The 72089-nt window shown below is 40.5% G+C and overlaps 2 protein-coding genes across 4 annotated transcripts; one reads left to right on the top strand and one right to left on the bottom strand.

Moving 5' to 3' along the window:
- The first annotated feature begins 16253 nt into the window (after positions 1-16253).
- On the top strand, positions 16254-40884 carry Nox1 (NADPH oxidase 1). Its single transcript, XM_005072497.4, has 13 exons — positions 16254-16423; positions 19937-20032; positions 27461-27571; positions 27786-27870; positions 28177-28328; positions 28417-28598; positions 28685-28817; positions 32177-32269; positions 33681-33916; positions 34257-34419; positions 35831-35977; positions 36171-36295; positions 39935-40884. The coding sequence occupies exons 1-13, from the start codon at positions 16379-16381 to the stop codon at positions 40059-40061; spliced, it is 1695 nt and encodes a 564-aa protein (XP_005072554.1). The 5' UTR covers positions 16254-16378; the 3' UTR covers positions 40062-40884.
- Positions 40455-71544, bottom strand: Cstf2 (cleavage stimulation factor subunit 2). Of its 3 annotated transcripts, none has more exons than XM_005072499.4 (15): positions 71319-71544; positions 69981-70059; positions 68964-69133; positions 68297-68433; positions 67670-67789; positions 67443-67580; positions 63558-63678; positions 60564-60626; positions 57190-57249; positions 56387-56528; positions 53803-53987; positions 53309-53601; positions 46616-46726; positions 45731-45856; positions 40455-43011 (listed from the first exon to the last, which is right to left on the bottom strand). In XM_005072499.4, the coding sequence occupies exons 1-14, from the start codon at positions 71374-71376 to the stop codon at positions 45734-45736; spliced, it is 1800 nt and encodes a 599-aa protein (XP_005072556.1). In that variant the 5' UTR covers positions 71377-71544; the 3' UTR covers positions 40455-43011; positions 45731-45733. The 3 variants fall into 3 exon arrangements, with proteins under 3 accessions (XP_005072556.1, XP_040600304.1, XP_005072557.1); XM_040744370.1 differs by lacking the exon at positions 71319-71544 and adding an exon at positions 70868-71037; XM_005072500.4 differs by lacking the exon at positions 57190-57249 and having other exon boundaries at positions 71319-71543.
- Between the last annotated feature and the right edge of the window lie 545 nt (positions 71545-72089).

The following is a 72089-nucleotide window of genomic DNA, read 5'->3' as shown; positions in this document are numbered from 1 at the left end:
TAGATTTTAAAATGACTATACCAGCTTGCTTCTTAGGTCATTTGCTTGGGATATCTTTTTCCAAACCTGTACTCTGAGGTCTGTATTTGATTTTGAGGTGTATTTCTTGAATGCAGCAGAAAGATGGATCCTGTTTTCACACCCATTCTGCTAGTCTGTGTCTTTTTATTGGGGTATTTGACTGTTGATATTGAGTGTTTTCTATGATCACTGAGTATTGATTCCTCTTGTTTTGTTGTTGGTGGTGGTGGTAGTGTGTGTATATGTGTGTTTCCCATCTTTTGATTTGATGGTCTGGTGTTATTTGTTCTTTGTATTTTCTTGAGTGTGGTTAACCTCTGTAGGTTGGAGTTTTCCTTCTATTATCTTCTGTAGAGCTGGATTTGTAGATAGATATTGCTTAAATCTGGTTTTGTCATGGCATGTCTTATTTTATCCATATATTGTGATTGAAGGTTTTGCTGGTTATAGTAGTCTGGCCTGGTGAATGTGGTATCTTAGAATCTGTAGTACATTTGTCCAGGATCTTCTGGTTTTAAAGCCTCCATTGAAAAGTCAGGTATAATTCTAATGGGTCTGCCTTTGTATGTTACTTTGTCTTTTCCACTTGCAGCTTTTAATATTCTTTCTTCGTTCTTGCATTTTTAACGTTTTGATTATTATTTCTTTTCTGGTCCAGTCTATTTGGTATTCTGCATACTTCTTGTACCTTGATAGACATCTCCTCTTTAGGCTAGGAAATTTTCTTCTATGATTTTGTTGAAAATATTTTCTGTGACTTTGACATGGGTTTCTTTTTCATCTTTCTATGTTCCTATTATTCTTAGTATTTGGTCTTTTCATAGTGTCCCAGATTTGCTGGATATTTTGTCCTGTATTTTTTTTCAGATTTAACATTTTCTTTGACCAAGGTATCCATTTATTCTATTGTATCGTCAATGCCAGAGAATGTCTTCCATTTCTTATATTCTGTTGATAAAACTTGTCTCTGCAGTTTCTCTTTGAATTTTTAAAATTTTCATTTCTAGAATTTCCTCATTTTGTGTTTTCTTTATTGATTCTATTTCTATGTTCAGGTCTTGAACAGTTTTATTTGCTTCCTTCAACTGTTTGTTTGTGTTTCCTTGGCTTTATTCTAATTATTTGTGTTTTTCTGGGTTTGTTTAAGGGATTTATTCCTCCAAGTGTTTTTGGTGTTATCCCATATTGCTTTAAGGGTTTTAATTTATTCATTTCCTCTTTAAGAACAGCTATAATCTTCATGTAGTTGGTTTTAAGGTCTTTTCCTTATACTTCAGCTCTATTTGAATATTCAGAGCCTGCTGTGGTAGGATAGCTGGGCTTTGGGGGAGACACGTTGCCTTGGCTGTTGTTGATTGTGTCTCAGCATCTGGGTTTGGGATGATTAAAAGTCTAGGTGCTGATTTCTGGATTTGTCTTTGTTGTGTGGGTGTTTTGTTCCTTGGTTTCTGTTTCCTCTCTGGATTTTAGGAAAGTGTGATGGCTGTTGCCTGTTTTCCTGGCCTGATGAGCTGGTGTATTCATGTGGAATGCCTGTTTGTGTTGGATCCTGGGTAATTGGGATGAGTTTGAGGAAAGAAGGTTGGAGGAGAAGGTCTTTGTAATCCCTTGAGGATGGGGTCAGAGAAGAAAGGGAGACCACAGCAGGTTTCTAGCTACAGAGCTGGGAATAAAACAGGGGGGTTGGATCTCAGGAGCAGTAGGAGAGGTGTGAGTCTGCCTTGAGCCTACTCGTTGCCATAGGAAGAACTGCTCTTGGTAAGCAGGGAGTGCTTACTGGAGTTGGGGCATGGGACAAAGCAACAAGTTGGGGGAAAGAGGTTTGGAGGGGTTGCTTTGTGGGATCCATAGGACATGTGGACAGGGGTAAGGGAAGGCTGCCAGGGGTGTTCTGTTGCAGAGCTGGGGATGAGACTGGGGGATTGGGTCTGGGGGAACACAGAGAGAGGAGAAGGTCTGCAGACAGCCTACCTCATTTTCTGGCAGGTGTGGCCTGTAGTTTAGCAGGAGGTGCCTGCTGGAGTTGGGGGCTGGGATACAACAATAAATAGGGGAAGCAGAGGGATGGTCTGTGGAATCCATGGGAGATGTGGGGGAAGTGAGGGAAGGCCTCAGCTGCTGTCCTGTTGTGCTAAGGAAGAGACTGGGGGGGAATTGGGTCTGGGGGAACAGAGAGAATGCCATCATGTTCTTTTAAAGGATTTTAAAAGAGTTGCTTAGAGTGTCCTGTGTGCGTGTCAACACCATCTGTTACATAGTAATTCCTGGAGGAGATATGCAAGAATTGTAAGTGTACAACTAAGTGTAGGATAAGTAATGAATAGGACAAGTGATCAGAAAGAAGAGTCAAGTTAGGGAAGAGCTGTGTGTTTATAATGTATAAGAATTCACCCACTATCCCTTAGGAGACCTGGGCAGTCTATGGGGCCCCTGGTAATGGAACAGCATTTATGCCTAGTGTACAAATGGGCATTGGCAGCCCATTCCCCATAGATGGATACTCTCTCAGACTAGACACACAGGGGAGGGTCTAAGCCCTGCTCCAAATGATATGACAGACTCTGAAGATCCAACATGGAAGTCCTCACCCTCCCTGGGGAACAAAAAAGGGAAAAAAGATTACCTTCTAGGGCTCGATTTAGGATCTCTTTAGCTCACTTCCTAGTAGTAGGCAAAGGAATCATCATTAATAGCTTCGTTGGGTGATGAGGAAGACAAAAGAGAGGAAGAAAGAAGGCATATTGTTAATGTGCAAAAAAAAAAAAAGAATTCACTCACTAACCACTGATACCACTTAAGTATTCTCTTGAAGTTTCCAGGAAGCAGTCCAGACTAAATTTACTCAAATGTCAATAATCTATAAACCTGGGAAATGCAAACATTAAGATGGTAAGTGAAAGGATATTGGGTGGAGGGAGATTGCTACAATGTTTGGAGCTAAAGAAGGAAAGCAATTTCTAGAGAATGTATAGAAATGAGGGACTTGGTTAAAAAAATAATGTCTTTTATTGTCTAAGGAAGACAGGTTTCAGATTTGAGGCATGGCTATTGTAGTTAAATTAACTGCTATATTCTTGTTAAAAGATCTTTCTTCTGTAGGGTAGTAGTAAATTTCCATTCAAATCATTCAACTATCTTAGTTCAGTGTCAATGCTAACCAGCTTATCAAGTGACTTCCAAGTACGTCAGTGGGAGTTGGGAACCCATGCTTTTAACACACAGGATCATTTAGCACAGCATTCATAATTCCTTAAGGAATAAATATGAATTGATATATTAATATATTAATGATCATGATTAATCACACACTCAAAGGTTGAAGGATATTTGAAACATATTTAGTTCACAGTCCATCTAGTGCTGATATTTTTGGACAAGAGACCTGGCAAGGAATTGTCCATCTTTCGCTGGCGTCTCAAGTAAGGATGAAGCCGTTACCTCTTTATTTCTTTGAATCCCAGAGTTAGAGATGTGGTTTTGCTTTTTTAATTTAAATTAGAAACAAGCTCACTTCACATGTCAATCCCAGCTCCCTCTCCCTCCTCTCCTCCCTTGCCCCCCACCAACACCCCAAGCCCCATCCAATCCCCACTCCACTCTACGGGGAAGGTGAAGCCCTTCATGGGGGATCTCCAAAGTCTGTCATATCATCCAGGGCAGGGCCTAAGCCCTTCCCGTGTGTCCAGGCTGAGAGAGCATCCCTCCATGTGGAATTGGATCCCAACGTCCATTCAGATGCCAGTGATAAGTACTGATCTAGTACCCAAGGCCCCCAAGGCCTACTCACTGATACCCATGTTCAGAGGGTTTGAATCAGTAAAATGCTGACCTCTCAGCCATCAGTCTGGGATCAATGAGCTCCACCTTGTTCAGGTCAGTTGTTTCTGTGTGTTTCACTGACCTAGTCTCAACCCCTTTGCTCATTACTCCTCCCTTTCTGCAACTGGATTCCAGGAGTTCATTTCAGTGTTCAGCTGTGGGGGGTCTGCTTCTGCTTCCATCAGCTACGGAATGAAGGTTATAGGATGGTATATAAGGTAGCCCTCAATCTCATTATCAGGGAAGGGCATTTAAGGTAGCCTTTCCACTATTGCTTAGATTGCCAGTTGGTGTCATCCTGGTAGATCTCTGGAAATCTCACTAGTGCCAGATCTCTCCTCAAACCTATAGTGACTCCCTCTATTATGGTATCTCTCACCCTGCTCTCCTGTACCAACTCGTTGAAGAGTATCTCCCACTTTCTCTTCTAAGAGTTTCAGTGTAGTTGAATTTATGTTGAGATCTTTGATCCATTTGGACTTAAGTTTTGTACAAGGCCATAAACATGGATCTGTCTGCAGTCTTCTGCATACCAATACCCAGTTATGCCAGCACCATTTATTGAAGATGCTTTCTTTTTTCCATTGTATACGTTTAGCTTCTTTGTCAAAAATCAAGTGTTCATAGGTGTGTGGGTTAAAATCAGGGTTGTCATTTCTATTCCGTTGGTCTACCTGTCTATTTTTGTGCCAATACCAAGCTGTTTTCAGGACTATAGCTCTATAATAGAGCTTGAAGTCAGAAATGGTGATGCCTCCGGAAGTTCCTTTATTGCACTGGGTTGTTTTGGCTATCCTGGGTCTTTTGTTTTTCCATATAAAGTTGATTATTGTTCTTTCAAGGTCTGTGAAGAATTGTGCTGGTATTTTTATGGGGATTGCATTGAATCTGTAGATTGCTTTTGGCAAGATTGCCATTTTTACTATGTTAATCCTACCTATTCAAGAGCATGGGAGATCTTTCCATTTTCTGTTATCTTCTTTAATTTATTTCTTTAAAGGCTCAAAGTTCTTACTATACAGGACTTTCACTTGTTTGACTAGCATTATCCCAAGATATATTATGTTGTTTGTGGCTATTGTAAAGTGTGATGTTTCTCTGATTTCTTTCTCAGCCCATTTATTGTCTGTATATAATAGGGCTACTGATTTTTTTAGTTAATCTTGTATCCTGCCACTTTGCTGAAGGTGTTTATCAGCTGTAGGAGTTCCCTTGTAGAGTTTTTTGGGTCACTTCTGTAAACTATCATATCATCTACAAATAGTGAAAGTTTGACTTCTTTCTTTCCATTTTGTATCACCTTGATCTCCTTTTGTTGTCTTATTGCTCTAGTTAGGACTTAAAGTACAATATTGAAGAGTTTTGGAGAGAGTGGATAGCCTGTCTTGTTCCTGATTTTAGAGGAATTGTGTTGAGTTTCTCTCCATTTAGTTTGATGTTGGCTGTTGGCTTACTGTATATTGCTTTTATTCTGTTCAGGTATGTTCCTGTTATCCCCGATCTCTCCAGGATCTTTATCATGAAGGGGTGTTGGGTTTTGTCAAAGGCTTTTTAGTATCAAGTGAGATGATCATGTGGTTTGTCCTTTGCAGTTTGTTTATATGGTGGATTACATTGATAGATTTTCCTATGTTGAACCATCCCTGCATCCCTGGGATGAAGCCTACTTGATCATGGTGGATGATTTTTCTGATGTGTTTTTGGATTCCATTTGCTAGTATTTTATTGAGGATTTTTGCATCAATGTTCATGAAGGATATTGGTCTGTAGTTCTCTTTCCTAGTTGTGTCTTTGTGTGACTTGAGTAACCGAGGTAATTGTAGCCTCATAAAAAGGGTTTGGCAACGAACCTTCTGCTTCTATTGTGTGGAACACTTTGAGCAATATTGGAATTAGCTCTTCTTTGAATTTCTGGTAGAATTCTGTGCTGAAACCATCTGGGCCTGGGTTTTTTTTGGTTGGGAGACTTTTGATGACTGCTTCTATTTCCATAGGGGTTATAGGTCTACTTAAATGTCTTCTCTGTACTTGATTAAATTTTGGTAAGTGATATCTATCCAGAAAATTGTCCATTTCCTTTAAATTTTTGAATTTTGTGGAGTACAGATTTTCAAAGTATGACCTGAATATTCTCTGGATTTCCTCAGTGTCCATTGTTATGTCCCCCTTTTCATTCCTGAGTTTGTTAATTTGCATATTCTCTCTCTGCCTTTTAGCTAGTTTGAATAAAGGTTTGTCTATCTTGTTGATTTTCTCAAAGAACCAACTCTTTGTTACATTGATTCTTTGTATTGCTTTCTTTGTTTCGACTTTATTGATTTCAGCCCTCAATTTGTTTATTCTCTGGCATCTACTCCTCCGGAGTGAGTTTGCTTCTTTTTGTTCTAGAGCTTTCAGTTGTGTTGTTAATTGTCTAGTGTGACTATTTTCCAGTTTCTTCATGTGGTCACTCAGTGCTATGAACTTTCCTCTTAGCACTGCTTTCAAAGTGTCCCATAGGTTTGGGTATGATATGTCTTCATTTTTATTGAATTTTAGGGGGTCTTCAATTTCTTTCTTTATTTCTTCTTTGACCCAGGAATGGTGCGATTGCACATTGTTCAATTTCCATGAGTTGTTAGGGTTTCTGCAATTTGTGTTGTTGTTGAATTCTAACTTTAAAGCATGGTGATCTGATAGGATACAGGGGGCTATTCCATTTTTTTTGTACCTGTTGAGTTTTGCTATGTTGCCAAGTATGTGGCCAGTATTAGAGAAGGTCCCATGTGGTGCTGAGAAGAAGGTATATTCTTTTGTGTTTGGATGGAATGTTCTATAGATGTCTGTTAAACCCAATTGGGTCATAACTTTTCTTAGTTCCTTTGTTTCTTTGTTAAGTTTCTGTCTGGTGGTCCTGTCTAGTGATGAGTGTGGGGTGCTGAAGTCTCCCACTATAACTGTGTGAGGTCTTATGTGTGATTTGAGTTTTAGTAATGTTTCTTTTACGAATGTGGGTGCCTTTGTATTTGGGGCATAGACGTTCACAATTGAGACTTCTTCCTGATGGATGTTTCCTGTGATGGATATGAAATGACCTTCTTCAACTATTTTAATTGATTTTAGTTTGAAGTCTAATGTGTTTGATACTAGGGTAGCTACACCAGCTTTTTTCTTGGGTCCATTTGATTGGAAAGTCTTATCCCAACCCTTTACTCTGAGGTAATGCCTGTCTTTGTAGTTGAGATGTGTTTCTTGTATGCAGCAGAAGGATGGATTCTGTCTTTGTATGCATTCTGTTAGCCTGTGTCTTTTTATAGGCATATTAAGACCATTAATATTGGGGACATTAAGGACCATTGATTATTAATTCTTGTTTGTTTTTTATTTGTTTTTGGTGGTGTTATTGTTTGTGGATTTTCCCCACTTTTTCTTTTGGCTTTTGATAAAATAGATTATCTATTGCCTATGTTTTTGTGAGCATAGTTACCTCCTTAGGTTGAAGTTTTCCTGCCAGTACTTTCTGTAGGGCTGGATTAGTGGATATGTATTGTTTAAATCTGGTTTTGTAGTGGAATATCTTGTTTTCTCCATCTATAGTGATTGAAAGTTTTGCTGGGTATAGTAGTCTGGGCTGGTATCCATGGTCTCTTAGTGTTTGTAGAATATCTATCCAGGACCTTCTGGCTTTCAGAGTTTCCATGGAGAAGTCAGGTGTGATTCTGATAGATTTGCATTTATATGTTACTTGGCATTTTTTCTTTGCTATGCTTAATGTTCTTTCTTTATTCTGTATGTTTGGGGTTTTAATTATTATTTTGTGAGGGGACTTTTTTATGGTCCACTCTATTTGGTGTTTTGTAGGCTTCTTGTACTTTCATTGGCATATCTTTCTTTAGGTTGGGAAAGTTTTCTTCTATGATTTTGTTGAATATGTTTTCTGCACCTTTGAGTTGGGGTTCTTCCCCCTTCTTCTATTCCTATTATTCTTAGATTTGGCCTTTTCACGGTGTCCCATATTTCCTGGATATTTTGTATTAGGGATTTGTTGGACTTAAGATTTTCTTTGGTTGATAAATCTATTTCTCCTAGTGAATCTTCAACACCTGAGATTCTCTCTTCCAACTCTTGTATTCTGTTGGTTATGCTTGCATCTGTAGTTCCTGATCATTTACTCACCTTTTCTAATTACAGCATTCCTCCAGACTGTGTTTTCTTATTGTCTCTATTTTAGTTTTCAAACTTTTCACTGTTTGAACTGTTTCTTGTAATTTTTGGTTTGTCTTTTCTTCCATTTCTTTAAAGGATTTTCTCATTTCCTCTTTTACGATCTCTATCACCTTCATGAAGTTGTTTTTAAGATCGTTCTCTTCTGCTTCATCTGTGTTGGGATGTTCAGGTCTTTCTGGTGAAGAGTCCCTAGACTCTGGTGGCATCATATTGGTTTTTCTGTTGTTGAAAGTGTTCTTATATTGTCATCTTCCCATTCCTTCTCCAAGTGGGTGCAGGTGGGGTCTCTTCCTTTCCTGGTGGGTACGGGTTCAAGGTTCTCTTGTGGTGGATGCAAGCAGTTCAAATACTCTGATGGGGCTCATGGTGGGTGCAGATGCATCTGAGGCACTCCCTCTCCCAGTGCGTGGGAGCTGGATTAGCACAGTGCTATCAGCAGACTTGAGGTTGCTTGGTGAGCTGGGGGCGAGTCAACCTGTCTGCAGTCCCCAGGACAAGAGATTTCAGAGAGCGGAAATGTGTTTTATATTGAAACAAAATGTGCTTATTTTGGAGTTTTCATTCCAAGGTCATCTCCTTATGTACACACACACACACACACACACACACACACACACACACACACCATCCCCAGGAGTGAATTATATGTACATGCCCATCCATGATAAATCTCTTTCCAAAGACATATTTCCAAAAGTCCTTAACTCCTTCTAACATAGGATGTCTCAAATTCTGGTTACCCTCCCACACACAGGCGTGGGCTTCCTCTTTTAAGATGTGGTCTTTAGCTTCTCCAATGTTCTGTACAACTTTCAAAAGTAAGTCATTTCATGGTGAGTCACTAAAACAATGCTCCACTCCAACTTCCTTCTATGCGTGCTTTCTTTCACAATTTAATGAACCTGAAGTGCCATGAGCGTGTCTGGGATACAGCTACAGGGATGTTGTTTCTGTGATATATTTAGCTTTGGTTTCAGGCAATATGAATTGTGTGAGTTCTTGGACACTTCTGTATATAGTTAAGTGATTTCTAGATGCCTTAGTGCAAGAATTATTTCCATAAATACTCTTAACACCTGCTGTCCCAATTTCACTCTGTATTGCATAACAGTAAGGTGCAGGTGTGTTACCCAGATAATAAAATGTGACTTTTATGGATTTTGTGGTGCTGAAGATATTTTCAGCTTTTAAAAATTAATAGAAAATGTGCTTTGTGTTGGGCTATACTCTTATAATGAGTAAAACTTTTATGATATATAAAATCATACCTTTACAAAGCCATTAAATATGCTATGGTTTCTTTTCTTCTTTTAAATTGATAGTGTCTGTTGTTTCTCAGACAGGGTTGCTCTGTGTAACAGTCTTGGCTATCCTAGAACTTGCTAAGTAGACTAGGTTGACCTCAAACCCGCAAAGATATACTTGCCTCTGTCTCCCAAGAGTTGGGATTAAAGCAGTACGCCATCACTGCCAGGCTATAGTATCTTTTGTACATAATATAAAATAAGACATGAATATGTATTTGGGTATCTACAAAACTCACACCAACGATACTACTTAAAAATCACCAAAATGAATCCTCTTTGTGATTTTTAAGTTAGAAAAAAAGCCATGAATACTCCCTTTGTTCAACAATTTACTTGAAGTTATAGTGAATGAAGTAGGCCAAGCAAAAGAAGGGATCAGAAAGGAAGGAAACTATAATTAGAAGGGGAAATGTAATTGGACTTCTTAGAAAACCTACAACAGCAAGCCTAAATACAGAAATCCCATTAGAATTTGTAAGTGACAGTTGGAGAGGTGGCTCAGTGGTTAACAGTACTTGTTGCGGTCACATAGGACCAGAGGTCAGTTTCCAGCATCCATATGGTGGCTCACAACTATCCACAATTCCAGTTCCAGGAAACCTGAAATCCTTTTCTTACATCCATGGGTATCAGGCACAGGAACACATACAGGCAAAACACTCATACCCATAAAATAAAAATAAAATACTTTATAAGTGAATTTAGCAGTGCTGATTACAACATTCAGTATGTAAAAACCAATTATGTCTTTATGTAATGGCCATAATTTAAACATGTATCATTTATAATTCCATGAAAACATTAAGTACTTAGAAGTAAAATTTGTATAAAGGTTCAAAAGGTCAAGGATAGCCACACTTTTTTTCTTGTTTTGTTTAAATTAGAAACACTCTTGTTTTACATGTCAGTCCCAGTCCTCCTCCTTCCTGACCCCCACAGACTTCCTATCCCATCCCCTTTCTGCTCCCCAGGGAGGGTGAGGCCTTCCATGGGGGATCTTCAAAGTCTGTCATATCATTTGGAGCAGGGCCTAGTCCCGCCCCCATGTGTCTAGGCTGAGAGAGTATCCCTCTATGTGGAATGGGTTCCCAAAGTCCGTCCGTGTACTAGGGATGAATATTTATCCTCCACCAGAGGCTCCATAGATTTCCCAGACCTCCAAAATGACATCCACGTTCAGGGGCTCTGGGGCAGTTCTTTGCTGGTTTCCCAGCTATCAATCTGGGGTCCATGAGTTCCCACTTGATCAGGTCAGCTGTTTCTGTGGGTCTCTCCATCCTGGTCTTGACCCCTTTGATCATCACTCCTCCCTCTCTGAAACTGGATTTCAGGAGTTCAGCTCAGTGTTCAGCTGTGGGTCTCTGCTTCTGCTTCCATCAGTTACTGGATGAAGGCTCTAGGATGGTATGCAAGGTAGTCATCAATCTCATTATCGGAGAAGGGCATTTAAGGTAGTGTCTCCACTATTGCTTAGATTGTTAGTTGGGGTCACACTTGTAGATCTCTGGACATTTTCCTAGTGCCAGATTTCTCTTTAAACCTAAAATGGCTCCCTCTATTATGGTATTTTCTTGCTCTCCTCTATTCTTCCCTTGACTCAATCTTCCTGCTCCTCATGTCCCCCGATCCCCTCCTCTTCTCCCCTTCTCTTTCTTCTAACCCCTCTCCCCTCCACCTATGCTCCAAATTAGCTCAGGAGATCTTGTCCCTTTCCTCTTCTCTGGGGGACCATGTATGTCTCTCTTAGGGTCCTCCTTGTTTCCTAGCTTCTGTGTCAGTGTGGATTGTAGACTGGTAATCCTTTGCTCTATGCCTAAAATCCATATATGAGTGATACCATGTTTGTCTTTTTGTGATTGGGTTACCTCACTCAGGATGGTTTATTCTAGTGCCTCCATTTACCTGCAAATTTCAAGATTCCATTGTTTTTTTCCGCTGAGTAGTACTCCATTGTGTAAATGTACCACATTTTCTCTATCCATTCTTCAGTTGAAGGGCATCTTGGTTGCTTCCAGGTTCTGGGAATAGCCATACTTTTGAACACCAAGGTGTGATAATTGTCCTGTCAGATAAAACTTATGAAACCATACCAATAAAGGCAATTGCAAGGAAGAACTGAATAGAGATATCAAGAACAAAGTCACATGTAGTGGACATTTGATGTCTATTAATAAACTTGACAGAATTGATACTTCATAGCAGGAAAGAAAGAAAACATTTCAAAAATTATCTTGGAATTTTTAGTTTTCCATGTAGAAAACTAGTACATTACAATCCTGCTTTTCACAATTCATAAAAATTCAACTCCAGCAATTAATACACTCTAATTTAAAAATACACTTTAGAATTATGCTAGTCCTAGGAGCTACAGGTCACCAACTCTAAAATGAAATGTCAGATGTAGGAAAGCTTCCCTCAAGTTGTTCACAGATGTCCCAAAGACCCCCAAAGCAATACAGACTATAGCCATTGATATTTTTCTTTTTCTTTTATTTTTTTCCAGACAGGGTCCCACTGTGTAGCTCTGGCTGTCCTGGAACTTGCTCTGTAGACCAGATTGGCTTTGATCTCACAAAGTAACCATTGATCTTGATTATGCTCTATAACTTGATGGTGAGACTTTGTTGCTGAAGATACAACACACTTTTGCCACAGGATATGGAAACACCCTGGTTGTATTGACTGAAAATCTTCTTCCCTACTGGCTAGATTTCACAGTACTAGAAGGTGTGGTGTGGGCTGCTGGGGGGAAATTCATCACCTATGAAGCCAGCAGAGCTACAATAACAACCAGCATGGCAAGACCTGCCCAGGGTTACAATACTGACAAAATGTTACATAACTGCTTTCTGGTTGGATTTAAGACATGCTTCCCCTCCCTCTTCCCTTCATGAGGAAACACAAGTGCCTACTATTGTAAATCTGCCCCAAGAACCCATGGCTGGGGAATTCATGGGCTCAAGAGGTGAACCTACTACTACTACTTTCCTAAATGGACACAGTATCAAGCTGATTTCTAAATTTGTATCTCTATGGTCATAGAATAGCTCAGACCTTATCAGAAGAGGCTTCTTTGTGTAGTGGATGGCAGTTAACACAGAAATTCAGAACTGATCAAAGAGCAGAGAATAAGTGGCCTGTGGAGTGCTCAGCCACCAAATGAGACACCTGCATTACAACCCTTTTCCTGGAGGCCAAGGAACCATTATATAAGAGTGGGGAAGGTTGTAAAAGCAAGAAGTCCCTTTCCCCTTCTCTGGAGGACCATGTATATCTCTCTTAAGGTCTCCCTTGGGGTTGTAGATTGTAGGCTGGTAATCCTTTGCTCTATGTCTAATATCCATTTATGAGTGAGTACATACCATGTTTGTCTTTCTGTGCCTGGGTTAACTCACTCAGGATAGTTTCTTCTAGTTCCATCGATTCCTGTGAATTTCAAGAAAGACCTCCTGAGCAAATTGGGAGCACAGGAGAGGAGTGAGAAAGGTAGGAGAAAAAGGAGGAGAGAAGGGGAGAGGGAAGAGAATATGAGGGATAAGGAAGACTGAGTCGGGGAGGGGGAATAGTGAAGGAGAGCAAGAAGACATACCATAATAGAGGGTCCCGTTATAGGTTTAAAGAGAAATCTGGCACTAGGGAAATGTCCAGGGATCCACAAGGATGACACCAACTAAGAATCTAAGCAGTAGTGGAGAGGCTTCCTTCCCCTATAATGAGATTAATGTCTACCTTAAATGCCATCATAGAGCTTTTACCCAGTAGCTAATGGAAGCAGAAGCTAAGCACATCTAAACACTGAGACGAACTCCTGCAATTCAGTTGTAGAGAGTGGGGAGTGATGATCAAAGGGGTTAAGACCATGCTCGGGAAACCCACAGAAAGAAACAGTTGACCTGAACAAGTGGGAGCTCATGGACCCCAGTCTGACAGCTGGGGAACCAGCACAGGACCAAACCAGGCCTCCTGAACGTGGGTGTCAGTTGGGGGGCCTGGGCAGGCTATGGGGCCTCTAGCAGTGGAACCAGTATTTATCCCTAGTGTACGAATGGACTTTGGGAGCCCATTCCCTATGGAGGGATAATTTCTCAGCCTAGATACACCAGGGAGGGCCTAGGCCTTGCCCCAAATGATGTGACAGACTTTGATGATCCCCCATGGAATGCCTCACCCTCCCTGGGGAGTGGATGGGAGGTGGAGTAGGGGGTTAGTGGGGGGGCATGGGAGGAGGTAAGGGAGAGGGAGCTGGGATTGGTATGTAAAATAGGATGTTTCTAATTTAAATAAAAATTTATAAAGAGCAAGAAGTCAGAGAAGATGAGGTAACCATGAGTCTATGGGGCACTCAAATTGGACTCAGTGGGTTATAAAAGAAAATAAAGAGTATACGAAGTTTGGAGGGAATTTAGGTGGTGTGCAGTATATCTGGGAAGATTTGGAGAAGAATAAGAGGTGAATGTGACAAAAAATACCTTGAATGAATGTATGAAGCTCTAATGCATAATATGAAATCGACAAAGAATCAACAAAAGTAAAAAAATTAATAAAAACATTGTATTAGAAAACTCTTTGAGAGTGTTCAGCTGCTAAGGGTAACCACTGCTGTGCCTGATGACTAGAGTTCAATCCCTAAATCTCACATAGTGGAATGATAGAACTCACACTTTCAAACTGTCCACTGACCTCTACATAAACACAGTGGCATATGTAATTATAAAAAGAGAGAGAGAGAGAGAGAGAGAGATGAATCCAAAACATAATCGGGAAAGGCAAAAGCCATGAAGTTTTAGAAGAAAATATATGAGACTATCCTGACATCTGTGTAATAATGGGTTGCTAAAACAAGTCACAAAATATAGAAATCTTAAAGAAAAAGACTTGAGAGTCAGAGCACACAAAACTTAAGAATTTCCGTTTATCGGAAAACACTAGCAAGACTACAAAGACAGGGTTGAGAAGATGGCCAAGTGAGTAAAGTGCTTGTTGTACAGGCATGAGAAACCTGACCAGATCTCCATCACCCGTGTAAAAACCTCTGTGGTGGGGCTGTCTGTAATCTTCAAGCCTGGTGTGCTCAGACAGTGGAACCTCTGGGGCTTGCTAGCCATTCACTCCAGCTCAAACTGTAAGTTTCAGGTTAACGAGAGACCTGTTTCAAAAAAAAAAAACCATAACACTTGACATTGACCTATGGTCTCTACCACATACATGGGCATTCATACTTGTACACTCGCATATATCACTCACATTTTAAAAAGAAAATAAAATGTAAAGCTGCAGCTATAACCAATAAAAGAACTCTAAAATGTATAAGCAGGGGAAAATAATCCAATGGGTAGGCAACTTATCAAAAGTGAACAGGCAAGTGCTAACAGTTGAATTGAAAGATGCTTAGCTTAATAATCTTAAAAGCTCACGTGGAGGAAGTAGAAGTCTGCAGAGCTCATTGACACAGACAGTTATGTGAGTGCTTTAGAACAGCTCAGCTTGAAAGGCATTTGCAAATCTCAGGATCCAGGAATTCCACTGGCAGGTACAAACCTTAGACAAAATGTGGCATATATGTGGCACTCCATTAATACTGTCCCATCATCCCTCCATGAACAGTGGAGTGAATAAATGGATGCATACAACGTAACTGAATTGCAACTACATATGCCAACATGTGTGACTCTCTGAGGAAAAGGTGGCAAAGAGAGCAAAACACAGAGGCGTACAATGCATACATCCAGCTATATTTCTTTCCCTAAAATTCAAAATAAGAAAAATCGGAATGGAAGTAGCCGAAGAGTTTGTCATGAAATAATGTAAAGAAAAAGGGGAATTAGTGCTTCAAGTCTCAGATTGCATATGGTGGAGGAAAGAAAAGAGACATGATTAAAGAGGAACACCCTTGGAACTTTAAGACACTGGGTAAAATTGTTCTGTGTTTTTTTCTTAACCAGGAGGTCAGAAGTTAAGTATTCATTCCTTACAATTATTCTGTAATTCACACACACACACACACACACACACACACACACACACACACACACACACACCTAGTCTATGTACTCTTGTGTGTGTATCCCAGCATTTTAGAAAGGAACAGTTTTAGTACCCAGAGCTCAACACTGAACTCTAGCTTACCCAGAAAAACCAGAGGGCAGTCACCTCCCTACTTTTGAAAGCTCAACGTGTTTTGAATAAAGCACACGTTTTATCTTCTATTTGTCCTCCCAGCCAGTCAAGTTCTCCTTGGCACAGTTATTACGCCCATCCGTCTGGAATCTTCCTGCAGGAAAACTGGTCTACTGGAATTTCTGAGTTAGCCTAACTATGGTCTAGATGGCCACTGCTGCCTTGGTATGGCTTCTGGCCAGTCAGTACCAAAGAGCTTCGTTGGACTGGGACTATATCTCCGTTTGGTAGAGCAGTTGCCCAATGTAGAAAAATTTCTGTTCTTGACCTCCAATATTGCATAAAGTAGGTGTGGGGGTACACTCCTCTAATCCCAGAAGGCAGGAAGATCAGAGTCCAAAGCTATCCTCAGCTATACTGTATGATTAAAGCCAGTTTGGCTACATGAGACCTGTCTCAAAAAAAATAGAAACTTCCTTAAAACACACGCTTCCCCCATCTGCTTCTCTTGTGGTTGATCTGTGTATAGTCTTAGCCTAATTATGTTTTACATGAAAAATTTAAACAAATGTCTTATCAAACAAAGTGGTAATTTATGAAGTCACTTTGTTAAGATTATCAGAGAGAATATTTTGACATAAGAAGACTGCTATTTCCTGAAAGGGCGAAAAACCTCATCAGGGAAAACCCCTGTGGTTGTCATAGGCAGGGCTTGTCTACCTTAACTGATAACAGTTCCGTCTAGAAGAGGAAGGCAGGATTCAGTTTGGGAAGCTTTGTGAGTAGGTGTCCATTTTGGCATCCTACAGACTCATAGACCTTGAGCTGGACAGAAAGAAGTCTTTATCGAGAAGGACCTCTCCAGAATCCACATTGCTCTTATTGAGGCTCCAAACCTCCACTTGACAATGGGAAATTGGCTGGCTAACCATTGGCTTTCAGTTTTGTTTCTGGTAAGTGGAATTTCATTTCCTATTAATTAGGAATTTTAGCAGAGTAAGGAGACATCATGTTTGTTAATATTTGTAAAGTTATGCAAAAGAGAAAGCATCTATAGCAACTATAGGCCAGAGAAGAGAACAAAGCCAAATGATTTTAAGTTGTTCATGTTTCCAATCTATGCGGACTTGCAGTTGAAATTTGTTTCCATGTTTTTCTCTTTTCTCTTATTTCCAACTGTTGGCATGGCGTCTTCATTTCTCTCTATCTTCCCTATATTGCTGCCATTAAGACTTCATAAAATAATTGACTGGTTGAGATGAAAGTGATCTTCAAGATCATCTTGACCCAGCAATGCTCAATAGAAATATACTATGAGTCACTTGAGGACTTTCTAAATTATCTCATACTTGTGCTGAGAAGAATAAAAAGAAACAGAGGAGATTTGAGCAAAGTAATTCATGGGCATTCTTTTAGCATGTAATCAATACAGACAATGTCAGTATAGTTTCTATTGTCTCTGGAAGAGCATTGTGTATTTTACATGCACAGCACATCTCAATAGAATTAGTCACACTTCAAGTGTTTCATAGCTACTTGCTGCTGGCTAACTATTGCATTACATGGAGCACATATAAAACAATTCCCCCGAGTTTTATGAAGGAAATCAATGTAGATGGCACCCAGTGAATTAGCAAAGTATGACTCAAACCCAGTTCACTGGTATTCAGGCTAGAACTTGTTCACCATTCCACCTATATGGAATTACTTTCTACACACACACACACACACACACACACACACACACACATGCACACACACTCATACACACATGCACACACACACTTGTCTACACACCCGTTCATGCTTGTGTACTCTCTCTAACACACACATCCCTTTTCTTACATCATTCTTCCTACATTTGTAATTCATGCCTAAGTGTGAGGCTCCCATGTCTGTCCTCACTCTCCTGGTATTTTATTTCTCTCCTGGGGCTCTTGACTTTGTATTTTTCTATTGCTTTTCTTGAACCCTGTAAGACTTTTCAGGGCTTCAGAGAAAAAGTATGCAGTGACCTTGGAGGGATTTTTATTTAATGGTTAATGAAAACCCAAGGGCTTGCTTTAATCAGGCTAGTCCATGATTTCTATTTTCAATACTCGGTATCCTGTGCACTGTAATTTTCCTTCTGCACTGTAACAGAGAGATCACCAGGTTAGGAGAAGGGAAATCAGGCAAGTACTTTCAGTTCTGCTACTGGATGACCTTGACCAAATTATTTATTCTTTCCAGACTTCGGGTCCTACATGGTGTGGGTGGTGACAGATCAGCTGGTGGAGGAACAGGTGATTAATTAAGTGAATTAATTAGCTTCGGATAAAGGCTGTTTGCTCTAAAGGCTGCTGGGGGGCTGGGGAAATTCATCACTTACAGGGATGAATCACATTTAAGTCTTTGACTTCTAGTTCCCACCCTTTCTTTGGCAGCCCTGCTGGCAGGCTCAACTTCTTGCTGTCTCTGGCATGCACGCCTATGTGCTATTTTGAAGTAATGAATAGATTACTGGAAATGTTTTCACTCCTCTTTCTTCCCAGGTCTTGCACTTTGCTTTCTTTCTGCTCACACTGGAAGCTGTGGTCCCTGACTTCCAGATGTTGTCGTTGTTTCCCTTACCTTGCCTACAGGCGACACCTGGCTGGTACAGAGTTTTGTGTTCCTGTGTCCATCGCACATCCTGAAATATTTCTGATCCCCAAAATGAGATTTTTTTCCTGTTCACCAAATTCATTTACCTCCCATTTTATTTGTTAGACAATTTCGTATCGAAACACTGTATTTATACCATTCCCCTCTCCCCCCTCCAAATCCTCCCATACACCCCCACTCCTCAGATTAATAGTCTCTTATTCTTAAAATATGGCTCTCAATTTTACTTTTCTACTAACATCAAACAGTCTCTAAAAGACATTCAATTATGAAAAAGGATTCTGGGCAAAGGAGGTAGGAGGGAATTGATTCGCTGTGGTGCCTGTTGTTCCTGCTACTTGGGAGGCTGAAGTGGAAGGAACATCTAAGCCTAGGAGTTCAAGACTAGCGTGGGTCAAACCAACTACAATGAGACTCCATCTCACACATACAAAAAGAACAGGAGAAAAGACAGGAGGGATGGATGGAGGACAAAAGACAGAAGAAGGAAAGAAGGGAGGGAGGAAGGAAGGGAGAGAGAAACAAAGAAAGAAATTATGAGTGATCAAGCTAGTTTGGTAATGATGGAACTTCAGTCTGTAGTTAGCATTTATTAAGCTTTACTACACACAAAGTATTGTATTACTCACTTCACATGCATTAGTGCTTGCAAGCCACACAACACTGCTGTGAGACAGGCACCTCATTTTATAGGTGAAAGAATTGCTCCAAGATTTTAAATCACATGTCCAAGATTACATAGCTACTACTAGATGGTGACAGTAGAGTCTGAGCCTCAGATGTTTGACTTGAATGTTACACTTAGAACCACTTGACTGTACTGCTCCCAGTCTGTGAGTGATCTATAGCTAGGGAATATGAATAGGCCATACCCCAGGCTAAGACCCTGTACTACTGGGCTAAAATGATTCTTAGTAATTTGGGTCAGCAGACTAGCACCTCAAACGTGGGCTAGAGTTCAGTCAGTTCATCTCCATTGCATTTCTGTCACTTTAATGCGTACATGGCAACACATAGTGGGTTCCAAATTATCCTTTTAGCTGATGTGCAGAGGTTTGGACAGGCTCACACAGTCCTCACAGCTCACACAAGTCCAAAACAATGGGTTAGTTTGCAAAAAAGTCTCACATCCTAAAAGCAGGAAAATATATGTCAGGGTATAATTAAAGAGGCAGACCCATCTGGGAATGGTTTAGTCTTTTTCCAGTGGGCATTGTTTAAAAGATGCTAAATTTATTCTTAGTTTCTTCAGAAATTCACTTGTTCACTTACTGCCATCTTTTAGGTGCGATAGTTTGAAGGCTCCAGCCAGTCCAGGAACTGGCAAATGTTTCTGAAGAAAGCTAGATACACATTTTAGGCTTTTGTAAGCTATTTTTCTCTGCTCCAGCTACTCAACTTCACCGTAGCATCACGAAAACATCCATAAATTATATGGAAAAGAGTAGACATCCCAATCCCACTTTATTTATAGTCAATTACATCTGACTATCATATATAATTTTTAGGTCATGATATGTTATTGTCTCAATGTTTTCAATCACTTAAAATGAAAACAAAAATGCACTCTGACTTTTGAGGACAAGTAAATCTGTGATGAGCCAGGACATGGGCCTCAGGTTGCTGATGCTGCTCATTTGCATCTAATGCATGTCTCAGATTGTCCACTCTGAAAACAGGTTAGATACTAATAAGATTATATTAATTTAAAAAGGAAATAAATAAACACAAAACGCTCAAGATGTCCACATTATTTCCTAACCCTCCCGTCCATCTTTGCCAATTCCTCCTTATTCCTTGCTTATGTTTTTTTCTTCTAGGTTTCTTGGTTGGGGCTGAACATTTTCATGTTTGTGTATGCCTTCCTGAAGTATGAGACGTCTGAAAAGTACTATTACACAAGAGAAATTCTCGGGGTGAGTACTATGCTTGTGATGTGGAGGATTTCTATGTTGGGATTTTATTTTTGTTTTCCTTTTGAAGATGTATTTCTATTATGTGCCCCCATGATGGCCTCGTTCTGGCAATCCTCATGCCTCAGCCTCCCAAACTGCTGAGATTATAGGCATGTGCCGCCCGGCCTGTCTACTGTCCTCTTTTGTTCTTGATGCTGTTTGTTACAATCTCCCATTTCTGCTCCTTTCTGCTCCAGCTCTTTGATTTCTTCCATGGGCCAGGTTTACCAGGGGAAATGCAGATGTTCATTCAAATTTGAATTTCAGATAAATGATGAATAATTATATATATATGCGCTCCAATTATACATGTGTATACAAAATATTCACTTTCATAGACTTTTTGATTTTTTGAGACAGGGTCTCATCTGCTTCTTGGCCCCCAGAAGGCAGGGATTCAAGGTAATACCATACCTGACTCCATGTGAAGCTCTAACTTAAGTAAACATGGAGTACTTTTATTTGCTATATCTGACAGTGGGCACACTCCTCAGACCCAATAAGGAAGTCATGAAAACTCTTAGGTAGTGACTCACCACTGATTTTCCAAAGCTCACGTGTTGCCACAGGGAGCAGAAGACTAATTAGACAGAATCCCTGTCTCTGTTCCGCTTTGGCCAGAGCACCCTTCACCTGCCATATGGTCTCCTGCATATGACTTTAAGAGCTTTCTCGGTATAAATAGGACATTTGTCTGATATGCTTAAGGCCCTGGTTCAATCTCCAGCACTGCAAAATAATGTTCTGAAAATTATAAGGAATAAATAAACACAAAGAAAATAGAGAAATTGAAAAGGAAGTCTTGATTGGGGCTTGCGAGATAGGTTGGCAGGTAAAGACAATTGCCACTCAGCGGTACTCACATGGTACAGGGGAAGAACTGACTCCTGTAAGTTGTCCTCTGATTTTCATAACACGCACACACACACACACACACACACACGCACGCACGCAACGCACACACACACACAAACGCACACACACACACGTGCACACACACACATATACACAAACAAAAAATTAAAGGAAAACTTCTGTGGTTTGTGGTGATATATTATTTATGACTTATTAAAGTTTGCCTGAGGATTCAGAAAGCAAAGTCAGCCACAAACCATATCAGGTAGAGGTGATCCACACTTTTAATCCCAGCAGTCAGAAGCTAGGCAGTGGTGGTACATGTTTTTATTCCTTGGTCTCAGGATTAAGAGGTAGACAGATCTCTGTGGGTTCAAAGCCACCTAGATCTACACAAGATTGATCCAGTCCAAAAGAGAAACAGCTAACACAAAGATGATCTCAGCACCTGGGATCACATGCCTTTAATTCCAGCACTAGAGGGGTATAAAAGATAGGAGCAGGGTCTTCATCAGTATTAGGAAGAGTTATTCTCCATCCACATTGAGGATAGGAAGATATTCAGCCTCAGGATTCTCCAGTCACGCTGAGGAGAGGCAGCAGGGGTAGCGGTGTGGCTGGCTACTTTACTTTTCTGATCTTCAGCTTGAAGCTTGAATCCCAATATCAGACTCTGGGTCATTTATTTTTTTGTGCAACAGTGGTTTAGTGCCCCCCACCCTCCCCACCTCATGAAAAAGAGGGATAGCCTGAGGTTTCAGAGGCTAGAAGGGAAGCCATACACTACTGTACACGCAAGGCCTACTGAAAAGCTAGATTACCTCGGGGTAAGAACAGAAATGAGAAGACTGGAAGGGTGACAGGTCAAGTCCAGAAAAGGTGGGTGGAAGGTATCTGAGTACATGGCTTTGGAGGTGGCCAGGTAGAAACGTGGAGGTGAGGCAGTTGCTTCCCAGAGTGGTGCACCTGCGCCCGACCTGGTTAGCACAGCAAATATGCTTTCCACTTCTCTGTATCATGGAGGAAGACATAGGGGATTTGTTACACACTTTCATCTTGACAGAGCTTTATTTCAAAGACTCATTCAATGTTCATATTTAAAGGCAGCTTTCCTTTTAAAAAAACCTTTCTCTCATTATACTCAAAGGACACATGTTGAGATCACAATGAATTTGAATGTTCTGTTCATTGCTTATTTCACCCTGCTGTTTCCTATTTTAAAAGTTCATTCTCCATCCTCTTCAATAAGTCAAACTCCAAAGGAGGTGTTAATTTGTCTTAAAATAGCTTTATATTAATAGATCGATGCAATAAATATGACTAGTTATTAAGAACTTGTTTATTTCATGACCAAACTGTCAGTTGCAGAGAAATGAATCATACTGATATCCTGTGGCTGTTTCGATTTTTAAAGCCTTATTTAAAAAAGAATTATAGGCATAGAGAACCACTCAGGAATTCCATAAAAACACTAAACTGGAAGACATAATATATACGCAAAGGACCTGCAGGGTGTGTGTGTGTGTGTGTGTGTGTAGTAAAAGTTTTAAATAAGATAAAAAATTAAAAGCCATGACAGGACATTATAAGACAAGGAACCTCTAAAGACACTATTAAGTTTGTCTTCTGTTAGCATCTACTCCTGCGCATACTGCCTGTCCTTAAGAGAGGTTTCTATCCCCAGTGAGACTCCCTTGGGAGAAACAATTTTCATATTAAGTTGTTATCAATTAGAGATAGTTTCTCAGTTAGGTATGGGGGGGTTATATCAACTTCTCCTTTCAGTTCTAGGACCCTCTCTGGTACAGACCCCTGTAAGCCCTATGCATGATGCTATAGTCTCAATACATTTGTATACGCATTGGTCCTATTGTATTTAGAAAGCACAATTTCCTTGGTGTCCTCTGTCCCCTCTGGCTCTTACATTCTCTCTGCTTCCACTTTTGTAGAGTTCTCTGAGCCCTGATGGAGATGTCCCATTTAGGATCAAGTGTTCCAAGGTCTCTCGCTCTCTGTTTCTTGTGCCTTTTCCTGGATTCTTTTTCTTGTTTGTTTTGTCCTATTCCATTGTATAGTTTTTGGTTTGTCTTATCTATATTCTACTCTATATTATATTCACTCAGAAGCCTACTTATTTTCTAATAAGAGACAGAAAGGAGGGTCTGGAAGGGAAGGAAGATGTGGAGAACTGGGTGGAATAGGGAGAGGGGAAACCGTAATCAGAATATATTATGTGAGAAAAAAATCTATTTTTAAAATTCCATTCGTTTATATTTTGTGTACGATTGTTCTGCATGTATCCCTGCAGGCCAGAAGAGGGCACCAGATCTCATTACAGATGGTTGTGAGTCACCATATGGCTTTTGGGAATTGAACTCAGGACCTCTGGAAGAGCAGTCAGGGCTCTTAACCACTGAGCCAGCCCCCGGAAAAAATCTATTATCAATAAAAGACAAACAGTAAAAATGAATTATAAATAATGCTGCTTTTAGTGAGATCAGAGTGTGCCAGGAACATGTGGAAACCCCCTTTGTCCCACTCCCCAGAGATCACCACTACTAATAGATTGCCCCGTGTATTAAACAGTCATACTGATGTATTCACAAATGCATCAGACACACATTTTGTTTCTGCTCCAATATAGGTAATATTGTTCATTTCCTTTTTAATTTTAATGTAGTGAAAGTTGTTCTTTTTTAATATGTATATATATGTCTACAAATATAGTGGGACTCACATATTTTTTAATTCAGTCAAAAAGGGATCACACTACAGATACTGGATGGAAATCACTTCCTACACTAAATATGTCTTCGGCGTCTTTTTATGTGAGTGTAGTGAAGCCAGCTCACCCCAGCTTACAATCATAGGCATCTCTTCCCAACTGCAGTCAAGGACCTCAAGCTGGTAGCACGAAATTCACCATGTTTACATTATCCAAGCAGGCGGATGCTGGAAACGGAAAGGCTTCCTTTAACGGGCATAAGTGGTTTGCAGCCTGTTAGCAGAGGGAGAGGCAAACAAAATGCAGTGTATGCAGAGTACGCCCAACAAACGGCTTTCTTTCTTCAGCCATAAACAAGCACCAGAACTAGGTTATTTGCAGAAAAACGGATGCAACTGAAGACACCTATATTAAGTGAATCAAATCATCCCCGGAAGGCAAGCATGCGGGTTTCTTTCATTGGAGGGGCTCATCTCTTATGTGGAGAAATAAAACCATACCTGTGTATATGGCAGGAAAGTAGAAGTGAAACTGGTGGTGGGGGGAGATTAAAGGGCAGGGGAAGGATGAGAGAAAGAAGGCTAGGAGGGTATGGGTGGGAATATGATCAACATACAATATACTTGTACAAAAGAAAACTTGGAAATCATCAAAGTTTTCAAAGTTGGCTTTTTAAAATATCTACAATGCCTACACTACTGCTTTTCGTGTTCGAACAGAGCATCAGATCCTTGTACTGATGGACCATAACTGATTGAATCTTTACATAGGGTAACTTTAAAATTCATGTTCTCCTTGGGAGAATACAGAGAGCTGCTCAATTAACTATGAATTGTTGCAAATAAGGAGCAGAGGGAGGAGTTTAAACCCACAGTAAATGGGGCCTTTGTGACTACGGGACTTCAAGAACATTGGTTGATATAGAGAAACGAATACATCGGGGTACTCCCATGTTCTGCAATAAGGCAAAATAAAAGTTAGTTTTTTGTTTGTTTGTTTCTAAAAAGAATTTGTCTTGGATGGATAACTGCCACAGAATGTGGAGATGTGAAATTATAGTCTTATATTTTCAATTTACTTGCCAACTTTAGTTTCAAGAATCAATCCTCAGTGACTCAAATAAGAACACTGTGGGAGCCAGCATGGAGATGTAAGATCTCTGTCGTGAACAGAGAAAATTTCATCTGCAATGGAACAGGCTGTCTCTACCAAAAACAGCCAGAATGTGACTCAGCAGAGGGAGAAAACATGGACCATGTGAAGAGTCTGAAATGGAAAGCCATAGGGCAGTTCTCTTTCACTGCGCTGCCTGTGCTGAAAGCCAGCATGAACACTAGGCGGTCTTGACTTGGCTTGCTCCAATAAGGTCACATTGTCCTGGGTTTAGGTTATACCGAAAAAAAGTTTCTTTTTTTTTTTTAAATAGTTGACTACATTTCTTCCTCCCTCCCTCTGCTCCCTTTACAAGTTATCATATAAAGAGGTAAAGAATTTCCATTATGGCATTTTCATAAATATGTGTCAATTTTCCTTTCTTCTTATTCATCTTCCTCCTGCAGAGCCTTCCCCAGGGTCCTCTATGCCCAACTTGCCGTCTCCCTTTGTTGAAATCTTTCCTCTTCTGCTTTGCTGTCACGTGTAGTTCATTGCTCTCTCATTGTTTTTCCTTCTTCCACCTCCTTGAGGTCTCTTCCTCTCCTCCCATGGTCCTGTTTCTACTTTCATGGCATGCATACACACAGACAGACAGATACACACAGAGAGACACGTGCATGCTACGAGTCATTTCTTTCTTTCCACCAGGAGTGTCCTGGGAATCGAGCTTAGATTGACAGCAAGCACCTTTAGCAACTGAGCCATTTCACTAGCCCCTGAGAAACCTTTTAATGTCGTCTAATTTCACTTTCCAGTTGTTGGGTTTATGGCCTGGGTTACTGAAACCTTTTGCTTAGCCCATGCTTACATCTTGAAGTCTTTTTCCACATTCAGAGTTTGAGGCCTTAAATTCAGGTCTCTAATTCATTTTGAATTGATATTTCTGCACAGAATAAGCTATATGTATTTGGTTTCTTCCTTCAACAGATTCAGATCCAGGTTTTCCAGCACCATTTGGCTGGCTTTTCCCCAATATGTGTTTTTGACACTGTTGTCAAATATTAGGTGGGGGTAGGTATATGAGTTTATTTCTGGGTCCTCTTTTCTATTACGTCAGTCTATATAGCAGTTTTGTAAAATCATTTACTTTTGTGTGTGGTATACATGTATCTGTGTGTATAGGTGTGAGTACTTCTCTTCAAAAGCCAGGAGCTATCAGGTCTTCTGTGGTATCACTCTCTACTTTATTCCTTTGAGGCAGAGTCTCTCACTGAACCTAAAGCTAGGCTGGTGGCCAGGAAGCCCCAGTGATCCTCCTGTCTCCACCTACACTCCTCAAGCATTGTAGTTACAAATGTTGTCATGTCTGGCTCTCTACATGGGTGCTAGAACTCGAGCTGTCATGCTAACATAACAATGTTCTTACCTGCTCTTCACTATCTCCCCATCCCATTATATGTGGTTTAGTAACGGTACCATGTCATTTTGTTGTTATGGTTCTGTAGTATAATTTGAGATCAGGTTTTGTGATACCTATAGCATTATTCTTTCTGCTAAGGATTTCTTTGGCAATTCAGAGTCTTTTTGTACTTCCATATGAATATTAGATTGTTTTTCCCAGTTCTATAAAGAATGTCTTTGGAACTGTGAGGGGAATTGCATTGAATCTGTGGGCCATTTTAACGATATTGATTTTCCCAATCCATGAGCATGAGAGGTGTGCCTTAATAATTGTTTTAAAAGACTAAGAAATTGTGAATTCTCACCCATACTTGTCTTTTTAGTTGTTTACAGGTAAGACTCACCAATTAGCTGAATTGCAATTGAAAAATCGCCTCGCTGCTCCTCCACCCAATTACTACTGCAAGATTGTCGTAATTCATAGATAGCAGTTCAAAAATCATAAAGCAACTTGGAGACCAGTTGTATAGATTTGAGAGGTTGAGTTTAGCTGCCATGAGCAGTTTATACCTTTTACTGTTCTATCTTTATGCTCCCTGCTTACTCAAGGATATCATGCTGAAGTTCTGTACTTAGAAATTACACCATCTCAGGGAACAGTGCTTGCCTAGCATGCAAAAGGCCCTGTGTCCCATGCCCAGCCCCGAACAAAGAAAGATTCTCCCTTGAATCTCTAGCTATATTTAATAATATCGCTTCAAGGGTTCCATTTTAAAGATGACTTTTACAACTCATTAAATTTTTATTTTCTAAACAAGTATTGCTTTCTTTAAATTTCAACATTTGAAAATGTAGAAAAGAGAATGAAATAGTCATCATCAATAACTGTATTTTTAGATATAAGCTTTAGTTAAAATATATATAAAAGCATGTATGATCTCCAAGGCTATTTTTAAAGGGCAAACAATAAAATTATAATTAAATGCATGAAATAAAAATATCCACTGCAAAAATTGCTTCCATAGACTGTGTATGCTAATGTGGAATTACTGAATCATGTTCTTGTTCACATTAGTAAATATAACCTATCATTTCCAAACCACTGTGATGGGAATTTCTCAATTCCAATGTGTAAGTTCAGTTCATTTTCTCTCTTTGGCAGAGAGACTGCTGATTACTGAGCGAGGGTGACTGAGAGAGGCAGAAAGCTGCCCCAATGTCCTTTTGCTCATCCTAGAAAAGTGGACTGGACCAGTCCTCAACTGCTGGATGCTGAGATAAAGTTGCAGTCTCTCTTTTCTCCTGTGTTTCAGACTGCTTTGGCCTTTGCCCGAGCCTCTGCTTTCTGCTTGAATTTTAACAGCATGATGATCCTGATTCCTGTGTGTCGCAATCTGCTGTCCTTCCTGAGGGGCACCTGCTCAGTGAGTTCTGGCTGTGCTCTGTCCAGCTTTCACATTAAACAAAGAGTCCCTGAACATCACCAAGTCCCTAGGAATGGAACCCAGAGGTCTCCTTTGGTGGATGATGGTGGTTGGGTACTGGCATGCTGTGGTTAAGGCAGGCATGTTGGTGGGAACTAGTGAATTTCATAAAACTGGCTGGTGACACCTGACCAGGATGACTTTGCATTTGTAGTTCTGCAACCGCACACTGAGGAAGCCATTGGATCACAACCTCATCTTCCATAAGCTGGTGGCATATATGATCTGCATATTCACAGGTAGCTCGGACAAAGCATGCAACCATGGACAACAGGCAATTCAGGTGCAATGTCATTCACCCGTGCATATAAACATTAAAAATATTTAATGAGCACCTGGAACTCTTTATGAGACAATTTTTAGACCCATATTCATGGAGTATATAATCTGTTTCTTTGGGAACTGAATTGTTGGTGCGAGGGGGGGGTCTTGGGTCTTTTTGTGTGTGGACTCTGCATTCTGCTAGGCACTATAGGTGGAGATCTCTTATTTTAGAGGGATATGGTTGTCATAATGTTCCTGATACCACCCATCTTTCCACTTAGCTATTCATGTCATTGCACACCTATTTAACTTTGAACGCTACAGTAGAAGCCATCAGGCCATGGATGGATCCCTCGCCTCTGTTCTCTCCAGCCTATCTCATCATGAGAAAGAAGGGGACTCTTGGCTAAATCCCATCCAGTCTCCGAATACGGTGAGGTGATCCGATGGGAAAGCATGACCAGGGAGATCATGGCATTCTTGGTGGATTTTGTGTCTGGCTGACATTTCTTCTTTCACAGACTGTGTTGTATGCAACATTTACCAGTGTTGCTGGCCTTACTGGAGTGATTGCCACAACAGCCTTGGTTCTCATGGTAACTTCAGCTATGGAGTTTATCCGCAGGAATTATTTTGAGCTCTTCTGGTACACACATCACCTTTTTATTGTCTATATCATCTGCTTAGGGATCCATGGCCTGGGGTAAGGGCTTCAGATTCCATTCTCATATCCCAGTCCCTAATCTTAGATCATTCATTATCACGAACTGTCCTGCTTTTGTGTTTCAGTGGAATTGTCCGAGGCCAGACAGAGAAGAGCATGGGTGAAAGTCATCCCTACAATTGTTCAAGTTCTTTTCTTGAGTGGGATAAGCATGAGTGGAGTTGTACACGCCCTCATTTCGTGGGGCACCCCCCTGAGGTAAGAATGCCATTGGAGAAGGACTGACTCCTATTTTGCTGTTTCCCTTGTTTTTATTGTCATTATCAGTTCACTGTTGGTTCCTTCCTATGAAAGAGATCTGCAATATTCCACAAATGTCATCTGCAATAAGCAATCGTAGAGACTCTTGAAAAAGAAAGACATTAATTAATGGCTTCTCCATGGTGTGTGACCTCCCTATAGAAGTAAAGTTATTGATAGTATTCACTATGTCCTATAGAAGTAAAGTTACTGATAATATTCACTATGTCCAGGGTTGCTGCTTGAGATAGGTGATGTCTGAGGTCAGCACATCTTTCATCTCCATTTTGGGACAAAAGGATTCTGTTAGATGATGTGAAGTTACCATTGGTAATTAATAGAACTTTCATTCAAGTCTAAGTTTCATAAGTAAATAAAAATATACATAAGTAGCAGGGTAGTGGTGGTGCATGCCTTTGGTCCTAGCACTTCGGACGCAGAGGCAGGTAGATCTCAGTGAGTTCAAGGCCAACCTGATCTACAAAGTGAGTTCAGGACAGGCTCCAAAGGCACACAGAGAAAACCTGCTTCAAAAACCAAAAGTAAATAAATAAATGAATGAATAAATAAATGAATAAACAAACTCAGGGAATTAAATGTATATCCTCTGATAATTATCATAGATATAGTTTACCTTTGCTTGCTCATAACATTTGCTATATTGAGGAATCAGTGGAACTAGAAGAAAACTAGTGATGTCTCAAAGTACTTTGAGAATGGTTAAATCCTTATATAATATATGATGTGTAATATTCTAGCTATCTAAGAATTAATATTAATAACTAAGATGGGACCATATGAACTGGTGTTTGCCAATAGCAGATATCAAGGGAAATCAGGACTACTCCGCAAATCAGAACCTGCAGTAGCTTGTGAATTTATTGCTATTTAATAAATTCTTACACTGTAGAAAAGCACACATGTATCCATCTGTGGTTCTGATATAGTGCATGTCTGTTCCTTTTTATCATCACTGAACATCTTAATGTATGAATTAGTACTACTGCTGGACACTTGTTTCTGATATTTGGTTATATCAAGTAATGATGTAATTAACAGCCTAGTACATGTAGCTAAACATATATATAAGTAAATGTATGGAATAAAATCCCAGAATCAGAATTTTCACGTCTGGCAAATACTGCCTAATAACCCTCTACAAGTACTTAGAAATGTGTATATTCTTACCAGTGGTGCATAGCAGTATTTCTCCACAACCTGGTCAATGCACTCTGTTACAAGCCTTTTGGGTCTTTACTAATATGTCAAGTAATTTAGAAATATCTTTTTATAAAACTATCTGCCATCTATCAACGTAGTTATAGAATGGCTACAAGGAAGTCGAGAGGCCACAGCGGAGTTCAAGAATTTCAAGGTGACTTTACTGGAAATAGAGGCAAAGGCTGATGATATTGCTGTAAAGAGAATCTCTGTGGGAGTCAGCTAATAAACCCCGTGGGAGAGCTGTTGAAGATAGCTCAAGCAAAGCTACAGCATCATAACTGAGCACAGCTTCAGCACTCCATCTATCTGCAGGGGCGAGGTGCAGGACCACGGGGGCTGTAGAGGTCAAGTGCAGGACCACGGGGGCTGTGGGGGTCAAGTGCAGGATCAGACTTAGACAGACGAACGGGTGGATGGACAAATGGATGGGATCAGAGTCGATACTATCAACCGTGGGAACTTAACTGAGTTGCAGCCTCTGAGACAGTTGGGGTTCTCTCTCTACCTTTTTGGTCCCTTGATGCACATATGAAATGGTCAGATGACAGGTCAGTGGGGGGGCCTACCATTGCTCTTACGCTGTTAGATGCCCTGTCCTTTATGGGATCCAGGTGAGGATATTACTCATCTGTGTATTTTTTCCATATAGTACTGGAGACACATTAGATTGGCCTATTTTGAAGTGTACTTAAATTCAGGAGTTACTTTGATTGGCTATGAAATAGCCTGAGTGAGGATACCAGTTTCACTACCCAAATGTATTGCTTTGTTTCTTCCACAAACATTTGCAAAAAGATACTCTTTTTCTCAAGACAGGGTTTCTCTGTGTAATGGCGCTGACTGTCCTGGAACTCACCCTGTAGACCAGGCAGGCCTCAAACTCACAGATATTCTCCTGCCTCTGCCTACCGAGTGCTGGAATTAAAGGCATGTGCCAGTACCACACCTGGCTATAAAAAGATATTCTTAACACATCCACCTTTTTAAAAAATTAGACAAATGACACATATATTTTTATTTTTTTACACTTATTAAGGATAGTCTAAAAGCATAAAATAGAAGTGAATTTAAAACTCATATATTTCTACAACCAGAGGTAATCCTATCTATGTTAGAGAGTTTTCCCTGTATTCTCAAATATTCCTTTCAAAAAGTGTTTTTAAAACATCTGTATGTGCCATTTTGGTCATTTTTTAGTAAATATTTTGGTCAATATAATTGCCATAGGCTTTATACTCACCCTCAGTATTTTTTTCAATTCATATTTTCTAGAAGTAAATTCCAGGATCAAAGAGAGGGAATGCTGCTGGGTGGTGGTGGCGCACGCCTTTAATCCCAGCACTCGGGAGGCAGAGGCAGGCGGATCTCTGTGAGTTCGAGGCCGGGCTGGACCGACAACCTCCAAAACAATACAGAGAAACCCTGTCTTGTAAAACCAAAAAAAAAAAAAAAGAGAGAGGGGGGGTGCTTTGACACTGTTGAAATGTGCTGGCAAATTGTCCTCTAAGTAGATACTGTCAACATCCATTAGCTACATATTTGAGTATATGAATTGGTCCAAATCCCAGTGAATTCTGGACATTACTGCTAAACTTGACTTCCAACTTGACAGACTATAGTGATATTGTGTTTTTAAGAGTCTGCTTACTTTTGGGGGTTTGTGGTGTATTGTTATAGCATCAGTCATATACTCTATGGCCCCATTTTTTGCTAGTTTTGTATTTAACCATTTACTTCTGTTGTTCGTTTGCTTTTATTAAGGACACATTTTCTTCTATTTTCACATTTTAAAATTTGAAATATAATATAAAACACACACATACACCCTTATGCCTTATTTTAGCCATTTGCATTTGCTCCCTAATATGATCTGTAAATTTCAGGGAATGATTTTGTTAATGACAGACTGGCAAATAAAACTATTCTTTTGTGTTCATTTCCATTCTAAACTTTGCTGAAACCAGTGACTGTATAATGTTACACAGTAGACAATTTGGTACACATGTGTTAAATGAAGACACGAACTGCTACATGAATAAGTCCTAAATGAGAGACATAAGGGTAATTTCATTGTTTACCTTGTCTTTGTGCAGTCTTGGAAGTGGATCCTTGCACCGATCACTCTATATATCTTTGAAAGGATGCTTCGCTTTTATCGCTCCCAGCAGAAGGTTGTGATTACTAAGGTAAAGAAATATATACTTTCCAATGCAGTGATAAAAGCTCTGTTCTACTTGAGTGCAGAACTAAATTGTCATGATGTTCATCCCGAAGGCATAAAAATCATTTTGGAGAATGAAACATGATTAGTTTCCCCAGTGCTGAACAAAACTTCGGGAATAGGGCTTTGGCTGGAACCACTAACATTGTAGGGTACAAACAGGGGGCTTGAGCCAGAGCGTGCCCACACATGTATTTTGTTTTGTCTACATGGTGATTATTTAAAGGGTGAACTGGGACTGAGGGTTTGGCTCAGTGGTGGAGTACTTTTTTTTTTTTTACTATGCTCAAGGCCCTGGAATTGTTCTTGTGATCTAGACTAAAGAACTGGTTAGTGCCAGGTGGTGGCGCACGCCTTTAATCCCAGCACTCGGGAGGCAGAGGTAGGTGGATCTCTTTGAGTTTGATGGAGACCAGCCTGGTCTACAAGAGCTAGTTCCAGGACAGCATCCAAAGCCACAGAGAAACTGTCTCGAACCCCTTCCCGCCCAAAAAGAACTGGTTAACAACATCTTAAGGAACTGGATGGAAGTTTCTCCTTTAAAAGGACATTTCTTGGTGACTGGGGAGATGGCTGACTGGTTAAGAGCAGTTGCTGCTCTGGTTCTGTTCCCAGCTCTCACATGAAGGGTCACAACTTCCTGGAACTCCAGCCTCTGGGGATCTGATCCCCTCTTCTGGCCTCCATGAGCACTGCATGCCTGTGGGGCATACACAGACAAGCAAGCACACACATAAATACAAATAATAGTTAAAAAACACAACGAGGATTTTATTAAGTTATTAAGAAGAATGAAATTAAGGCATTTACAGAAGAATAGACGGAATCAGAGATTATCATGTTAAGTGAAATAAGCTTGAAAGGCAAAGAAATGGCATCTTTTCTCTCATATTTGGAATATAAATTTAAATATGAGTTAAATATAAATGTATAGAGAGTATGAAAGCAAAGAGAACTATGTGGGGGATAAAGAGATAGTGACATGAAAGCAGAATGGTGACTATTTGGTGGGAAGCATGGAGCAAACACGAGCAAGGTACAATGATATATATTTATGTATGTATGCATGTATACATACACATATATATCACAGTGGTATGTTTGTATATATATATTTCATAATGAAATCCATTATTTTGTATGAGAACTAAAATAAAATAATATTAAAGCCATTGTTGTCCTTCTCTTGACAGCACAGAATCTGAGTTCCACATTGCAACCATTGTCTGGAGCTAAGCAGTGGCTGCTCTCCTTTAGAGGGGACTTGACCTCGTCCTTGACAAGTCAGAAGCGCCCAGGCTTTACTGGTTTATTTAAGTGTGTGCCCTTGTCAGGTTTGGAGTTTGCCACTAACGATGTATGTGCTTCATTCGCAGGTTGTCCTGCATCCGTCTAAAGTGTTGGAATTGCAGATGCGAAAGCGTGGCTTCAGCATGGAAGTGGGACAGTATATATTCGTAAATTGTCCCTCAATTTCCTTCCTGGAGTGGCATCCCTTCACTCTGACCTCTGCTCCAGAAGAAGAATTTTTCTCCATTCATATCCGAGCAGCAGGGGACTGGACAGACAATCTCATAAGGACATTTGAACAACAACACTCGCCTATGCCCAGGTAGGAAGAACCGAAAAGAAACCATTCCTTTTGGAAGCACAAGTTGGGTAAGAGGGCATCGGATTAAAATAAGTGGGCATGCTGGGTGGTGATGGCGCACACCTTTAATCCCAGCACTCGGGAGGCACAGGTAGGCGGATCTCTGTGAGTTTGAGGCCAGCCTGGTCTACAGAATGAGCTCCAGGACAGCCAGGGCTACACAGAGAAACCATTTCTCCATAAAACCAAAGGGGGGCGGGCAGGTAGCGGCTGGGGAAGCAGTAGTTTTTTGGGAGGATGATTGAGGTGCTAAGGACAAAGATGAGACTTCATGCATCTGTTGTCTTCTCTCATTTGGTAGGATTGAGGTGGACGGTCCCTTTGGCACAGTCAGTGAGGATGTTTTCCAGTATGAAGTGGCTGTACTGGTTGGGGCAGGGATTGGGGTCACTCCCTTTGCTTCCATCTTGAAATCTATCTGGTACAAATTCCAGCGTGCAGACAACAAGCTCAAAACACAAAAGGTACATGCCCACATGTCATTTTCCCCCAGCCTGGCCCTGACTGCCTAAGGCCATCATAGCCTGAGGTCTTAATAAAGGGGGCAGGAGAATGTATCTGGAGATAGGAATGAGTCATAGCTGAGTAGGGCAGAGGTGGCTTCTAGGGGGTGCTAGCAGGGGTTGCCTAGATAGTTGGTCCAGCCTGGTCTCTGCACCACAGTAAAGGGGATGCACGGTCCAGGCTGCTGGAATCCATTTTGTGTCTTCTCAGTGCAGAGGCTGTAAAAGGGAAATACTCTGTCCAGTGGGTTCTCTCTCAGCTCTACAATGCTCTAATTCTTCAAATTAAAGCTATTTCTCCTTGCTGAAAGTTGTTCCTATTAATTCATCTTAAAACATCTTAAAACAGCCTATAAAATCTGAACAGATTTGTTTGTTTTGTTTTGTTTTTGAGACAGGGTCTCTCTGTGTATCCCTGGCTGTCCTGGAACTCACTATGTAGACCAGGCTGGCCTCGAACTCAGAGATTTGCCTGCCTTTGTCCCCTTAGTGCTGAGATTAAAGGTGTGCATCACTACCACCCAGCTTTGGACAGAATTGTTTTTTTGGTTTTACGAGACAGGGTTTCTCTGTATTGTTTTGGAGGCTGTCGGTCCAGCCCGGCCTTGAACTCACAGAGATCCGCCTGCCTCTGCCTCCCGAGTGCTGGGATTAAAGGCGTGCACCACCACCGCCCGGCTTGGACAGAATTTTTAAGACCTATGATAAAAAGATAAAAGAACTCACATTTCATGCTAAAAACAAAACAACCCCCCCCAAAAAAACATGATCTCTTTGTCAGTGTTCCTGCTTCTACAGTAGTGATCATATGAATACAGGATTCTTTTTAATTTGCAGTTTTATTCTTATTTATTTGAACTTTTTATTTTTACTTTAAAAATTTTCAATTTTAAAGTTTATATTCATTATACATAGTATTATTTCACAATGGCGTTTCCATTAAAGTACATCATTTACCCTGCCCATATTCACCTGCCCTTCACATTCTCGAGCCCCTCTCCTGTTAGCTCTCCCCCCTTTCCTTAAATAGCCCCATTCTATTTTAATGTTTCTCATATGAGACAAAACTTACAATATTCAGCTTTCAGAGTGTGCCTCATTTTAATATAATGATTCCTTTGCAACAAAGATGCCCTTTGAAGGTTTCTTCTATAATAGAAACTTGTCAGGACTCCGGACAGTCAAACTAAGTCTTCCACTCTATAAATGTGATTCACTACCCTTAGACTTGGTCAATGAATATAGATATGCCTATGTATATACATGTGTGTTATATATGTTTTACACACACACACACATACACAAATGTGTCATCACAGTGTACGTTATGAAGGATATTTAATAAGGACATGGACTGTTTTGCTGATTTCAGATCTATTTCTACTGGATCTGCAGAGAGACAGGTGCTTTTGCCTGGTTCAACAACTTATTGAATTCCCTTGAACAAGAGATGGAGGCATTAGGCAAAATGGATTTCCTAAACTACCGTCTTTTTCTCACTGGATGGGATAGCAACATTGTGAGTTCAAATAAAACACTGATTCCGATATCAAATGTTAAGACAAAATATCATGAATGAGTACCAAAATAAGTATTCCTTATCATTTCTTACCTGCCTCATCATCATCCTCACACCAAAAGTTTCAAAGTGGATGAAGGAAGAGGCAGCTGTCAAACTTGGTTTTTCTAATTTTATATTTCCCTTGTTCCAGGCTGGTCATGCAGCGTTAAACTTTGACAAAGCCACTGACATCCTGACAGGTCTGAAACAAAAAACCTCCTTTGGGAGACCAATGTGGGACAATGAGTTTTCCAGAATAGCTGCTGCTCACCCCAAGTAAGTACCTTGCCCTCTAGTTAATTGAGTCTAAAGAGTTAGAATTTAAATATACCGAGGACACCTGTGAAAAGATCTCTGGGACAGAAAGGACCAGTGAGGTAGATAGATTATCAGGTAAGGTGTTTGCCACCAAGACTGATGATCCAAGTTCAATCCTTGAGACCCCATATGGTAGGAGAGAACAAACTCCACCATGTTGTCCTGACCTCCACACTTGAACCCTGCACTCTGCCCACTTGTTGAGCTCTGACCTCTCTCTCTCTCTCTCTCTCTCTCTCTCTCTCTCTCTCTCTCTCTCTCTCTCTCTCTCTCTCTCGCTCGCGCGCGCTCGCACACACACACACACACGCACACACACTAAATAAATAAATTTAATAGAAAACTTTCAGACTGAGGAAATTTCATCTGGGTTTTTAGTAAAGCAAGGGCCATGATCTTGCAACCACAACCAAATGCCCCCGGTTTGATTTCTTTCTTTCTGGAGATATACCCCATTCTGCTTTCTCTCCACATTGCCCTCTGAGAAAGTTGGTGGCGCACGCCTTTAATCCCAGCACTTGGGAGGCAGGGGCAGGCGGATCTCTGTGAGTTCGAGGCCAGCCTGGTCTACAGGAGCTAGTTCCAGGACAGCCTCCAAAGCCATAGAGAAACCCTGTCTCAAAAAACCAAAAAAAAAAAAAAAAAGAGAGAGAGAGAGAAAGAACATTCTAAAGGACTGCCTTCAGAATGTGGGGAGGGAGAAATAAATCAGGGATAAAGGCTCAAGATGAAGAGAATTGGTTGTCCCAGAAGCCAAAAGAAATATTACAGCAGCGTGGATACGAGTGTTGGAATGGCAGGCTCAAGAAGAGCTTACTGTTCGGTAGAAAGATGAACTGAGTGTATTTTAGAGACAGGGTAACATCCAGGAGGTATGAGAGATGAATAAAATGTCCAAGTAAAAATGAACAGTATCAAGTGTTGGCCAGGAACTGGAGAATTAGGACTCTTACTAATAGATTATAGGAATGCAACACCTGGAGGAATCTCTTCAACAGTCCTTCAAATTGTTAGACCCATAGGACTCAGAAATCCCACTCCCTGCTAGATACACAAGAGAAATGGCATGACTACACACACAAAAAAATTTGCACATGCATGTACATAGCGGCATTATTCACAACAGCCTAAAGTGAAAACAACCCAGCTTCCTGTCACTAGATGTGTTGTATGTACAGAATGGAATTTTATTCATCTATAAAGAGGAAAGAAGTACTGACACATGCAATACCCTGGATTAACTTTGAAGACACTAGGCTTAGTAAGAGAAACCAGAGGGGAGATACACCTCAGTGGTGAACAGTGTTTGCTCTTCTTCCAGAGGACCTGAGTTCAGTTCCCATCACCCATAAAATGTGGTTCACAACTTCCTGTAACTCCAGCTACAGGGTATCTGATACCCTCTTTGGGATTCTGCAGGCACATGTACATGCACCCCCCCACACACATACACAATATTTTTTAAATGAACACTATTAGAAAGCAAAGATCATTTATGGTATGAGTCTGGATGTAGAGAAAGATTAGTGATTTTGTAGGGTAGGATGGTATGGCTGGGAGGAAACCAGTAAGTTCTAATATAAACACGGGGGATGGAATTAGTGATGATGGCTGCATAACTTTGTGGTTACACTAAAAAGCACTAATTGTACAGTTCAAAGGGTGCACTTTATAGTACATGTATTATACCACAATTAGACTTAAAAAGAGGAGAAGCCAGGCGGTGGTGGCACACGCCTTTAATCCCAGCACTTGGGAGGCAGAAGGCAGAGGCAAGTTCGAGGCCAGCCTGGTCTACAAAGCTACAGGGAGAAACCCTGTCTCGAAAAACCAAGAATAAAAATTAAAAAAAAAGAGGACAGGTGGGAGAAGTTGAAATCCACAGCATTAGGAAGGTTGGCTTTGGCAGCATACCACCTTGAAAGGCACAGTAAAGTTTGTGGTGGGGATAAGTTCACAAAAGATAGTTTATATAGCACTCCAATCATATGCATTTGCTGTGGGGCAGGCACTTTTCCATTTATTTTATGTTTTTAATTCTTAGAACAACCCTGTAAGGTAGGTGCTGTTTGTATTCCAATTTTCAAAAGGGAAAGGGGTTAACAATGTGTTTATAGGGACATAGTTGGGGTGTCAGGCACACTGGCTCTGTCTAAAGTAGCTGAGAAAGCCAACCATTTCCCCTTTGAGACCTCCATTCAGGAAAAGGAGATTATGTGGCAGAAAATAATTTGAAGCACAACCAAAGTGAAAAAAGTCAGCGAGTTTAAGTATTTAAATGAGCATCATATAGGACAAGGACGGTATACAAACCCAAGACGTGGACGCAGGCTTCTCAAGAGAGTTGCATATGTACCTCTGCAATGACTATGTATAATCCTGTCCTTGGGTTTGCATTCCCCAAGGGGTATAATTTACATGGTTTAATGATTAAACAAAGCTCAAAATTTAGGGGAAATTTAAAAATTGAATAGAAACCAGAGTTTCTTACTTTTCTTAAGTGTTGTTCTTTTGTGACAATGTTGTCAGGTGCCTTTGTGAAGTATGAGATAGACAAGCCTATACAGGGAAATGCAAGGTAACAAACACTGTAGTCCTGGGGAAGCACAAGCACAGTTCATCATTTTAACACTCTTACTTGATGTGTCATTAGAAAAAACTTCCATTATCTCTGTAGGTCCATTTTGGCTTTATCATCTGGGTTGAGGTTTCTTCACTTAGCAAATTAGATCTCAGGGTGAGGGTCCTCTCTCCCTGCTCATTTCCCCTTAATTTCTCCTTTTTATCTTGCCCCCACCCCAAAGCCTAACATTTAACAACGGTATTGTACTACACCTCTTGTATCTCTGTTCTCAATAAAATGGGGGAAGGTGAGAGCGTATTTAAGACTTGGAAATAAAAAAGGTTAAAAAATTTTCTTGGAAGAAAGTAGGAATTCAACAACTGAATTTGTTTTTATCAGAACATATTAATTATATACAATGGATTTCATTATATTTTCATATTTGTATATAATGTATTTTAATCTTTTGAAATAAAAATATAATTAAACTATTTCTTCAACTCCTTCCATGTCTCCCCTAGCTCTCTCAAATTCATAGCCTCTTCGATTGATTATACATAAATGCCACCTATTTAGTCAGTTTACTGTTATTTTATGTGTATGATTTCAGGGCTGGCCACTTGGATTTGGATATTTACCTCCTATGACCCTTTTTCTTGTGCCCCTCCCACTCCTGATTTCTTTAACTCATCCCTCTTCCACTTTCATGGGTCCCCCCCCCTTTTTGGTGACCTAGTGAGCTTAATTAGGGTTGCTTCCAGCACTTGGGCAAGTTACCAGGGCTACAGGACTGAAGAAAATGGTGAAAATGACTCCCTCCGCAACCATCACTGCAGTAGCTCCTCAGAGTGATAGGGCCGTGTGAACCCCAGCAAAGGACAGAATGATGGACCCAGTCACACACAGGTAGTTTTGTATGAGACAACAGAATTTCTGTTTGACGATATTGAGAGTAGCAGAGACTGTTCTCCATTTTCACCACTATCTTCAGTTTTCGTTGCATCCAGGTAATTACTATTGCTCTATTCTTACAGGTCTGTAGTGGGGGTTTTCTTATGTGGCCCTCGGTCTCTGGCGAAGAGCCTGCGCAAATGCTGTCAGCGATACTCAAGTCTGGATCCTAGGAAGGTTCAATTCTACTTCAACAAAGAAACTTTCTGAAATGCAGAAAGCGGTGCAGTAGACTGTACCACTTTCTGAAATGCAGAAAGCGGTGCAGTAGACTGTACTTTCCTTTTTCACCTCACCAACTTGCGGGTCAGCTACTAGATAATACTGTGCCTCACAAGGACTTCGTGCCCCACTTTTGCAAGTTTGCATTCAACTTCATCATACTTGAGCTTTGCCAACCCAAGAGCTGCATACGTCACGGTAACTGCAAAGCACACGAACTGGTTTTTGTGGGGGTGACTGTATATCCTGGGAAACCTGACTTCAGCTGAGCTTCGCTGGTTGACGCTTGAACAATTTCATCTCTCGTGTCTTGCTTGCTTCCCGAGCTCTGTTCATCGTCTCCTCTCCCACTTGTCCCTCACAGAAGATTTCTAAGTAGGGTGACTTTTCAAATATTTATTGAATTCATGACAAAACAATAATCATAAATAATAGACATAAAGTTACCAAGATTCCCACTCCCTTACCATACTCACTAGGTACATTGTTAAACACAATCTTATCCAGTGTGACCACAGTTTACACTTTGTTTTGTCAAACAATTGAAAGTTTTTCATTGTTGCTTATTGAACAATTCTGCTTACTTTCTCTAGGCTTTCCATCTGAAGTATATTAACTGTAATCAAATTTGCATTATAATTAGAAGCCAACTACATTGCCATTTTGTATTGTTTGAAAAGACTGGGAAGGCCCGGCCTACACCATGGGATAAATTAATTCAACAGCAAGCTCTCCACCATTTTTGTTAAAGAGTTTCATTTATGAATGTCCAGTATAAAAAGACAATAAAGAATTTATAATTTTGACTATTCTCCAGGTCTTCCTGAGGGATCATTCACTAAATGTCATTCTTTTTCCTATTAACCAGGACAATAACCACACTGGCTCTGGAGTGACTCACAAAAAAGAAGCCCCAGGCTCCTCAGAGGGAGAAAATCCCACACTCCATTGTGCTCAGACTGCTAAACTCAATACACTTAGCAGATTGAATCTAGTCCACCTATTTTCTTGATTAAGAGCAAACAAATTTACCTTTCCAATTATCTTGGAACCTATAGCTTGATTATAGGATTAGCAGGATCATTTTTCACTCACTAGTCTGAACATAATAAAGACAGGTCGTGAACTTGCGGGTAGCTAACGGTACTATTACACCAGTAAAAACACTGATGAGTACTTCCATGGGGATGAATTGGGATGCCACTGCTCTTGTCATTTATTCACCTGAGTGTCTGCTAACCAACATTAAGTTTAATGAGGCTTTGGGAAAATGTACACAGGATTTCCAGGATATGGTTTCTATTAGACAACTGCTTACCAAATAACTTTAGCCTCAGTAATCTTGATTGAGAATTGGTTGTGGAAAATCCAAGTTCCTAACTAGAAATACTTTCCTTATGGTCTCTGTGTCTAAATATATTGGCACTTTTAAGTCATGCCAGCTGCTAAAATCATCACATCACTGACTGATTATTTATGCAGGAGGCAAGAAGGTAATGAAAACAATGAACTGTATGCATAATTAACATCCTAGTTGAACTTGGGATTAAGTGGATTAGGCAGAGAGTGCTTGCTGTTTTGCACTTTTCTTGATTATTGTATGACATCCAGCAAATTTTCACTGTAAATATAGAGAAAAATCCCTCAATTTTAATATCTTGGCATTATTTTGTTTGGCATGTAAGCAATGTTATTATGCTTTGTATGCCTAAGTAATGATTTTAATTCACCTGCCCATAATCCTAACACAGAGGGTAGGGTTCTGAGAATATAAATGATCTTACAATTAGTTCTAGTAAACTTTACTAGTTATTAAGGCATCTCTTCAGATGTCTTTAGTTTTCCCTGCTGGGAAGAAACCATGCTGTTCCTTATAATGCCATCATGTGGAGAACAAAGGGCAAGATGACTTGCAGGTTAGCACAGGCCAATGGCACTAATTACCTTCCAAGTAGGTAGTACTTGGAAAAAAAGCAGGCAACCACATCAGACAATCTGCCTTCGTGTGCTGTATACTTGGTCCTTTTAAAAGACTTGAAACTGTACAGTTTTAGGGTTTTCTGTATTAAGTTCTTGGAATGAATCTAAAGGAAAGAGCTGAAAGCTTTGCCATTTTCTGAAAGAGGGATAAAATATATTTTGTTCACTTGATTTTCCTTATTAAATTTGAACATGTGGAAAACTAGTGGCTTTGTAAACTTGTAAAGTTGGCTATCTAGACAGAAGAGCTTTACAACAGTCTCTCAGGTTATTGACACACATACACTCATACCAGTGCCAAAACAATCTTTGCCTTAACTCTGAACTAAGTATGTTCAGACCTGCTACTGACCAAACGACACTGGATAACTGGATTTTCTTAAACCAAACATTACTGTGATATGCTCTTTGCTTGTTGGCCATCTGGCCATTTGATAGTTTTAAACACTTGATTTCTGTCCCAGAAAACTCAGAGATTTTATAAAGTTTTCAAAGGACAAATCTTACTACCTTGCCAAATGCAAACTCAACAAAATACAAAGCTCCTTTAAACATTGCTTCCAAAAAATACTCAAGTATCATTAAGAAGAATAAACGTTTATGCTAAAGAAAGAATAGAGCTATGGCAATATAAGATTAAAGGACAAGGCTGCTAAGGGTAGAAAATATCTCTAAGCTTTTACCTTGGTGTTTAGCTTCTTAAAAGCAAAAGGATTGGTTATGTATATCAATTTGCAGTATGTTAAAATGTGTTCAAAGTTTATTTACTATCACAGAAAATATACAAACTAAGACAACAGAATGAACTGCTTTTGTTTGGAGAAATGGTGATTTGAGTCCTCCACCTGGCACCAATTTGAGTCATGGGGGGTTAGGATGCAGAAGTCACCAGTTTTCAAGATTTCAACAATGTTACGGAACTGTATTTCCAGATATGTTGCCAGGTATTTTTGAGAACCTGTAGGAAAGAGTTTGGAGAAAGCTATAAGTGGACTTCTCTTCCTAAACACAAGCTAAAACAACTACCCCCCATAAAAAGTGAAGAACACACTGGACGGAGGGAAGAGGATGTGCTGAGGATCACACGGCCAGTGTCTGCCTCATGTCACGTCTTCTCATTGTCCTTTTCAGCAGCACTTCTCAGCCTTAGGTAGGACATTTTCAGCCAAAGTGCTTTCTCATAAGGAGTAAGGAAGATGTCCTGTGTATCACTATGGGATGTTGAGGAGCATCTCTAATCTCTACCCACTGAATGACAGTCGCATACTATTCTATTGTTGTGACAACATAAAATGTCTATAGAAACTGACAAATATACCATAGGCAGGCAAGCCTTTTCTACTTCAAAACTACTCTTTCTCTTATGTGTATGTGTGTGTGTATATATACACATACATACATATATATGTACATGAGTGCAGAAGTAAGAAGTCCAGGTCAATCTCAAGTGTTAAACCTTAGGATGGCCATCCACCTGGGATTTTGAGACTGGGTGCCTCACTGGGACATGGGGCTCACTGATTAGGTTAGGCTGGCTGGTCAGCAAGCCCCACGATCTTCATCTCCACCTCCCCATCTAAGTGGGTTCCGGGGTTTGAACTTAGGTACCAGTGATTGTATAGTAAGCACTTTAGGAACTGAGTTCTTTCTCCAGTACAAGAACTACTTATGCCACTTTATCTCCAATAGTGATAACTAACATTGTCTGTGATGGGAGAAAGGACCAAAACTAAAAGTTTAAGATGAAATGCCAATGCTTCAGCCACAACATGCATAAATTCCAGTAGAGTTTACGCACATAAAATTAGTCATAGCTTCACATATACTGGTATAAATAACTGATTTGTCAAAATTGAAAACATTTTGTAGTCTAGTTCACAGTAATATACCAAGGACAACTGCACAGCCTTGTACTACAAAGCAAAAATGTAAGATGCTATCACTGAGGGAAACAGTGAAGGCTTCCAGGTCCTTTGTACTATTTTCCCAACTTCCTATGAAACAATGACCACTTGAAGAGGTTAAAATAAAAATCCTGTAAAATCTTTTCCTGAGGTCAGTATACAATGCAAAGGAGATATAATTAAGACTATACAATGAAAGAATTTTTAGAAATATGTCTATCTTCATACTCTAAAACAAGTATTTTATCAAACTGCAGAGCATTAATGCCTTCTCTGACATAATTTTTAAAAGTAAATTCCTATGATTATAGTCCATATTTTTAATGAAGAAAATAGAATGTTTGGGATATATGGAAAAAAGGCAAAGTAGGAATACTAGAAGTCTCGTTATCCAACCGTCTATGATCACTTCCAGTTATAGTGCAGTCATTTAAAGTCTCAGTAGATGGGATGCATATTTGCAATTTGGAAGCTTTGAAAGGACTACAAATACAGACTACAGTATTGTTAGTAAGACTGCTAATTATCATAAATGAGTTCACTGTTATTTGGTAACATGTGCATGGGACATGTGGGGTTAAAAAGTAAAAATTCCAAAGAAGACTTTCCAACAGGTATTAGGACAATATGAAACTTAAATTGCTCCCAGAGAACAGAATTGTTTATGGAATACAAAGATGGGGAAACACTTTTGAAAACAAAACAACGTTTATATAGCAAGTTTGATCACATGATTATTTATGAGGCAAGTACACTTGGATCCTTGTTATCTGACAGATGAACAAGAAAAATAATGGTACTGTACAGTCATCTTTAAAATGCAAACAGACTGATGTTGGCAGGGACAGCTACTACTTTAAATGGCGTTTAATAGTGGACCATCAAAATATTCATTACAAGGACTAAGATATAGCTCAGCTGGTATAGCGATGCCTAGAATGCACGAGTCCCATGTTTTATCTCCAGGAACTTAAAAGCACAGTGCAATGCTGCAAGCCTGTCATCTTAGCACTTGAAAAGTGGAAGCAGGAAGACCAGAAGTTCAAGCTTATCATCAGCTACATAGGGAGTTCAAGGCTAGTCTGGGCTATATGAGATCTGGACAGACAGGCAGGCAGGCAGGCAGGCAGACAGACAGAGACAAACACAGACACATACAAACATACACACAGACGCACTACAAAACAAAAACTAGAAGCCTAAAGAGTAACCTTTTATTGAAATACAAAGTATTTCCTCCATTTTGAAGGAATAGTTTGTGATAAAACAATTAATCATGGAATGATACGCACCAAACTTTTTTGATAGGTTCTGTTGGGGGAATGAGATTCAGGAAGCAGGGCCTTCACCGGTACCTACCTAGCATTTACATATATTTATTGTAAGTGCACAGTGTGTAAAGGTCAGAGGAAACCGTGGGGGGAGTTGGTTTTCCTTTCTACCATGTGAGTTCTGCAGATCAAACAGTTCTGGCAACAAATACCTTTACCTCCTGAGCTATCTTACTCCCCTTTTAATTTTCTACATTCCTATGTCTTATTAATTTTGGGAAACTTACCCTATATTAATTTCATCATTAGAAAAGGCTGAAAATAATTCAACAACTGAGCAAATGTTCTCCAGCCTTACTCTATCCCCAGAGGTGCTGACTACTGAAGGATAAAGAGAACCTAGTAAAATCGGGGCCTCAGAGAACACTGCTGTCAAAGGTTGAACTTATATACTCCACATATACAAGGACCTAGTTCTGCCCAGCCCATTCAGTCAGCTCACCTTTCAAGGTGCCCCAGTAGATTTCTGTATCTGTTCCTTTAAGATTAGGATACTCTGCCTTTGCTCAGGAGGCAGCATGGCAATCTGGTCTGCAGTCAGTTGAAGGACCTGCATAATCAAAGCAGCCTGTGCAGAGGAAAGGAAAGGCTGTGAGTTCATTGATGAGTCAGAAAGTCAAAGAAAACAAAAACACCACCAGCTTGTGCACAAAAAGCTATTGTCATGGGATACAAAACAAAATGGGGAAAGGGAGGATTTCTCTCTTTATCTCTTCTCTTGCACATAAGCGCACACGCACACACCCCAAACTGTAAGCCAGAAAGAGAAAGAAAATGGTGAGAAAAGGCATAATGAAGCACAAGAATAAATGGAAACACCTAAGAATAGACGATGTCCCAGGAACTCAAAAGTTCCTGCATACTAAGATGGTATGTGTGAGTCCTGGGAACTCTTTTAAGTTATTAGCTATTTTGAATTTTGCCTTTTCACAAGTTTAAACCTTCCCATCAGACACAAGCTCCCAACAACAGCCAAGTATAACAACAGAAACATATACTTGTGGTGAATCTGCTATTGTTTTTTTTTAAGTATCGAGAAAGGGGAGGCAGAAAGGAGCTTGGATTTTTAAGTCAGTTTGGCTTGCACAGAAAAAAATTTGACATTTATAGATGAGTCTGAAATGTAAAATAAGTTGCCAATTAAATTCACTTAAAAACTTTAGGATCAGATCTCCAAAATGCTCAGCCAAGATCATTAGTGATTTCTAAGTTAGAGTAAACATCACCTCAAAAGGGACTTTGAAGACACAGGATATTCATGATAACTGTGAAAAGATCAAAAAGACTAGATTTGTGCAGAGGGAGATGGTCAGGCAGTGTTGCTTACCTTCTCATGATCCTGGGGTGTGACTTGGCTCTGTCCAGGACTAAAGCCACCAGGCTGACTTCCACCTTGCATGCTCGCTCCTTGCATACCTGCTCCTTGCATGACTGGGACCTATAGGTACAAAGAAAGGAGACAGCATACAGAATTCCCGATGTCCACAGAACCTCGATACGGCACCAGTCTTGACATGGGTAGAGTGAAAAGAGAATTAATGACCTAAAGATCAGCTTATACTGTTAGCAAAAGCAGAAGGCAGTGTTTAGACAAAGATCCACTAGCATACACATCCTTGCATGTAGCAGGTCCATTATCAACAAATAATACACAGTATATAGGAAGGGGGCATTAAATTAGAAAAATAAGCATAGGGAAAACTATGAGCACTGGAGAAATTAATGCTCAGAGTAAACACAAGCAAAGCCAATAGACTTTACACAACTGAATACCGCTCTGCTGGGGAAGAAACGTTCACAAGACTACTGCCTAACTCTAGTTCAGGTATACATTGGTAATTATTCTCAAGGGAGTCTACCCCATAAAACAGACGGTCAGTGTCAGAGAGGTAGAAAGGAGATAAGCAGGTGTCTGGGGGAAAAGACGGTATTAGCCCAACATTTGCTGCCTAGACATTTCTTAAAGCAAAAATCAAAACTCTGAATATACCAACAGTGGTATGAATTTCTTAAGCTTGTTTTTATTTATGTGCACAGGTTTTTGCCTGCATGTATATCTGTGCACTACATGCGTGCCTAGTGCCCATGGAGGCCAGAAGAGGGTGCTGGATTCTCTGGAACTGGAGTTACATATAGGTGCTAAGATACAAACCCAGGTTCTATACAATAACTAGTGCTTTTAACCACAAAACTATCTTTCCAGCCCTTGGGTCTTTTTAGAGCTCTCTAGAGACAGTATATGGAAACTGCATCCTGCTTAATACACACCAAGAAATATTACTCAAGTTAGAATAAAATGTAGCTATAACATATTTATTGGCATTTAGAGTTGTTAGTGTGTCCAATCCTTTGGAAGACAACCAGAACCCAAGGAAAATGCCTCTAATTAGATGTGCTCTACACCTGTGATACTCACGCTCAGGCTCTTACCCAGAGTTAAGATACTTTTATTGCAAACAACTTTTTAACAAACTTGTTACTTGCTTTCCCAGATTACCACCATGAAGTATAGAATACAGGGAAACACCTATCAGGGATAGACGATGTGATAACAACGTGAAGAACCAGGTCCATCAGCAAAGGGGGCAGACACCCCATAGGATAAAACTATGTTTTACATTATAACATAAATAATAATCGATCTATTTCCACATTGATTTTTAGTAATAAAATGGTTTAACTATTTTTTTGTATTTTCCTTAAGAAAATAGGAAGCATAAAATATACTGACTCCATTCTTTTTTCACTAAAATAGTTCAAACAATTTTTAAAATAATTCTTTCATCTGGTTTGAGTAAGAATGGTTCCCACAAGCTCATATATTTGAATGCTAACTCCCCATGGAGTGGCACTATTTGAAAGGATTAGGTGTGGGGAGTTGGAACAAGTGTGTCATTGGGGGTAGGGAGCCTTGAGGTTTCAAAAGCTCATGCCAAGCCCAGTATCTCCCTCTGCCTGTTGATCAATCATCCACCTCTCCAGCACCACAGACGCCATGCCTGCTGCCATGCTTCCCACCATGATAATGGGACTAAACATCTCAAACTGTAAGCATGTCCTCAATTAAATGCTTTGGAAGAGTTGTTTTGGTCATGGCGTCTCTTCACAGAACAGTGAGTGAGTCATAAGTTGGTATCAGGAATTGGGGTATTGCTGTGACAGGTCTGACCATGCTGCTTGTTGGTGGAATATAGAAGACTGGACTATAAAACAGTTGGATGCTTTAACCAGGGTTTAATGGGTCATCTTAGTAGGAGAAAGAAAGGGAGTGCTGAGGGAGATGTGAACCGTGGGAGCCTAGCTCAAGAAGTTTCAGAGGAGAATATTAGTAAATGGCCTAGGGACCATTCTTATGACATTTTGGCAAAGAATGTAGCTGATTTTGCCCGAGTCTTAAAAATCTGAGGCTAAATGAAAAGTTTTGGATTAATGGCACTATCAGAGATTTCAAAACTGCCAAATATTGACTCTCGTGTGTTGTTGTTAGTGGCCACTCTTACACAAAGATATAATGAAAAGGAGTGAGATGAGCAGGGAAAAAACCCATATAGTTTATAGAGAAAAGGAAAAAAAGTATAGTGGAGCTAAGCCCAGTGCTCAAGGAGATAAAGAGTTTAAAGAAAAGCATGATACTTAGTGAAATAAAAGGAGTGGTGAGCTCACTATGGCTACTACTCCCCTGGGGATACCCCCCTTGAGTCTTACCTGTGTAAGTCCTGGTCACTACCAAGATGAGAACAGAAACTCTGGGTAATAGTAAACCTGGGATTTACTCCTGACCATGCAACTTATAACAGGCCTGAACCTGCTCTGACTATCAAGTTCTGGCAGGTGAGCGAATGCTGCCAGGATCCCCTGTCCCCCTTCTCAAGTTGGACCATGTCTCCCCAGTATGTGGCAGAAATATTGTTTTTATATAGTGGGACAGACTCAAGGAAATTAGTGGCCCATATCCAGATTGGCAACACAGAGCAACTGGTCCTGAAGCTGGAGTTCAGCAATGGTCTTGACAGCCCTTCATGCCCCTGCCCCTTGCATCCTCAGTGAAGATTTTATGCGTCTACTCCTCTGTTTGCTCTACATGTTTCCAGTCTAGCAGTCCCTCCTGCTTGGCTCAGGCCTGGACTTCAGATGATCTGCTTCTATGAGCCTGGCCTGTCTGTGTCCTGAGTCTTCTCCCTTCCTGGGTACAGCTGTGGTTTTCTTGCTTCCTTTGTGCCTCTGATGCTGACTTCACAGATGGTCCTTCTAAAGACCCCTCGTCCCTTTGAACCCCTCTCCTGGGCTCCCAGTGCAACAAGTCCCTCAGGTGGCTCTGATCTGGAGGTGCCTGTGGATCAGGTATGGATGGGGACTCCATGCCCTATGGATCTCTGAGCTACCAACGCTGGCTGGAAGTTGACCTGGTGCTGGGCACAGGACTCTGTGCTCCGTGCTTGAAGGCACAGTGGGATGTACACAGGGAGCATCTGGTCACTTCTCCCACGTGATCAGGACTTGGTTCCTAGAAGTGATGCTGACCCTAACCCCTACCTTGTTTTTAACTTACTTTTACTTTAAAAAAAAAAAGGGAGCGGTGATGTCAGTGTAAGACCCCACTCACCCAGCTAAGCTTCAACTTGTGAAAAAGAATTCAAAGAAAAGCTTAAGCAGTAAAGGAAACCATAAACAACAAAAAGCTGATAAAAATATAAATGAACAAGGAGGTCGAATTCCAGCCCCATCAAGCAGCAGAACTTGTAAGCTTTGGCCACAAGGGTTCTAGCTTTAGAGTCAATGATACAAAAAAGGGTTGTGGGATCTCCCTCGAGGGTAAGGAAAGCTGCTGAGGCCAGGTATGTGTCAAGGGTGTCCTTGTATGGAGGCATAGAGAGGCCACTGTGTGAAACTGTGAAGGTAAAGCCTGGGTTTCATTGGAGACTCTAAGATGTTGGAGATGCCAGAGTCATGGGATATCTGCCAAGAAAAGCTGCAGATTGAGTGGGGGATCCAGCCCAATAGAGAAGTGTGTTTCAGTCAACAAAGCAGCAAGGAACTGGGAGAACTTATGATGGTGTTGACATCAGACATGGAGATGCAGAATTTGGAGTTTGCCCAGCTGATTTTCATTCTTCCTTTAGTCCAGCATTTCCTTACTATGGTCCCTTTTGAAATGGTATTGGATATTCTGTGCCAGTGTATGCTGGGAGTGTGTGATCCACATAGATTTTTTTATTTTATGGGTTCACAATTAAGAAATTGTGGAGTCTCAAGGTGAGACTTTGAACAGTGTTAAGACTGTGATAGACTATGGGGACTTTTGAAGGTGAACTGAGTGAATTTTTGCATTATGATATAGCTATGAGCCTATAAGACCCAGGGAGTCAAATACAGTGATATGAGTAAAAATGGCCCCCAGAGTTTCATACGGCTGTGTTTATTTACTAGGGAGCGGCACGATTTCAAAGGATTAGGAAGTGTGGCCTTGCTGGAGGAACTGGGTCACTAGGGGTGGGCTTTAAGGTTTCAAAAGTCCATTCCAAGTCCACTGTTTCCCCTTTTGCCTATGGATAAGGATGTAGCTCTCACCTACTTCTCCAGCACCATGCATCCCATGCTTGCTGCCATACTTCCCACCATAACGGAACTAAAGCTCAATGAAATGCTTTCTTTTATAGGAGTTGCCATTGTCACGATGTCTCTTCACAGCAATAGTAACCAAGACACCTGGAATACTCATTCACATACATCAGCTCTTTTCTAAGACACTGGGTACATGAAGCAATGGCACACAGAGGATGCTGAAATACTACTACTGTTCTGTTTATATTAATACTTAGTCCACGGACTTGTGTCAACCTTAATGATCTATTGTGGATATGAACCACCTCTGGGTACAGTCACTTAGGAATTTACTAATAATGAATAATAGCAATCTGAGACAGTGTAGTATGAAATAACTACACAAACTGGCCAGTTGACGTTTCCAAGAACACCTGTACCAGGCAGATAAGTACTAGTAAGACTGGTCACATACCTTGGTTGGTCTAAGACAGTCCCAGTTTATACTCTTGTCTCAGAGTAAATTATTAACAGCACTTTCATTCATAAATGCATCCTTCTTTGTATGACAAATTATATAGCTACCTTAGTAACAACAAATCTTTAGCTACAAGCTTCTAACTGCATGGAATGGAGTTAAATTTAAAATCTGACTTAAAATATATATGAAAGCCTTATTAAGTTAAAAAAACAAAGATCATAAAAAGAATAAAAATAGAAAGATACACTGAAAATATCAGATAAATCATATGTGATGGTGATGCCTTTAATGCCAACACTTCTGAGACAGAGGCAGGCAAATATCAGTGAGTTCAAGGCCAGTCCAGTATATACAGAGAGTTCTAAGTCAGTCAGGACTACATGAAGAGACTGTCTCAAAAAAATCTAATAATGGCAACTATCTATCATAAGAGGTATAAAGCTTTTATAGATAACTAGGATGTATTATTTATATATGTATCAATTTGAAGTTCTTATTTTCTCTACCTTGGGTCTCATTGGCTTTATAGACTTAAAAACTATATTGGACAGGGGTATAGCTTGGTGATAGATTATTTAGCATTTGTAGTTCTAGGCTGAGTCTTAGCATCACAAAACCAAATTTATAAAACCCAAGGCAACAACAACAACAACAACAAAAAACCCCTAACATTAGTAATGAATTCAAACACTAGCAGAGAAAAAGAAGCAAGCCATCAGTTTCAATGTCTTTGTCCACAGAATGGTCAGAATTACATAAGCACGTATATAGTTACTTGATGTCTCTCTCCAGCTAGCATGACAAGATTTTGCTGTTTGTACTACTATAGCCCTAGTATGCTTGGTATTTAGTAGGTGGTTAATAAGTTAAGTACTGAAAGAATGTATAAAAAACGTGTTATGCCGGGCGTTGGTGGTACATGCCTTTAATCCCAGCACTCGGGCGGCAGAGGTAGGCGGATCTCTGTGAGTTCAAGGCTGGGCTGGACTAACAGCCTCCAAAACAATACAGAGAAACCCTGTCTCATAAAAAAACGAAGAAAAAAAAACATGTGTTATGAGGCTGCTGACCATAGAGGGTGCAACAAAAAAAAAATCAAAGCTCATACACACATTTTTAAAAGCAAAACTTGAAATAAAACAGAAAATACATTTTCTTCTATATATACCAACAAGTGACAATTTTGTCTCATCCACACACAGAGACACATATACACATGCTTTGTTTTAGTTAGGTGGATTTGGCCAAGTCACTGGACTTGCTGCCTTCAGCTTCCAAATCTATAAAATGAGAGAACTGGATGCAGACATGCTGTATTCCAGTTTTGATCTCTCTCTCTTTCCTTTTTCTCTCCCAACACTGGAAGACACAGAATCACATGAAAATGGAAAGAGAAATGGAAGAATGAAGGCATTACATATAGAAACTTGTGAAGATACACATTCCATCTCCACACAACCAACTGCAAATGATAAATGACTACTAGAAAGCATCCCATACACACAGCTGGAGTGAACCAAGTCAAGGAGACAGAAGAGACAGAATTATATGCAGATTGCCATTCCTATGCCACTGTTCATTTAGATGTTGTGATGACAATAAATCCACACAGGTCTCTACCACCCTGAGATAATATCAGGATCACACTGTAATCATTTGGGGGAGGTTTTTCAAATGGCCTGAGATCTGCACAAGTACTTTTTTTGGTGGGGGGCTTTGTACATGATATTTGTTTGTACATCTAGTGCAATTACTCCCTGACCTGTTCATTTTCATTTTCAGAGGTTTTTCTGGATGAAATTGCTACTAAAATTGTGGAACAAGGTTGTTCTTTTGGATTAGAGGCTAGGACACCCTTCTCCTAAGGGATATGAGAAAGTAAAAGCAGAACCTCCTTTCTAACAAGCAGATTCATTCAAGTCAGAAGATAATAAAAATCAGGTTCAGTAAACAAGTCCCTATTACATTAACATTTTATGTGGATGCTACAAGTATTACCTGTCTTGATCCCTGGGGAACGACGGCCCCCATGTTCATTGGATTGGGACCTTGGATTCCACTAGGCAGAGGTCCTCTAGGTCCAGGTACTGGGCCTCTGGTATCCATGCCTCTGGCCTCCATGGCACGAGCCTCCATAGCACGGGCCTCCATGGCACGGGCCTCCATAGCACGGGCCTCCATGGCACGAGCTTCCATGGCACGGGCCTCCAGTCCTCTGGCATCCAATCCTCTGGCCTCCATGGCTCTGGCCTCCATCCCTCGTGCATCTAATCCTCGGGGATCTCTTCCACCTAGAAAGTTTTAAGAAAGTGTGCAGCTACTAATTTCTAGTCACATCTCTCCTTACCTGTGAGACTGTTTCCTTTATCACATTTGTAGGTAAATCATAAAAACTCTTGCCAATATTTCTGTCCCATATTAGGGCTTAAGAGAACCAGGTTCTTCATCAACCCTTAGCTATTAATTGGAGTTATGATGCAGTTTCCCCTTACCTCTAGCATCCATAGGTGGACCCCTCTGATCTAGCATGGGTCCTCTTGGCTCTGCCATTAAAGGTCTGGGCTCAGCTAATGGACCTCCCCTCATGTCATGTGGAGGTGGTCCACGGCCTTCATGGCCAGGAACATGGTGCATGGGTGGGCCCTGATGAGGTGGTGGTGGCGGTCCCAAGTAAGCTCTAGAGATGGGAAGAAGTGCACATTTTAAAGCATAATGTACCAACATTGAAATGTCAAAAAGATCAATATACAAATATCCAACAGAAAAGTGATACAAACATCAGTGAATAAATGGTAATAAGAAAGTAACACCACGCCAGGCATTGGTGGCGCATGCCTTTAATGCCAGCACTGGGGAGGCAGAGGCAGGCGGATCTCTGTGAGTTTGAGGCCAACCTGGTCTACAGAGCGAGTTCCAGGACAGCCTACAAAACAATACAGAGAAACCCTGTCTCAAAAAAACAAAAAAAAAAAAAAAGAAAGAAAGTAACATCACACAGATCAAAGGAAAGCTATAGAATGTATATTTATGCATTCTAAAATTTCTTATTGGCCAGGGCATTCAAAATTAGGGAAGAATTAATGGATACTTATCATATGTACAATGACTGTACAGTATAATGCTTAGCAAAGCTGGTGCTGGATTCAGATGGACTGATTGAAATCTAGGTCTTACCATTTATTATAAAGCTGCATGATCTGAGATACTAACTTAACCTCTATATGCTTTAGTTTCTTTGCCTGTAAAACAGGGCTAATAATATTCATTTCTAAAGTTATATGGCTTTATCTGTCTGTCTATCTGTGTGGGGCTGAGGACTGAACCTAGGGCCTTGGTAATATTAGTCAAGTGTTCTATCACTGGTGTTACATCTCCAGCCTAAGGAAAATTTAATGAGGTGATTTAAGTTAAATACTTACAGGAAAGCCAGAGGTATAATCCCCAGCAACATCAACAACTACTGTCATTAATAGTACCATTATCAGTCAGGGGAACACTACTCCATTGTTGGTGCAAGTGCAAACTTGGCAGTTTTTCAGAAAATTGGGAATCAATCTACCTCAAGACCCAGCAATACTACTCTTGGGCATATACCCAAAAGAAAGATGCTCAATCATACCACAAGGACACTTGCTCAACTATGTTCATAGCAGCATTATTAGTAATAGCCAGAACCTGGAAACCACTTAAAATGCCCATCGACCGAAGAAAGGACAAAGAAAATATGGTACATCTACAGAATGGAGTATTACTCAGCTGTAAAACAAAATGACATCTTGAAATTTTCAGGCAAAAGGATGGAAGTAGGAAAAAAAACATCCTGAGTGAGGTAACCCAGACTCAGAAAGACAAACACGGTATGTACTCACTCATAAGTATTAGATGTAAAGCAAAGGATAACCAGACTATAAACCACAGCTCCAGAGAAGCTAGGTAGCAAGGAGCCTAGGAGGGATGCAGAGATTGCCCTGGGAAGGGAAATTAAATGACATCTTCTGGGTAAACTGAGGGGGGGCCAGTAAAGGGGAGAGGAGGGGGGAAGAGAGCATGGCGGAATAGGATGGTCAAGGGGGGGGGGAAGGGATGGAGGGTAAGAACAATGAACGAGATGTCTTGATGCTAGGGGCATTTCAGGGTTGAGGAGAAACCTGGTGCTAGGGGAACTCCCAGGAATCCACAAGGATGACCCCACTAAGACTCCTAGCAATAGTAGAGAGGGTGCCTGAACTGGCCTTCCCCTGTAATCAGACTGGTGAATATCCCAACTGTCATCATAGAGCTTTCATCAGGTAATTCATGGAACCAGAGGCAGAGATCCGCAACCAAGCACCAGGCCAAGCTCCAGGAATCCAGTTGAAGAGAGGGAGGAGGGAATATATGAGCAAGGGAGGTCAACATCATGATGGAGAAATCTACAGAGACAGCTGAACCAAGCTTGTGGAAACTCATGAACTCCAGACTCATAACCGTGGAGACTCCACTGAACAAGACTAGACCCTCCATATGTGGCAGACAGTTATGAAGCTTGGACTATCTGAGGGGTCCCTGGCAGTAGGACCAGGATCTATCCCTGGTACACTCATGAGCTAGCTTGCTGGAAAACATTCCCTATGGAGGGATGCCATGCTCAGCCTTAATGCATGGGAGGGAGGCTTGGCCCTGATCCAACTTAATGTGCCATACTTTTCTGATCCCTCATGGGAGCCCTTACTTATGAGGAGTCGTCGATGGGGAGGGGCTGGGGAGAGGCAGGAGGACTGGTGGGAGGGAGAACTGATATTGGAAAGTAAAATGAAACTTAAAAAAATAGTACCATTGTCTCATGTTTTCCTTGTTTAAGTACACATTACTAGAATTTTCAATTTCTGAAAGTACAGTAGTCATAGTTGGCTCAAATTTACCTTCCTAACTCTAATATTAGCTTTAGGAAAAGTACTTAATCTTGGACAGTGGCTACAAATACTTATTTATCTTTTGAAGTAGGCAAACAGGTCCAACAGTTCCAGAAAGAGTTTGCTTTCAATGTAAGGAAAGTTTCCAACTTCTCAAGCTGTTTCCTTCTACGTCAGTACTTACCTAGGCTCTACCTCTCCAGTTACAGTCATTAAAGTGCCTCCTCGCGGGTCATTAGGGGCATCTCCTAACAGACCACGAGGAGTTGGGACGTTGGCAGGCAAGGCTCCCCGCTGCATAGCTGCTCTGGGGTCTTGCATCGGCACTGACAGGGAAACAAACAGGGGGTTACTGCTGTGAAAGACACATAAGGAAACAAGAAATGACTCTCTACCACTGACAACATAATTCAGACAGCTTAGAGTGGGTGAAACCTCACCACAGCAGAATCCTCTTGCAGCTCAAGAACAGAAGCAGGGTGCAGGCAGAATCTGTGCCATGTCAGAGGTATGGATGGAATTATATAAAGAGCAAACTGGGGAGCAACCTGTCAAGGACTAGCACTGTGACCTCAAGAAACTCACAATCCTGGTTTTCCTTCTAATCAATCTTAGTTTAAGTACCAGAGTCACAAAAGAGAAGCAGGGTCTTGGCATATGAACACTGCCATGGCTCTGCAAGAACCTGCTGTCTCCTTCCAGACTGCTATTCCATATCCAAGGCTCCTGACACCAGTAGGGAAGGAGTAAAGCCTTGGACAGATGCCCTTATCATCCATGTTTTCTGCCCTGTGTGACGAGGTCAATCAATCTTCGGCCTATGGCCTCAAGAGAAAAACAAAAAAACAAAAAATCTCCCCGCAAAAATCCAAAACACTATCATCTGGGGGTTCTGAACCTGAGGATGACTGTCAAGCAGCTCTTTCCCTCTCTAAGTCCCCACCCTGAACACCACAAGCAAAAGGAAACCTGCAGATACAATGGTACCTTGAACTCGCTCAATTGATGCAGGCCCAGCAGGTCCCACGGGCGAGTGCTGTAGGGTTCCTTAGGTTAGCATTAAGTTCAAAAGGAGAAATAGCAGACACTTGAAACAGCTTGAACACACACAGGAACATACACATATGAGACTGGAGATTTACACATGTCAGTAAGAAGGCAACAGTTTGTTAGTTTGCCCCAGCATCCAAAACTTCCTAAAGTACAGGAGGATTTCACTTATCCAACTGTTCTGCTTTGACCAGGCATCTTTCTTAAGAGAAACCTATAGGCTAGTTTACTTAGGCAAGAATAACCAGCAATTTTGGACTCTCCTTTCTGTTACTACAGCATTTTTCTTTATGTCTCCCTGTACATTAAAAAAGAAATAAGTTGGGCATTGGTGGCACACGTCGTTAATCCCAGCACTTGGGAGACAGAGGCAGGCAGATCATTGTGAGTTCAAAGCCAGCCTGGTAAGCGAGTTCCAGGACAGGCTCCAAAGCAATACAGAGAAACCCTGTCTTGAAAAACCAAAAAAAAAAAGGAAAGAAAAAAGTAAAATACAAAAAAAAATGTATTTTCAGAAGCAAAACATGAAAGAAATCCTAATGAACATGACATGAGATTTATCACAGAGAGGCCAGAATATAAGTGAGGCAATACTAATTTTGTTTTATTTTGAAGTCTAAAAATTTGTCAAAGTATCAAATGGGTAAATGCAGCTGATGAACTTTACGTGAGGAAAGAGAACCTGAAACAGCCTCCTATAGCAAGTCTATGATTATAAAAAACATGACAAAGATTAATGAGCCGACAAGGTAACCAACATTAAACAAAGGAGGTGGGAAAGGAAGAAGTACTGCCTCAAACGTCTCCTGTCACCACTACAAATGTGCAAACCAAACAAGGATTCCAGGCAAAGGAAGATAAATCTGGTCACAAATGAAAACATTCTTGTTTCCTATGCTGGGTACTGAAGGAAATTATTTTAAAAACTCATCTCACTTTAATCTTTGTGTTAACAGATCCTTGAAATCCTTTCAAAATGGGAGTCAATTCCCTTAGCGAATTCTTATCAGAAAGACAGGGCTAAACTACAATAGGAAGACAGATGTCTCACAGAAGTATGTGTTAAGCCCCTCAACTGAAGAGTGGACAGAGAAAATGTGGTCCATTTACACAATGGAGTACTAGTCAGCAGAAAAAAAAACAATGGAATCCTGAAATTTCCAGGCAAATGGATGGTACTAGAAGAAACCATCCTGAGTGAGGCAACCCAGTCACAAAAAGAGAAACATGGTATGTACTCTCTCATATATGGATTTTAGACATAGATCTGGGGAGTGCCAGCCTTGAATCCCATGGCCAGAGAGTCTGGGGAACAGAACCTTCATCCAATGGCTGATGGAAGCAGAGGCAGACTCCCACAGCTAAACACTGAGATGAACTCAAGGAACCCAGTGACAGAGAGGGAGGACTGATGAGCAAAGGGGTTAAGACTGGGCTGATTTAACCCCCCAGAAACAGCTGACCTGGCAAGGGTTAGCTCTTGAATACCAGACTGATGGCTGGGAATCCAGCATGGGACTGATCAAGACCCCCTGAATGTGGGTGTCAGTGAGGAGGCCTAGGTAATCTATTGAGCCTTGGGTAATAGATCAGTATTTATCCTGGGCATACAAATGGACTTTGGATGCCCATTCCACAATGAGAGATGCACTCTCACCCTGAACTCTTGGGGGAGGGTCTAGGCCCTGCCCTGGATGAAATGACAGACTATGGACACCCCCATGGAGGGCCTTACCCTCCCTGGGGAAAGAGGGGGTTTTGGGGGGGTTGGTGGGAGGGCACGGGAAGAGGGGAGGGAAAAGGAGAGAGACCTGGGATTGACTTGTGAAGCAACCTTGTTTCTAATTAAAAAAAATTAAAATTAAAAAAAAGAAGTATGTGTTAAATAGCTGAGACTAATGTCCTAGGAAGGAGGAGAGACATAACGAAGCCTAAGCCCTTCTCACTACTGCAAAGACGGTTTGGGGTAGACACACCATGTACTGACAGTAATGGGATGGGCATACACAGCAGCACAAAAGCATGGGATGTTTTAGGGGGGAAGATGAGATATTTGGCCAGAACTTTGTCTTGTTGCCATTCATCTTATGAGACAAGCTTAGACTCATCATTTCAATCACCAATCCCTGAGTATACACCATGGGCCTATATCTTAAAATAGTGTGCTTTTGAAGTAGGTTTCTCTCATAGGGAATCAGCTAAGAAGAAAAATATTAAGTCCCTCTGTTCTTGTCCAAAGCAATCTGTTCCCAACACAGGAACCTATTGAGTAAGTACATTATTTTGAAAATTCTGAAATTAACACTGGCAGTGTAAAATGATGGGAAGAGGGCAGATTTTTGTTATTATTACTTTTGTTTTTTTTTTGTTTTCCAAGACAGAGTTTCTCTGTGTAGCCCTGACTGTCCTGGCACTCGCTTTTTAGACCAGGCTGGCCTTGAACTCACAAAGATCTACCTGCCTCTGCCTCCCAAGTGCTGTAATTAAAGGTATATGCCACCACCATCCAGCAAGGGCAGATATTGGATTCAGAGATTTTAATCTTTTATTCAAGAATATAGTACCAGATTCAGGCCACAATCCTCAGATCGGAGTAGGCGCTTACCACATCCCAATAAGAAACTTAAAACTCCTGTTCTTCCTTTTCTTTACCTGTAAAACTGAGGCACTGCCAACTAACACAAGGCTGTCTACAGAAACGGAAGTTACTGAGTATTTACAACTACTGTACTTTCTTTTTCCTTTAGACTCCAATAATATGATGAAAGAATGCAAAGATTCTGGAAGGGCAGCTGCTCTTATTTATACTGTGCTTTTGCCACAGTACAAGCAACACTTTGAAACTATGCATTATAGACCTCTGCTTTGCTCCCAGTTTGCTACATCTTAACATCTACAGACCTGGTCTTATACTATATTCTCACTATTAAAACTCCTTACAAAGTCAACAGCTATTCACAATGGAGTTGTTAGACTATCAGAAAACAAAGGATGCATTTGCTGCATCACCAATTCTTGTAGAGCTAGGTTCTGAATATCCCCAAGTCTGGGCCAACAGAAGTTTTGGTGAGCATAGAAACATTATACATCTGCAGTGTCCAGTGTGGTCGTCATTAGCACATATGGCTACTGAGCACTTGGAATGCAATTTTATTGTGCCCAGGAAATAAGAACATTAGGTGTTACTTAATTTGAACTTAATTTTAATAAACTTTAAATTGCCACTAGTGGTTAGTGGCTGTCACATTAGACAGTGCAGATATGGAATATTTCCATGTTCCCTGTATTTTCAACAGATATTTAATATTTACCTTGTCCTCGTTCCATGGGCACTGGTCCACCTCCTTGCATTCCAACTTGGGCTTGCATGACTCCTAGAAAATAAAGGACAGGGAAAAACATAAATTGGGCCTATAGAAAAAAACAACAGTGGCTGAGTTTACGAATGTCATAACTACCAGTCAACAACGCACACTTTAGTATGTCAGACTTTAGTGACAAATGAGTTCAGAAGGAATATTTCATGTCAGTTACCAAAATTGTGGCAGAACCCCCTTTAATACAAAAAATCCATCTTGTGTCTGAAAAAGCTCTCAAATGACTCACTGAACATTCATACAAAGGAAAAGCTGTCCTTGCCTTCTCAACCTAGAATCTGAGTTTGTTTTACTTGTAAACACAGAAGTTATATAAAATCTGTTTTAGTTTACATACACTAACTTTTCTAGAAATGCAATTACTGAGTATATTATGAAGACTGCAATTTGTTTTAAGAATTTTAGTAGAGTTTTTCATTACTTAGGAAAACTACATCAATACTTCTACGGTTTTGAATTACCAAAGCACATATCACTACAACTGTCTACATTTTTAGTTTTTACATTCATGGGATAGATGTAAACACCTATTACATTTTGTTTTCTAATTCTACCCGGACATTTACATATTAATTTCTAAATTATGAATTAATTTTCCTTTTACTTTTTGTTTGTACTGTAATTAGAGCATTATATTAATTTTTGAAGTTATGTTACAAGGGTTGTATCATCTGTACCCTATATTTCAGAACAGTAAAGCCATTGAAAAATGTTACAAAAAGGGGACAGTAGATTTAGCAGGGTTGAGAACCTGTGGTCTACACTAACCAGATGGGGTGTGATGACTGCCTACTATATAAAGAATAATCGCACACCACACATCCTTGTTTGGTCCCTTCCACATATCAATAATTGTCTTTTCCTCAAAGGAACAAGATATGCTGCTGAGTTGGGACAAAAGGCAAGCTGATTCTTTGCAGTTCATTAATACTTCCTATTTCATTGAACATGCTAAGCACTAAAAAATGTTACGGATTAAGTACCCAGAGAACTGGGTGCTAGTCCAGCTCTTGCTACTAAGGAACTGTGATTCTGAACAACTGACTCAATAAAGTAATACATTCCCCGCTTCCTTATCTGTAAAACAAAAACGTTGTTCCAAATAGTAGTCGTCAGAAGGGTGTCCCCAGCCAGACAAACCATATCAGTATCAACAAGAAAAATGCAAAAACTGCAAATTCTCAGGTTCTGCACCTCAGACTTATTAAATTATAGTTTGGTAGCAGAAAACATCAATCTGCATTTTATAGGACCTTCAGGTGATTCTAACATACATTAAAGTCTGAAACCACTGATTTAAATGGTTTCAAAGCGTCCTTCCAGCCATAATATTCCAAGCCATTGAAACCAGACCAATTACCAACACAATACAAATGTTTAAGATCTGGGCAGAAGGCATTATGAGCATAATTTCCTACATAAAGAACATCACATAATACCTTTTATTTGTACAGGCTAAATCCCCAGTGGTGGAACTGGTAGTCAGAATGTAGGAATCTTTCATGTTGTCTACTTCCTTTTATAAGACTGAAAGCCTTCCTATTCCTACCAATGATGATGAGTACAAATTTCCTTACAAATATTGTTCTCTTCTTTGAAACTTGGACATTTTATTTTTATTTAATTTGTAACCCCAAACTATAAAGGAGGGGATTTTTGTTGGCCATCTGACTTTGCTCTTTTACAAAGCTCTTAAACAGTTTCTTCCTGCACTTTTCCATAGGTTGTTTTTCTTCTTACCAATTTTCAAAGAGCTCTGTAGGATAGCTCAAAAAATTCCCAAGAAGTTTTAAGGAATTCATAAATATAAATACCCCTTGAGTTAATTATTTTAATTTTATGGATGATCTCAGTTTTTATTTTTTGGTTCTTTTAGGGTGGATGTTTTGATTCATAAGGATTTTTTTGTGCCTGGTGCTGGGGACTGAACATGGGACTTTGCACATGGTAGACAAGTGCTCTACCACTGACCTACACTCTCATTGCCATTAATTTCCTCTTCTTAGTATCTTGTGGTTTATTATTTTTTCTAATTAATTAGTACCAGTATGGACTTTATTTTTTGTTAGTAACATAGGTATTCAGAATATTCATTTTCCTTTAAGCACCACTTTACTATTTCTCATACCTATTTGTATGGAATATAAATATATATTACTTTTGTTTTAATTTACACTATTTGCAATTTTTATTTCCTCTTTAAATTGCTATAGTATGTTCTTAATTTTCTAAGTCAAGATTTCTTCACACTCACCTTTTAATTATTTATTTCTAATTTTATTGGTCTAAAATCAAACAGTGTTATCTGTAAAAATGTCTGCCTCAAATTTGCTAAGTTTAACTTATAGCTAAGTATGTGGTCTTTTTTTAAGGGTTCTCATGGTCATTTGGAGTTGAGGAGTATACTCTGTAGTCAAGAGATGTAAGGCTACTCTGCAGTAAGAGAGGTAAGGCTGTCTCTAAAAATTAAGTGGAACTCATTATTCCTATTAATTACCTATTACTCAACCAGAGAAGGTACTGATCAACAGCCTATGTAAGACAATGTAAGTACAGAAATGGAGAACAGGTACTTAAAAATCTCTATGAACCTGACACTGTTGTGACATTCAAGTACCAGCACACTTGTCTCACTTAAGAGCTCATTTAGCTGAGATTGGTGGCATATGCCACTAATCCCAGTACTTGTGCATCTGAAGTAGAGGGACTGCAAGTTTGAGGCCAGCCCCAGCTACACAGCAAGACCTTTTCTTTCAAACAATACAAAACAAGAAATCATCTAGTTTCCTCAGCCTAGAATACATGTTATAGGTAAACATACATTTTATAACAAGATCCTATTACTAAATAATGGGCTGCACTTCAGCAGTTGCTACTATAAAACCGCAGTAAAGTAACAAAATGGTAAAGACTCGAATGGAAAGTTACCTGCAGGTGCTAAGGAACCAGGGCCAGGTCCTGCTACGGCTGCTGTCATTTGTACTTGGGCTGGAACTCCACCTGGCATAGAAGCTTGCATCAGAGGCGCGCCATTGACATGCATTCCACCCTGACAAAGAGAAAAACAAGTGAGAGCAAGTCTCTTCAGACTCAAACCATTAGTCTATAGCCTTCTTAAGTTTCTCTTAAAATTCGTAGCTCCAATAGTCTGCCAAACATCCTTTTTGTGTATCTTCTATAACATTAGGCTTATCACATACTCTGAATTCAACAGAAGCAAACTGCAGCATGTAACTTGAGCCTGGTTATCTGAACACAGTTAAGATGGAATATATGCATGGTGCAACAACCCATTTTTGGCTTCACTGATTGATGCCTAACAATTAAGAGTTAAAAAAAAGCATTATACTCAAGACAAGGGACTAAGACTTCAAAAAAATATCCTGCTGGTACTCCACATTTTTTTCAAACTTTAATAACTTCTGTCCTTGAACATAACTTTCTTGGGAGGGGGTATAAATTTGTAGATTTTTTAAATGACACATTCAGTTGCCTGAGAGAAAGGGAATGCAATCTTTTCATGAGGTATTTCCTAGAGAACCATGCACATCTTTGGAATGAAAAGAACTGCAAAGAATAAAAAGACTTTTTAAAAAATCAAATACATGAGCACCAAAAATAAAGTTTAGATTCTAAGTTCAGTAGTACCCCACTCTTTCTGCATGTCTCTGCCATCTGTGTGCAGTGTGAGAGCTTACTAATAAAGTGAGAACTGAGATCAGAGTAGAGATGCTGCTCCCATCTGCTGCTTCTTACACTGACAGCAGTGCTTTATCTGTTGGATAAGGTCCAAAATGGCTTGGGTCTCAATGGCTCACGTGCTCATCCCTTACACATCATTGGATGGCAGAGGAGGAAAGTGAAACATACTAGCACCTTGTTTTCTTCAGACACATTTCAAGACCTCCAGTGGATATTCAAAGCCTTAGGTATTTTTTAACTTGTCTGAATATATCACTATTTTCCTCCAAGGTTCAATTTAGAGGTTTACAGCAATAACTAAAAATAGAACAACTACAGCAATACACTGCAATAAAAGTTGTATGGATTTTTTTAAATATCACATACATGTTCACAATAATCAAAACTAAAGCAGAAAAGAGGAAAGTTTGCACAGGGAGGTGGTTACAACAGGTTATGAGATTAGACAAGGTTCAGATCCTAATTTGCCACCCATAACTCTTTTGGATTGGTTGCATTTTCAGTCTTAATTTTCCATTTCTGTAAAATATTTAGTTAGGACAGGGGCTGGTAAACTATTGCTCATTGGTTAAATTCTTCTCAACTTTTGTTTTGAGACAGGGTCTTTCAACATAATCTTGGCCATCCTGGAACTCTATGTAGACCAAGTTTGCCTCAAACTCAGAAATCCATCTAGCTGCCTCTACCTTTCAAGTGCTAGAATTAATGACATGTATCACCAAACCGGATAAACTCTTAATCGGTTAAAATTTTTTCAAGCCAGGAATAGTAATGTATGCCTTTAATTCCAGCACTCAGGAGGCAGAGACAGGTGGGTCTTTGTGAGTTAACAGGCCAGTCTGGTATACACAGCAAGTGAGTTCCAGGACTGCCCTAGAGTCATATAGTCAGACCCTGTCTAATATATTTTTTCCTCAAATTTCTTGTGTTTACATGTACACCCACCCCAGTGTGTATGTGGAGGTCAGAGATTAGAGAACAACTTGTTTAAGGTCTCTTTTTCCACTATATGGCTCCGGGGGGTTGAACTCAGGTTGTCAGGTGTGGCAATAAGCACCTTTATTTATCGAGTCATCTCATCATCCATCCATCCATTGAAGCATCCATCTACCTATCCATCTATCCATCCACCCAGTGTGTATACTATGGCATACTTGAGAACAATTTGCAGGAATAAATTCTCTCCTTCCACAATGTGTATCCCAGTGATTGAACTCAGGTTGTCAGACCTGATAGCAAGCACCCTTATTTTCTAAACCATTTTGCAAGCCCCAGACTTTGTTTGATTTTTTGAGGCAGAGTCTCAAATAGCGTAGAATGGCTTCCATTCTGCTAGGTAGCCAAGGATGACTCTGAACTCTGATCTGCTTTGATCTTCTGTCTTTACTTTCCAAGTGCTGAGATTATAGGTATCACGATGCCTATTTCTATCAACGGCTTCATAAGTAGGGGTTTCCTCAAATACAATCACATACTTTTACATATTATCTCACATTAGAGATGACAGTTTGTAAAGCCAAAGGTATTTATTATCTGAGATTCTAAAGAAAATGTTTACTAATCTTTGCCCTATACCATCACTGGATTCATCATGTTATTTACCTCTGCCCATCCAGTAGGTAAAAAAATGGTGGCTTATTTTAGCTTATATTTTATTTTTAGATTGAATACTTAATTTCAGTTTTGTTACTGTTTATGCCCACTACCCATTTTGGTATTTTTTAAAAATTCATTTGCATTTTGCTTATGAAAATAGAGATATAAACAACATAACCTCCTACGTGATTTAAATTACGCCTCTCTGGGCGGTGGTGGCACATGACTTTAATCCCAGCACTCGGAAGGCAGAGGCAAGAGGATCTCTGAGTTCAAGACCAACCTGGTCTACAAGAGCTAGTTCCAGGACAGGCTCCAAAGCCACAAAGAAACCCTGTCTCGAACAAAAACAAACAAACAAAATTACACCTCATATTTTTCTACTCCTTAAATAACTACCCAGAATTCTTATACACATTTAAAATGTTTATATTTGGGCTGGAAAGATGGCTCAATGATTATACACACTTGCTTCTCTTGCAGAGGATTTGAGTTCAGTTCCCAGCACTCACACAGAAGTGCAAATTGGTCTATAACTTATTCTAGGAAATCTGACATTCTTTTCTGGCTTCCTAGGACACTGTATATGCAGTGTACTTACATGTATGCATAAAACAGATATACATAACATAAATCTTTAAAACATACCTATATATATTGAACTAGTTTTGGCATTTCACTTAGCAGCTTGAGAATTTATGCTGATACATATATCCATATGGAGAATGTTCCCGTATTTACTTAATTTCACTTTCTGTATGCTTTTATATTTTTGAGTTATCTGTGTTGATACCACATATTTTTGCCTATCTTAATGTTGTAGGGCACTAGGTCTCTAAAAGTCATTCCTATTCATACATGTAGTTTACTTGTTTAATGATTTCCATTGGATAGATATACCAAATTTTCTTCAATTTTCATTGGTGAACATTTCACATGTTTTTAATATTTGCTATTATCATATGACAATAGACACCTTTCAGCATGACCAAGTACTCTTTATTTAGAATTAGCCTCTTGCACAACATGTGTGGCAAATCTTTTTCCCATTTAGTCTTTAGTGTTTGCTTCCTTTTCCTTACAAAAAGGGTCAACTTATAGATGTATTAAATTTTCGTGTTTGTAGGGTTACAATCATGCTTTTGAACATGTGCTTTCCCCTTTGTTACTGCTGAGAATGGAGACAGTAAGAATGCTTGCCTCATTTTGCTGCGATGTGGATTAAATGACGTAACATATAGGATATTGAAGTGATAACCACAGTGGCAGGTATACACACCCACAAAAAAATTAGCTTGCTAGAAAAGGGTTCACAGGAAGGATCTCTGTTTTATTAACTTGGAATGCAATCTACATTCTTTCAGGTGGCATGTGTTCTGCAATCTGAAAATTGCTTTTATGCCTAAAAATTTTAATTACCATCTCTGATTCTTGCCGTTTCTTCTCTCAATATTCTCCTGGAAAGAAAATAACATTTTAAGACAAATAAAAAAATGTTGTGGAATAAAACCCTACCAAAGATTGAGCCTGAGGGGCCTGAGGATTCTGCTGGTTCATTGACACATTGGGTCCTGAGCCAGGCCCAGGAACATGAACTGGCTGAGGGTTGCCTGAAATCAGCGTTGGGATATTTGTCTGGCGATGCAGAATTTTCTAAAAAATGAAAAGATACATCTATGAGCTATCTGTTTAACAAGCCAATCAGGCAGTTCTTATCCCATACAAAAACCAGAAGCACTCACCAGGGCAATCTCAGGATCCACAATTCTCATCACTACCTGTGCCTGTAGCAAAGCATAAGCCAGTTGTGGATTCTGAAGCAACATGTTTCGTGCTTCTTGGGGACTATTCTGGACACAGAGCTGAGAAGATAAGAAAATTCACCTTCAGACTCAAGACGATGAATCTGATGACTCGAGCTATTTCATCTCATAAATGTAATATTCAAGACAATGTCTGAGTTACTACTGATTTTCTTTTTGAGACAGAGCCTCATGTATCCCATTCTGGTTTTGAACTCACTGTGACCCTTCTGCCTCAGCATCCCAAGTAGTGGAACTGCAGGCACAAAACACCATGCCTGGTGATTTAGCACTGATTTTGACATTGACCAAAAAATCGTGGCTGTGGCAGGCAAGAAAAGGCATTTAGAATATGGTAATATTATCACTTATGGGCAAAACTATAATTTAACATCTACAGGGGGCACAGAAACACAGCTGGACTGTTTATATATAAAAATAGCTCTGTGTATAAAATGTAGATGATACAGTGCCAACAGACTCAACTACTTAAGCTCAGGGAATGATGTCCATTAACTCCTTGGAAATCTGATGTAAAGTATCTTGCATAATCTAATGCCCCCCCACCTTCATTTGTTTCATCAGCTCAAACATCTGTTCTGGTGGAAGACTGGCAACTGCTTTGCTAATAGATTCAGGGGCATCCTCAGGACTGATGGTCTCTCCATAAGGTGACTCAATGACAGGTGCACCAGTTCCAAGGCCTGATTAGGAAGAAAGCACAAGAAAGTCAGGAAGGCACAATAACAACCTTAGTCATTTCAAATGTCTATTTTCCAGGGTGTCTGTGAGCACCAACCAATAACTCCAGACTCTGGAGCTGGAAATTAAACCACCCAAAAATCTCCTTTCTGAAAACAAAAGTGACAGTGAATCTTCTGTTATTACAGGACAGCTGGAAAAGTGATAATGCTGGTATTGATTTTTTTTTGGCAAAACACTTCAGAAGAAAAGCATGTAAACACACAAAGACATTAATTTCAACAGCATTTGTGGACATGCCTTTAGGCTTTATGAACCTGAATTTCCCAAAAAGTGGAGAGCAACTCCTAGAGAACAGAAAGATTTCTAAAGTCAAGTTGCTTAAATATACACATCCTCCACTCAGACGCCCCCGGTTCTAAGAAGCTTTTCATTCAGCTAACCACCTCAGCATCTTGAAAGCATAATTGCAAATAACAACTTGTATTATCTTCACTAACTTGGAATATATATGGCTTGCATTTATACTCACTTTTCAGTTCTTCTTTGTTCTTTTCACTGGCAGCATTATCCACTCGAAGTGCTCGTCCACTGAATTCACGCCCGTTCAAGTTCCGCATGGCACTAAGTGCTGTTTCTTGGTCTTGGTATTCACAGAAGCCATAACCCTTTGGTTTTCCTGTCTCCCTATCATATACCAATCTGAAGAGCAAACGCAAGCATCAGAAACAAATGCTACACACACACACACACACACACACACACACACACACACACACACAAAAGCTGGCTTCTTGCTAACATTGGCATGTTCTAATTTAGACCACAGTAAGGCACCTTTCTAAACCAGGCATGGTGGCGCACGCCTTTAATTCCAGAACTCAGGAGGGCAGAGGCAGGCAGATGTCTGAGAGTTCAAGGCCAGCTTGGCTATACACTGAGTTCTAGGACAGTCAAGCCTGATACACAGGGGAACCCTGTCTCCAACCCCCCCCAAAAAGATATTCTTCTAACTCTGCTTTTATGTTTATTTGTTTTTGGCTTTTTCAAGACAGGGTTTCTTTGCACTGCTTTGGAGCCTGTACTGGAACTATTCTGTAGACCAGGCTGGCCTTGAACTCACAGAGATCCGCCTGCCTCTGCCTCCCAAGTGCTGGGATTAAAGGCGTGTGCCACCACCGCCCAGTGGGTTTTATGTTTTTTAAACATTTTAATGAAAGAAATCTTCCAGGTAAGGCTGGATATGAATTATAAAGCATGTACATTTATCTCAAAATCTGTGATTTTTTTTTATTTTTTTGGTTTTACGAGACAGGGTTTCTCTGTATTGTTTTGGAGGCTATCGGTCCAGCCCGGCCTCGAACTCACAGAGATCCGCCTGCTTCTGCCTCCCGAGTGCTGGGATTAAAGGCGTGCGCCACCACCGCCCGGCAAAATCTGTGATTTTGTTTGTAAGATTCTCCCATGAAGATCTTAAAAGAGGATCTCACCTGAAACTAACAACATGTTTGTAAGATTCTCCCATGAAGATCTTAAAAGAGGATCTCACCTGAAACTAACAACAGGCCCAACCTCAGAGAAGATGTCCTTCAGTTGTTCTTCGGTAGCTTCGTAAGGAATGTTTCCCACTAAGGAACAGATAACACATTAAAATGCTGGGGCAGTAATGGAGCTCTCCAGTGAGCAAGTAAACAGCAGGCTTTCTACCTTTATCAATAAACATGTAACAAGTTGACTGAACATAGTGTTCTCCAAAACCTGCTTCCACTGTATCTTTTCAGATCTCACAACAGAGCCAGAGACTAAATCAAAAGATGTCATTCAAACAGTTCTCATGTGGATATGAGAACTTGAAAGGGCGTGAATTCCCTTACTTGGATGAAAATAAATGTTTAAGCAGTGGTATTTACTCATAGCCTTGTGACTACTAAAAAGATAAATTAAACGGGGTGGACTCATGTTTGTACTTCCATGTATACATGCACTTATGGAAGGATAGCCATGATTATAGTGGAGAGGGCTTAAAAACTATTCTGACCTGTTTTGTCATGTTTCTTTTAAACAGTGCTTCTTTTTGATTTGAGTCTTATTATATAGCTCTGGCTGGCCTTGAATTCGAGGCAATTCTACTGCCCCAAAACGTGCTTTAAAAGCAATACACGTGGCACACGCCTTTAGTCCCAGCACTCGAGAGACAGAGGCAGGCGGATCTCTGTGAGTTCAAGACCAGCCTGGTCTACAAGAGCTAGTTCCAGAACAGCCTCCAAAGCCACAGAGAAACCATGTCTCGAAAAACAAAAACAACAACAACAACAAAGGCAATACACATATTTTAGAAGTAACTCCCTTAATTCCTAAGAACTGCTTAGTTTCGCTTCTCTAGAATCTCCCTGAGCTGTAACCATTCATTCATTCATTCATTCATCCGCAACCCACCTCAAGGTGCCAGATGGCCGCTACCACTATGGTTGGATGAAACGTTACAAGTAAAAAGCAAGCGATATTACGCGTTTATGAGAGGGCGGGAAGTGGATATAGGGTCGATGGCTTCAGAATTAAATCTGTATTTTGGGCTAGGAGAAGCAGCACGGAACAGGGACGCTCTGTTTCCACGCACCTTTTCTCCTAAAAAATAACTGAGAATCATGAAGGGGAAAACGTAGAGAAGACAAACGCTAGAGTCTAGCTCCCTGAGCCACACTGCGGAAAACCTCCAATACCTTGGAGCCCAAGTTGGGGGGGGGGGGTGTCTGTTTGCCCACGAGTACACCAGGCTGCCGCGTCAAAGGACATCGGCGAAACCGCATGCCCGCCCCGACACCCGCACCAGCTGGGGACCGCAGGGGACGTCCCTCCCTGCCTGGAGACGCCACCGAAATCCTCTCACCGAATACAGAACGCAGAGAACGATCCACCGCAGGGTCTCTAACAGGCAAACCCGCCATGGCTCACCCCTGAGGTGGCTTCCGGTGCGCCTAAACACACTTCCGTGGAAGAGTGAGGTCGGGGCCGAGCGCGCCTCCGTCCGGTGGGAGCCGGAAGCACCTGGACGGAGCCGCCACGGATCGCGCTCCCCGCGTCACGTTGTGGGTTCCCGCCTAGAGTTTTGTCCGGGGGAGGGGCAACTGTCTGCGGGAAGGGCAACGGCCCAAGAAGGGGGCGTGGTCTGCGCGTGCGGGGCGGGGCTATGCTAATTTGAAGTCTTCGCGTGGGCAGTCCTCCTTCTGCGTCGTAAGCACTTAATGGATGGCTGTAGCGGCTTTACCCTGGCAACAGGAAAGTCATTTGCTAACAGCTCTGGCACTGTCATCTCAGTTCTGTCCTACTAGAAATGCGGGGGCCGTCCCCAGTAGCATACATCCTATTACTTTGTTGAGGCTTAGCTGTACCGAGGGAGAGCTGAGAGAATCTGGGGAATGAGAGGACTCGCAAAGTCTAGTACCACCATTAGTAAGCTAGGGAGAACAGACTCTGCTCGCTCATACAGACACACACACAGTGGAACATGTCTCAAGTAACTCTGGTAAATAGAGAAAAGTTGACAAGTATCACCGATTTAATTTACAATCACTGACCTATAGGATATCTTGTATAATAGAATTGTTCAGAACTTGACTTTTACAGCTCTGTAAAAGACACAGATTCATAATTTTGGTGC

The sequence above is a fragment of the Mesocricetus auratus genome, unplaced genomic scaffold (genome assembly GCF_017639785.1).
Source record: "Mesocricetus auratus isolate SY011 unplaced genomic scaffold, BCM_Maur_2.0 Super-Scaffold_100003, whole genome shotgun sequence".
Lineage (NCBI taxonomy): Eukaryota > Metazoa > Chordata > Mammalia > Rodentia > Cricetidae > Mesocricetus > Mesocricetus auratus.
Note: the sequence above shows the minus strand (reverse complement) of the source record. Positions and strands in the feature narration are given on the sequence as shown.

Bases quoted from the DNA above. Each gene is read 5' to 3' on its own strand.
- Nox1 (XM_005072497.4), top strand. From the start codon at position 16,379: ATGGGAAATTGGCTGGCTAACCATTGGCTTTCAGTTTTGTTTCTG. The intron at 28,818-32,176 runs GTAAGAATGCCA...GTCTTTGTGCAG, and splicing joins TCGTGGGGCACCCCCCTGAG to TCTTGGAAGTGGATCCTTGC. The intron at 35,978-36,170 runs GTGAGTTCAAAT...CCCTTGTTCCAG, and splicing joins CTGGATGGGATAGCAACATT to GCTGGTCATGCAGCGTTAAA.
- Cstf2 (XM_005072499.4), bottom strand. From the start codon at position 71,376: ATGGCGGGTTTGCCTGTTAGAGACCCTGCGGTGGATCGTTCTCTGCGT. The intron at 68,434-68,963 runs GTGAGTATAAAT...CTTCCTAATCAG, and splicing joins GAACAAAGAAGAACTGAAAA to GCCTTGGAACTGGTGCACCT. The intron at 57,250-60,563 runs GTAAATATTAAA...TGCTAACCTAAG, and splicing joins GCCCATGGAACGAGGACAAG to GAACCCTACAGCACTCGCCC.